Source organism: Silene latifolia, chromosome 2, assembly GCF_048544455.1.
Source record: "Silene latifolia isolate original U9 population chromosome 2, ASM4854445v1, whole genome shotgun sequence".
NCBI classification, from domain to species: domain Eukaryota; kingdom Viridiplantae; phylum Streptophyta; class Magnoliopsida; order Caryophyllales; family Caryophyllaceae; genus Silene; species Silene latifolia.
Genome location: NC_133527.1, coordinates 183,913,741 through 183,985,829, shown reverse-complemented (window position 1 = coordinate 183,985,829; position 72,089 = coordinate 183,913,741). Strand labels below are relative to the sequence as shown.

Sequence of the window (72,089 nt, the reverse complement as noted above, 5' to 3'; positions counted from 1 at the left end):
TAACTGAAACAATGCCCTTAAATATTTCCTTAATGTCGCCTTAGATATAAACTAGACATGCATTTTATGTACTACTCCTCAAATCACGTGAGTCCACACGATACTTTAATCCTTATGAGTAGCAATTATACATTCTCTCAAAGCAATGTCAAGATTATCGCGACCGAAATAAATGTTTATATTCTCTTTATCGTTCATTTAATAAATGATTTCATCCGAATTGAGAATGTAACTGAATATGACAGATATAATAACCATAAATGTCAAATTGAATGAACAAAACAAAATCCTTATATTTTGAATAAATTCAAACGGTTAGAGTGTCTTTGTGAAATTAAATATTTAGTCGTTGGACATAAATGCTAACTAATTAAAGACACTACTCTTTAGTAATTGTAATCAAATATTGACGATAAACTCACGTCGAATACTAAGCCTTCCTTTGGGCCGACTTAATAATCACATGAAAATCCGAATAATCGTCACATATTTATTACCCAATGTGTATGCAATTCGGCCAAATAATGGCCTTCCTTTGGGCCGGCCATTATTCGCATGAACTACACACACTAGACCAAAAAAATTGAATTTATTCACCTTAAAACTTTATGGGCATAATCCTTATGAGTGTCATAAAAATAATGACACTCCCTTAACTTGATTTTCAGATTCAATATTGGCATCCCCATCATCACAAGAAACCTAGCACAACATTAAGTTTAGTCTTTGGACATAAACTTAACTTGTAAGTGGTCATCTTGGTGTAGTGATCAAGTATTAACAATAAATTCCTGTCAAACATTAAGCCTTCCTTTGGGCCGACTTAATATTCACATGGATACCTTACAATTGTTACATACTTACCACCACAAGCATGACTGGATTTCGGCCAAATAATAGCCTTCCTTTGGGCCGACCATTATCCGCATGAAACTCAATCACACACTGTAGTCATAATATTCTAAATCATTCAACTTACACAATAGAGGTTACTTTGGCAACTTATTGTGTCGATCAAACAACCTAAAATATTAGACCTGTTATTATAAATCCGATTGGCCAATTATTAAATCTGAAAACACAAGTCCTTAATTGATAAGTGACTTAACCTTTAGAGATAATATACAAAACTATATCAAAATAGTTCCTTAGTCATATAAGTCTGTAAAATTGATAGACCATACAAGTATATATGTCCTTAATTTTCACTTGTCCAAGATCGGCCGACTATAAATCAAATTCTTGAGTTATTAATCATGGTTTTGTTGCCAAAACAATGGTTACCGACTTCATTCTTATGTTTCGTTAACTTTAAGAACCCAAGATCCCAAAATCATTACTTAATAAGAAATCAATATGGAGTAATGGCCCACAATCTCAAGTTGATATTCGTTAGAAACCGAGATTCCAAAGTACATAATTACAAACAGCAAACATAATGACCGTATTAATATTTTCTTAATGGCATCACAATTCGTCAATCTGAGGTTTACGGAAATCAGTCTCAAATAGCATAGAGTCATAGACGATATCTAATCTTAATACATAAAGCATAAATGAGAACATGAACATGCTAAAGTACATAAACCATCAGATGCATTCATTCATCATACGATATTTTCCCAATTGCAAGAGAGCTTTAATCAACATGGCAAATAATTTTAGTACGAAAGATGATCGCAAAATAACGAAAGATGATCGCAAAATAACGATTTCTCACGGCAAACCAAAACAGAACACAATAAAGACTGAAATACGGAACTTTGAACAACGGTTCACCAACCAAATAATTCAATATGAAGGTGGCTCTGATACCACTTGTTAGAATTAATCCGAATAAAGACTATAAACTTTATACTAAATTACTCGGGATTTCATGACGAATGGTTGAAATGAACTGCCTTCTAGTAGACACACATACCATGGGATCTCTGATGGGATGCGGGGAGATTAGGTTATTGTGTGCTAACAGGGACCATAACCCAGGTGACTTATATATAGTCTCCTTAATCTAATGCGCCCATCATGCATTAGTAACCTAATGGATATCTACACAATTAAGATATTCGGCCCATACTTTATAAGACGTAATTAATATGCCCGTATTATATTATCCAGATGGATCACTATATTGGGCTAAACTTAAACGATAGCAAACAAATACAATCTGTATAATAATGTGTCCACATAAATAGTATTGGACCCAATATTCTTACATAGCTTCCTTATGGCCGTGAACTTACTTGAAGAGCAAGGAAGTTGTAATGTATATACATACCCTTAATTGTGAATTAGGATAACACAAGAGATTGAGAACCATCAACCGTTTAAGAGACACACTACTTCATATAATTACAATTCTTCGACTGTTTCTGCTGGAACATGCATGTTTGGCACAATCATGTTTATCTTAGTACACAGCCAATCGACAATCATAGTATTCTCTTATGTCTTCACTTGATCCCCATTGCTCTATAGAGCCCATTTATAGCTCAATCGGATTATCACCATTTTGTTCATCACAAATTCTTATTTACAACCGTTGTAAATAGGAATAATCTAAAACGAGTATGTAAAACTATCCAAAATTAACCAACACCTTTTTAGAGTAATGGTGCATACCACCTTTTCGTACTGAAGGGGTCCCCACTCACTCCATGTGAGAGGGTGTCACCCGGTGGCGCCTTTCATTTTCCTTTAAAATAAAACGTACCGAATTTAGTAATCTCACCACATGCTTAAAAAAAATTAAAGTAAAAAACCGTAGTTACAATCTCATGATTCATTACTACACATTCTTTTAATTCAATTGTATTACGAACACAAGTAAAATTAACGCTAGGACGCTAGGTTACGCACAACATCGTCGTCACTTAATAACTCTACCAGCTAAGTTATTTGATATAGTAGTATTGTCACTTTTTTTACACCATTGTTGTACTCTACTAGTAAGTTGGCAACAGCTAGAACCAGTCATTTTTACTACTACACTACAAAGAGTTTTAACTTCAACTTCATTATATTGTTCCTATAAGAAGGCCTTGACATTGTCCATACTAATCATTCATTCAGTGAGTTTTGTAATCTCTCAAAAATGAGGGCATCTTCACTTTCTATTCTCCTCATTTTCCTTGTTCATATTACCACTTCTTTGGCATGCCCTTATTGCCCTTACCTTCCTCCTCCTAAACCTCCTAAACCCTCTTGTCCACCATCTCACCCTAAGCCTCCTCACCCTCACAAACCCCCTAAACCTCCCGCCGTCAAGCCACCTCATGTCGGCCCTCCCTACACCCCAAAACCACCCCATGTTGGACCACCTTATACTCCTAAACCACCCCATGTAGGACCACCCTACACTCCCAAACCACCTCATGTAGGACCACCCTACACTCCTAAACCACCCCATGTAGGCCCACCCTACACCCCTAAACCACCTCATGTCAGCCCACCCTACACCCCTAAACCACCTCATGTCAGCCCACCCTACACTCCAAAGCCACCTCATGTCGGCCCACCCTACACTCCCAAGCCACCACATGTCGGCCCGCCCTACACTCCTAAACCACCCCATGTCGGACCACCATACACTCCCAAACCACCTCATGTCGGACCACCCTACACTCCAAAGCCACCACATATTGCACCACCTTACACTCCTAAACCACCACATGTTAGCCCACCCTACACTCCTAAACCACCACATGTTAGCCCACCCTACACTCCTAAACCACCACATGTTAGCCCACCCTACACTCCAAAGCCACCACATATTGCACCACCCTACACTCCTAAACCACCTCATGTCAGCCCGCCATACACTCCAAAACCACCACATGTTAGCCCACCCTACACACCGAAACCTCCTATAGTGGTCCCACCATATACCCCACCAACTCCTCCTATAAGCCCACCCTACACTCCTACACCCCCTGAAGTAAGCCCACCGTACACTCCTACACCCCCTGAAGTGAGCCCACCAATCATAACCCCGCCTACACCGCCATCCGAAACCCCACCATACACCCCTACACCCCCTGAAGTGAGCCCACCCTACACACCAACACCTCCTGAAGTGAGCCCACCCTACACACCAACACCCCCTGAAGTGAGCCCACCCTACACACCAACACCTCCTGAAGTGAGCCCACCATACACTCCTACACCCCCAGAAGTAAGCCCACCAATAATAACACCACCAACACCGCCATCCGAAACCCCACCATACACACCACCAGAAACCCCATGTCCACCACCAACACCAATACCCTCACCACCATCCCAACCAACATGCCCTATTGACACGTTGAAGCTAGATGGATGTGTGGACATACTAGGTGGACTGATCCACATTGGTATCGGAGGTGGTGCTAAGGATGCATGTTGCCCTGTGTTAGGTGGACTATTAGACCTAGATGCTGCTGTATGTCTTTGTACCACCATTAAAGCTAAGCTTTTGAACATTTCAATTGTTCTTCCAATTGCTCTTCAAGTTTTGCTTGATTGTGGCAAAACTCCTCCTGAAGGATTTCAATGTCCCTCGAATTAATTTGTTTATTTGCATGTTTTTTTAAAATGTAAGTTATTTTTATTGTCATGTTTTTACTTGATTTTACGTACGAAATAGTACGTAATGTTGTACTCCGTACGTGTTTGTCTGACTTTAATTACGTCAAACTTTATTGTATAATAAGAGAGATTATTATGATTTATTGTGAGGGTTTTGTTTGGATCGGTTTTATGTTTCATTTGCATGATTCTTTTTTTCAAGATCCGAAGGTCGATATTATGGACATTGTTGTCGAACTGAAATCATACAGCGATTCAAAATAGCGGGATTGTTACAATTCTTCTAATGCGGAACCATAACTTGACCCTATAACTTTGATTATGTTGTAACTTGTAATGATAAATAATTTATTTCCTTAGTAAACTTACACGAATTATACAAGGAATACATATTATTAGGTGAGTTCATAAATCAATTAAAATTTATTTAATTAACATGTTAGTTAATTAATACTCCGATTGATAATAAAAAATAAATTAATAATGATATACAAATAACAATAACAATAATGATTATATTGTATTTTAATTTTCAAATAAAGATTACGTCAAATTAACACTATAATATATTTTACGATTAATTTGCACTCGAACTATTCTAGAACGACTTAATACTTTATGATCCTATAACGAATTTGATAGGGCATATTCTGCACTGCTGACCAAGTCAACATATTGAGCAAGGTCAAGGGTATCCACAGCAAAGTCAACGACTTAAACAGTCTAGCCGATGGAGCCCATCGGCCTGCCAGCCTGGGTCTCGGCATGGCAACCTACCAGCCGGGGCACCTACCCGCGTACTCACATCCAAGAACCCTCGGCATGGAGTCAACCAGGCTCGTCGGCCTGCCATAGGTCCCTCGGCCGAGGGTAGATCGGTCTTTCCACCTAATGAGCCACTTGGCCACTTGGCCACTACGTGACAAAAGGTGAATGCCTATAAATACTCCTCAACCTTCATTGAGGAAAGGATCCACAAATTGACCTAATAACCACTATTCGTCTGGTAATATCTTCCTTATCTCTCTACGATACACTCTTAGCCAAGTAACAACGACTTACCTCTCTAAGTTTACTGACTTGAGCGTCGGAGTGAGTACGCTCGGCCAAAGCCGAGCCCTCAGTTTGTTCATCGTTTCAGGAGACCGCAGGAAGGATTCTAGCAAGGACATCATTCTACTAGCTACGAGTGGTATCAAACATCTGCTCTGGATTTACAACCGGAACAATTGGCGCCGTCTGTGGGGAAGGACACTAGAAGCTAGTCACATTCATTCCCAAACAACAAAAACAAAAACACAAGAAAAACCCACCCCAAAAGCTAAGAAGATGTCAAAACAACAAATAGTCGTGACCGACGAAACCGAGCTACACCAGGATGATACGTTTCACCATTCTGGAGTATTGCAACCCTCCACCGGCGAGTAATCCAACCGAATTCGAATGCCGATAACACCGGACATCGCCCCAACCAGGTCACCATCATGGGACAGGTGGTTGACGTCGCAAAATCAAGACACTCCTGGACCTAATTGGGAGTGCACCAGCACACACATGCACGCCGACACGAGCGGCGGAAGCCATCCAGGAGACCAGGGCCCAGGGCGTGACTCCAAGAAACTTGAACGAAGCACTGGGAGAAGCGGACCTTGTCAAGACGCCGGAGGAGCCCAAGGTGCTCGTGGTAAACATAAGTCCCTCTCGCACTCGGGAGAGGGCATCGCCGCCGCAACACCGACGAGGCACACCCCGGGGGAACCAGCGAAGCCCGACTCAGGAGAGTCGGAGAAGAAGCCCAAGTCGGAGAAGGAGTCCTTCCCGCTACGAGGAGAGAAGCCGGACTAGGAATGTGAGGAGTCGGTCACCGCGTGTCATTCGGCACGTGGTCAAACAGCCCCTCAGTGACTATGTCCTAGACACCGCCGTGCCACCTAAGCTGAAGTTGCCGGCGCTCACGTACAAAGGAGATAGTGACCCAACCGACCACGTCGAGGCCTTTGAGTCTCATATGTCGGTATGGGAGCAGCCTGATGAAGTCTGGTGCCGGGTCTTCCCAACGACTCTGCATGGGATGGCTCAGAGTTGGTACAAGGGCCTTCCTGACGGCTCGATATATTGTTTCGCCGACCTAAAGGACGCCTTCTTGGCCCAGTACTCTTGTAATAAAAGGAGGGCCGTAGAGACATCGGACCTCCTAACTATCAAACAGGAGGGAGGCGAGTCTCTACGGGCCTATGTGAAGAGGTTCGACGGCAAGGTACAGCAGATTCGGGAGATCAACCCCGAATTGGCGGCTTTCGCACTGATGAAGGGCCTCCCAGAGGGAAGTTTAAAGGACGAGCTCATCAAGCACGGGGGCCTGGGCCTAGACGCCGCGAGGAAGTTCGCCGACCAGGCCATCAAGGTGGAAGATTACCACGCGACCTGGGTAGGCCACAGCAAGGCCGAGCCCTCAGAGAAGAAAAGCCGCCGGGATGACAGCCCGGACGAGAAACGCCGCGACAATAACCGGTCACGGTCCGACGAGAAACGCCGTGACAACAACAGGTCACGGCCAGATAGATCAGCCAAGAAGCAGGATTCGACGGGCGCCGGGGGGAGTTCGGGAATGTTTTACCAAAGGCATTACCATGACAAAACCCCTCTGGTCGCATCGGCCGCCCAGGTCTTCGCCCTGAGCCGAAGCGAGGGCCAGAAGTGGGAGCGGCCTCCCAAGCCAAAAGGAGACGGTGACTCGAGCCGATCGCGAGTACCACGGTAGCACCGCCACCTCACGACAACCGCCGGCATCTGAAGAATGCTATCGAAGAGCTAATCCGGAAGGGAAGCCTCGACAAGTATGTGGCCAAAGGCCAGAAGACCGACGCCAGCGGCTCTGACAAGAAATCCGTTTTTAAACGGATAGGAGTGATCAACGTGGTCATCGGGGAAAACGAGAACGGCGGGTCGGCTCAGGGGCACAAACGGCACCTAAACGAGCTGTATCAGGCCATCAACTTTGTGCCCAACACAGCAACCCCCGCCTCTAGCATTCCCGATATGACTATTGGAGGGAAAGACTACGAGGGAATCATCGCCCCTCACAGCGACCCGCTGGTAGTCAACTTGGACATATCCAACCACCTGGTAAAGAGGTGCCTGATTGACACAGGCGCCTACACGAATATCATGTTTAGGGAGTGCTTTAACAGCCTCGGCCTTAGACTCAAGGACCTGAGCCCCTGCACAAATCCACTATACAGCTTCTCCGGGGCAGGCCTGGTACCCCTGGGTTCAATCAGACTCCCGGTGATGTTCGGCGAGGGGAATGCGGCCAAGAATGTCCTAGCCGAGTTCGTCGTCATCAACGGCTCATCCGCCTACAACGCCCTGATAGGCCGAGTTACTCTGAGCGATGCCGACGCAGTGATGTCCATCCGGGCCCTGACACTAATGTACGTCTCGGACCGGGGGGAAGCGCATAAGCTCGTCTCCAAAGACGAGAAGGACGAGGTGGTCAACATCCAGATATCTGCCAGAGGATGCAACATGCAATCCCTCAAAGTGGCGAAGCAGTCGGAGAAGGGGAAAGGCTCATCCTCACAACCAAAGGGCGACCTTATGGATGCAACCGACGGCTGACGCGGGAAGAGCGCCTCTAATGAGGCATTAGGAAACTAATAGACCTTGTGTGGCGCCGGAGGTGCCCAAAAACATCTGTGGGCACCCCAACGCCTGTTAATATCGAATGTAAAAACGACCAAGTCTTTCATCAAAATGTTCATTTTTCAGGCTAGGCGCCATCAAGAGGCCGACGCCGTCTCATACTGTCGATTCGACAAGAGCGGCAGTCGTTGAAAGAAGGCCGACGCCGTCTCATACTGTCGATTCGACAAGAGCGGCAGTCGTTGAAAGAAGGCCGACGCCGTCTCATACTGTCGATTCGACAAGAGCGGCAGTCGTTGAAAGAAGGCCGACGCCGTCTCATACTGTCGATTCGACAAGAGCGGCGGTCGTTGAAAGAAGGCCGACGCCGTCTCATACTGTCGATTCGACAAGAGCGGCGGTCGTTGAAAGAAGGCCGACGCCGTCTCATACTGTCGATTCGACAAGAGCGGCGGTCGTTGAAAGAAGGCCGACGCCGTCTCATACTGTCGATTCGACAAGAGCGGCGTCGTTGAAAGAAGGCCGACGCCGTCTCATCTGCGATTCGACAAGAGCGCAATCGTTGAAAGAAGGCCGACGCCTCTCATACTCAAGTCGATTCGACAAGAGCGGCGTCGTTGAAAGAAGGCCGACGCCGTCTCATCTGTCGATTCGACAAGAGCGGCATCGTTGAAAAGAAGGCCGACGCTGCCTCATACTCGTCGATTCGACAAGAGCGGTGATCTCCATGAAGAAATGTAGTCTTTGTGGCGATCACCCCAAATAGTAGACGCTTGGCGATCACTTAAAGTGGTAGACGCCACGAACACACTATCCGGACGCCAGCTCACACTGTCATAGACAAGAGCGGCGGTCCCCATGAAGAAATGTAGTGCTGTGGCAGTCACCCCAAATAGTAGACGCTTCGGCAGTCACTTAAAGTGGTAGACGCCGCGTAACACACTATCCGGACGCCGACTCTTCATCGTCAGACCGACAAGAGCGGCGATCTCCATCGAAAGCGACACGCGACAAGCGCGCCAGCGCAGTTGATAAACAAAATCAAAATGCCTTAAAAACGTTAAAAACAGTTGAGTTACACATTCTAAACCGCCTCGGCCAAAAGCCAAATCGGAAACGGAAAGAGACGCTCAATTAATGACGTAAAAGGACAACCCAGACAAAAACGAGAAAAGACCTCGGCCAAACCAGAGGCAAAGTGGAAACACTCAATACCATTGAAAACGCAAAAAAAAAAAAAAAAAAAAAAATATATATATATATATATATATATATATATATAAGGTAAAGACCTCGGCATGCCGAAGGCAAAGGAAGAACTCTTATTAATAATAACAGTTTTACGTGCAAAAGAATGGAGATAACAAAGTCCCCATTGGGATAAACCAAAACACAACCTACCAAAGTTGTACAAAATACAAAAGCAAAAATTGCAAGTATCGTTTTTAGCAACAAAAATGGCGAGAGGGAAAGGGCTTAACAATTGGCTCCCGAACAACCAAACAGATCTGCTGTAAACTTGTTCTCATCAAGCGACCACGGTGTTAGTGAGGAGTCAAGCTATCCGAGACACCGGTGACCCCGGTGACGACCGCCCACCCCTATGCCCGTCGCCGCTCATCATTAGCAGCGTAGCCGCATCCTCTTCAGTGGGCAACCCAAAGAGCTTCCCTAGCGGCCTCGGCTTTGGCCTCGCCTTCATCACCGCCCTCATTCTATCGCTTCCTCCTTGGCGCCTTAGCCTTCTCAAAGAAGAGCGGCTCTCTCCGCGGCCGCCTCCTTCTCAACCTTCGCCCTCACCACCTCCTGGGCCTTCTCCGCCATGGCTTTCTCCTTAGCCGCAAGCTTATCATCAAGCAGCTCCTCATGCAACCACGTGTCAGACATGCAACCACGGAATGTCAATCGTTGCAACAGTTGAATGTCAATCAATGCTACAGTTACCAAGCGTATTCAACACGCCCATTCACATCTCTTCGCCTGTTCATCTTCCACACCAAATTCCTAGGCACCTGCTCTCCGCCGGCCACATGATCGACCAAGCCAGGGAGCACCGGCCGGGGGCAATCAGAAATAACCGGCACTCTCAGCCCTGGTCTCGGCCGGCATCACCTCCTTTCCCACATCGGATACCCTTTACGCATCCATGTGGAGGGGGGATATAGTAGGCCTACGAATGATCAAGCCGATGCATCAGAAGAAGCCGACGCAGAAAATTTTTGCAAAATACTTGCGCAGAATATACGCTCAACATACATCGGAGCCCATGCCACGGCATAGACTACGCTGGGGGCAAATTGATAGGGCATATTCTGCACTGCTGACCAAGTCAACATATTGAGCAAGGTCAAGGGTATCCACAGCAAAGTCAACGACTTAAACAGTCTAGCCGATGGAGCCCATCGGCCTGCCAGCCTGGGTCTCGGCATGGCAACCTACCAGCCGGGGCACCTACCCGCGTACTCACATCCAAGAACCCTCGGCATGGAGTCAACCAGGCTCGTCGGCCTGCCATAGGTCCCTCGGCCGAGGGTAGATCGGTCTTTCCACCTAATGAGCCACTTGGCCACTACGTGACAAAAGGTGAATGCCTATAAATACTCCTCAACCTTCATTGAGGAAAGGATCCACAAATTGACCTAATAACCACTATTCGTCTGGTAATATCTTCCTTATCTCTCTACGATACACTCTTAGCCAAGTAACAACGACTTACCTCTCTAAGTTTACTGACTTGAGCGTCGGAGTGAGTACGCTCGGCCAAAGCCGAGCCCTCAGTTTGTTCATCGTTTCAGGAGACCGCAGGAAGGATTCTAGCAAGGACATCATTCTACTAGCTACGAGTGGTATCAAACATCTGCTCTGGATTTACAACCGGAACAGAATTTTTTGGCAAATTGGAGTTAATTAGAAAAATAATTAGGGAGTTGGGGTTCCTTTGAAACTATTTTGCCCCAATGGTGTCCACGTCATCACTTTCATTTTTTTTTTTTTTCCAATTTTTAGGCAAAGTTTCTTAGCGGCTTTGTCTCCTTGTCATTTTTCAGATGATAGATGTCATAAGTTAGCAGCTTCAGTGGTTGTTCATTTCTAGAATAGACTGTCATCTGTGTATGAAGGTGAAAGTTTTTGAACACAGTAGTAAGCCGCTAGGTTTCTTAGCGGCTTTACTATTCACTTTTTTTTACAAAAAAAAAAAAAAAAATTAAGCCGCTAAGAACTAGGAAAAAAGTAAAAACTGATAACGTGGATACCATTGGGCAAAATAGTTTCAAAGGAACCCCGCTCCCTAATTATTTTGCTAATCAACACCTATTTGCCAAAAAATTCTCCTATAACCCCTCATAGTCACGTTATCGATTCCTTAATGGGTGACGCCCAAATTGAGTGTCACCCTTTCACAACCATTCTTTATTGAAGGGTCCCACTCACCCTATATGAGAAGGTGGCGCCCAAATTGAGTGTCACCCGATAACGCCCTTTCATTATTCTTCCTTAATTGAGATAAATACTTTATGGAGTAATATAAAGATCATATGTATGGGTGTAGAGAAGAGAATTACCTCTCCTTACATTACCAATATTGTTTTACGACGAAATGTTTACTGGAATTGAAAAGAGAATTACCTCTCCTAAAAAATCTAGCTCAGAGTCATTTTATGAAATTCACATGGTATCAAATGTCATTATACCCAAAGTGATGAATTAAAATTGGGCCTACTAAATACAGTACAAGGATGTTTTTTCAATTGATTTATCCTATCTTGTCTAATTTCGATTCTTCGTATTGTCTTCCAACTAACGTGCCTCGTATCCAAACCCAGGATTCTAAACATGGGTAGCAAAAAAATATACATTATAATTGTAAAAAAAAATAATATAACTTGCTTTCTGTTAATTATATTGTCATTATTAGAGTTGAATAGCAGAAAATCGACTTCTTAATTAATTTTTTTCGCTTGGGGTAGCGGCGCCGCTGTCTGTTGGTACTAGCTGGGTTCACCCATGCGTATGAGAATTATTTTTAGTATAAAGGGAGTTGTCTTAAAAGCGAATATGATGTCAATCCTATTTATTAAACGAACAACCACAGAGCCTATGTGTCGCTCTGTGGTTGAAAGTCAGCAAGTCAAAGTTCATTTTTGCATTTGCTAGAAATCAGGGGCCACGATCACAATACCATTTAATTAGATTTGCTAAGAGCACATGATTTAATACCTACAAATAATTAAATAGAAAATTACACCAGTTTTTAATAATAAAATTTAAATATACAAATACATATATTAATGTCATATTATAAAGTTGACAGACATAATATTTAGATTTTAGATACAAATTATTAATGTTCTTAAAATACAAAATCGGAGAATATATGGAATATTAATAATAATAATAATATGACATGATAATGTTAACAATTGGTCTCCCTTGTGATGGGTTACCATTTGTGACGGATATTTTGTGAGATAAAATGGTAACAAAATGGGTTAGTGGAGAAAGGGGACCACATGAATAGTGTTGCAGAGAGAGAAAAAGTGGGTACATTGTGAGGTAAAATGGTATCCGTCTTCAGCTTGTGACGGATATGTCATGTCTTCGATGAGAATTTGTGTAATGTTAAATTGAGAAATGTTTTAACTTAAATATCATAAAATGTAAATATATTGCAGTAGTATTTTTGTTAAAGATACTTATAGTAATTCACATTTGTCTCTTAAAAAAATGTAATTCAATATAAGTCTGAAAAATTCAAAACTCATAAAAAATCAAATTTAACATACACTATAGTTGTTATAATTATTACTGAAAAACATAAAATAAAATTTAATAAACTTACATCCAAATTAAAATACATGTTTAAAAAAAATGACTAGAGATTAAGCCATTATTAAAACACCTTAAAATCAAAAGTACATTAAATTAAATTATCTATTAAAGTCAGAGTTCTTATAAATTTAATCGACTACATGCATGATGTATGTACTTACCTAATTGATGAGTGATCAAACGTTTACCATCAAATCAAAATCATCACAATAATCATAACTATTCTAATCAAATACGGAGTATGAAAATACTTAGACTTCATAATAGTGTTTCATATTTTTAGTTGATTGAATATTTTTAGGTAAAATATTTTGATAATGATTTTAAATGTACAAGATGGATCCATTGAGGGAGGGAGAAAAAGCTAAAGAAAATGAATTTTAAATAAATCAATGTAAAAAAGGAAAAAAAAAATAGAAGAGTTGCATGAGGGTGGCGGTGGGATGAAGTAGGGAGTATGGTTATGTATGCAATTATGCAAATAATTACTCAAGTTTTAATTTGGGCTGAAATAGGTGGGGTGGTAGTTTATTTCCCCTTTTTCCAAGTATTTGCGTTAGGTTATGCAGCCTTATGTTCATTATTAGGGGCTTCTTTAATATTTTTGGATTGTTTTAAATTTAGTAGTCATTTTAAGATGGTTAATATTTTTATGTATTAGTCATTTATTTATCTCTGTTTTTGATACAAAGATCAAGAAAATAGCTTTTATTATCATGGAGTGACAAGTAAATAATAAGTTATACGGATTATCAAATAACCTTTTAAAAATATTTCATACATAAAAAGAGGTAATCAAATGCATGAGACACTCATATATGGAAAATGTACACAAATGATCGAGACGGGTTAAGTACTAAATATTAATTTTTTTTTTTGTGTGTGTGTGTTGACCATGAGACAAGAGTATCCCCTACCAACAGCCGGGACAATCTCTTATAAATTTATCGTAAAAAGTTTTAACAAATTGATATAACAATGTAACACGATCTTATGGAGTAGCAATTTATTGTCAACTCCGATTAAAGTATTTAATAGGCAAATAACATAACGTTCTATTTTGATATTTTTTACAAAATATTTTATATTGGTAAACTATTATATTAAAATATGTAATTTTCATTATAAGATCGTTTATATGAGACTCCTGTCTCCTACCAATAAAGCGAAATTATCGGTAGGTCTCATGAGAGACCGTCTCCCACTAATTTAGTGGGAGACATAATAAGGGAAAAAATATTCAGTGGGTCTCTCACCCCATCATGTGAAAGGTCTCTCAATAACCCTATTGAGAGACCGTCTCTCCGGAGTTTTTGTGGCGAAATTATATATTGCTTGATTAAAATTCGTATTTATATTGTTTTTAGTTTTAATGAACGGGTTTTACAACTAATAGTGATAAAATTATTTAAATATACGAAATCAAACTTAAGCTTATATTCCCTTCATCTCGGTGGTTTGTTTGCCTTTGATTTTAGCACAAAAGATCAACGAAAGAGGAGGGGGTCATTACTAGATATCAAGTGAACCAAACTGAGAGTGGATGATTCAATTGTCCATCAAATGTATTACTAAATTAAAAGGCAAATTAATGACAGATATCCCAAAAATAGAATAAGCAAACAAATAGTTTAGTTAAGGTCAAGTCAATTATACAACTAACTACGCCATACCTCTCAATTGTCGTTGAGTAATCGGGTTTATCAGGTACAAGGTCTGTTATACAAGTCAATGTCATAATGCTGGTAAAAAATTCAATCAAACGCTTTTTTTCCTACAATTTTTTAAATTGTAAAATTTATTTAAGAAAAAAAAAATCTTGATTACGGAATAACATCAATATTATAATCATATTCATTACTACTTATACTAAAAGTAGTACAAAACTACGTTATTTTAGTAAGTATTTTTTTTAAATGATACTATATAACTCATATTCCCTTTAATTCAATTGATTGGAAACAATACCTTTACACAAGTTTTTAGGTGGAAGAAAAAGTAAAGGATGTAATCAAAAATTCTCATTTTTGACGGTTAATATCCTACACAGGCTTGTGATGGGTCAATTAAAATTCACAAGGGTAGATAATGAACAAGTCATTGTGACTCCCCAGATACTTTGATTTTGTCGTATAAAACCCACATGGTTAGATAGATCAAATTTACGGAACGGGTCAATTTTGATGACAGGTTAAAACTCTACTAATTTCCGCCTTTGATTTTTTTTTTTTTTATGTAATAAGAGTATGCTTGGAGATGGAAGGAGATAAAAGGAGAAATGAAATAACCATTTAAATCATGTGTTTCTAAACAAATGTCGAGCAATATATATGAACTTACTGAATTTAGAATTTTTAAACACTGAGTAACATCACTTAATATATATATTTTCTTATAAATAATTCCATTAATATTTACATCTTTAAAAGAGCAACCCGTGCAATTTGCACGGGTTTAAAACTAGTAGGTTTAAATCTAAGTCATACTTCGTAACTCATAAATATCACCTCTTACAATTTACCAGTTAATCTAACCGTCATCTATCTTATATTAGATACTCCTTATTAATTAATAGAGCACCCAAGTCCCATCCATATACTACGGACGGAGTATATGTTACGGAGTACTTATAAGTGTCTCACATGAAATTAACAATCCTTTTTTTTTGGTAGCAGTAAAAAAAATGTTGCTTACACTCTACCTACCCAACTCTTGGAGTCGTATTTTATTATTACATTATTAGGATAAGAAATTAAACTATATAGGGTGTTGACAAACAAAATAGGCTTCTTAACGAAACGATCGGGGCTGGTCAATTGAGCGAACATTTCTTTTCTCTTCTTTATCAACGGAGTTTTGGAGGATTACCTGCAACAAGACACACTTACGCTACGAGGACCTAGAAATTTATGGAAGAGAGATACTCTCATCATTTTCACTAGATTATGTTTGTGTATATATATTCATCTTAATAACCTTCCATGTTCTAAGTTATCACAAGTCGATTGACATGATTTTACTCATCATGAGACAATTTCATGCAATAAATTATGCTAGGAAGAATCTCATGTTATAAGAAAGTAGCTTTCGGTCATACCCATAATAATCACCATGCCTATATGTTGGGGTAATTGTTATGGCCTATGGGTAACTTGTTTTGACATGCATGTGAATTAGGGCAACTTGTTTTGACATGCATGTGACAATCTGAGGTTAGATGTGATGTACTGTTGAGGATGTATAATTGAATTGATATGTCGTCGGTAAGCGTCGGAATGGATGAATGATTGTAATTTGTAATTTTGATGTTTTGTAATACTGCTCGTTTTGGTAATGGATGTTTTCTACTTTCTACCCCAACCATATATGACAATCAAGTAACCTATATCGTTTATTTATGATACATTCAACATCTATCATTCCAAAGAAAATATCATCATGTAGATATTAGATTGGTAATGATAAAATTATGACGGAATCAGGATTTATAGTTAGGGGGGCGAAAAATTTCAGCTTAGACAAAAAGATAATGGCATAACGTAAACCTGAAAAAAAAAATTGAAAATTTTAGCTAAAACTTTCGAGTTTTTCCTTGGCCAGCAAGGGCGAAGGCCTAGAGACAATCAGCACTGCATTTTTATTTTTATAAATAAAAACGCTCATAATTTGTAATGAATTGTAGCACAAGCTTGGACAAATTGGCGTATAAAGATTTAGTTTGTTGATGTTCAAGAGTCATGAGCCAATCTACCGGACTGGCTACGTAAGTATCCATTTTTTTCCCAACTAATTAATGTTCAGGAATCAGAGGATGAGTTAGTCATTAGTGGTTAAGGGTGAAATACCACTCGAACCCAAAGCTAGTTGGTTCTCCGACCTCCTTTCAGTTGAAAAGCCAGTTCTTCTAAGCGGGAAGTCCATCCAAGTGGGATTTAGGCTCTCATTTTTGCAACTTTAGTCGAGGCTTTTATTTACCGAGGGTTCGAATCCCTCTTTTTCCAGATCCCGAGGGACGGAGGCTAGGTTAGCGAAAAACACCCCATAGAAACTATCTACCCGGGATTGTTCCTGGAAATTCCGGCCCCCATTGAACCATTTTGTCGATTCCCATAGGCCATAGTAGCGGCGAGTGAAATAAGAGGAGCCAGAAAGTCAGACGAGACGAGCCATTAATCATTACAACAGGTGGCAATTGGAAGTACAAAATCCAATACCAAAAGGTATCATAACCCCACGAGGACTGGGAACCTCACGCCAGATAGCTGGCAGCCAGAAACCCAATCATGTAACCTCCTAGCTGGTAATTTCGTGGTAACTAATCAGACACCTGGTGGCTGGTGCAGGATCCGCAGGCAGCCAGCAGGTAAACTGGCATAAGGAAACACTCGTGACTTCAACCCCATTAGCTGCCACGGCACATCAGAACCTTCAAGAGTCTGGACCTGGCAGCAGTATACGGAATCAACAGGTAGCAGACAGACGAGCTCCAGATTCAGGAAGTCTAACCAACCAGTAGTACTTGGAGCTAAGAGAGATGTTGAGCAGGGTCCCAAGATTGCCACCTCCAATTGAGAAGGCGGCACCCGACAGTTATGCTGACTCACCGTTTGTGGACGCCATATCCGTCATTGTCATGCCAAAGGGATTCACAAATCCAAACATGCCTCTCTTCGATGGCACAATAGATCCCTTTGACCACATGAGCCAGTACAAGCAGAAGATGATGACAGTAACGGCTGCAGGACAAGTAAAGGAAGGCTGCATATGTAAAGGATCCAGATCCACATTGTCAGGGCCAGCACTCCGATGGTTCATAAGCCTACCCAATAGATCAATTTCCACGTTTGCTGACCTAGTAAATGCGTTCACCTAGCAGTTCGCAAGCAGCAGGAAGCCACAGAAGCACGCAGGAGACTTATATAGGATTGTTCAGGGAGCAGGGGAAACCATTGGAGAATACAACGCTAGATTCAACAATTAGAAGGTGGCAGTACGGGAGTGTGATGTCTCGACGGCAGTAGAAGCCTTCAGAAAGGGGCCTTCACCATGACTCCGACCTGTACAAACAGCTAACTATGCACCCTTGCCATAGCTTCGAAGCAGTGCAAGAAAAGGCAGCAACTGCAATCAGATTGGAGGAAGATATCCTTGCCAGAGCCAGCCTGCCTAATACACCAAGCGTATCCAGCACTTCGACCATGGAAAAATCAGGGAGAAAGCAGTCTACCAACAAAAGGGACGAAAGGTATAGGCCATATGGAAAGGGGGTTAACAGAATCGAGGAGAACCAGCAACTCCCTACTTTGGCGGAATATGGGTTCACTACCGGCATTGGAAGAATCTTAAAAGCACTCAGAGAGATGGGGGATGAAGTAAGGTGGCCAAGGCCACCAGTAGAAGAGCAAGCATGGAGAAAAGACAACAAGAAGAAGTGTGAATTTCATCGTGACATTGGGCATAACACTGAAGATAGCTACACACTACGAAGAAAGATCAAGCGCCTGTACGAGTAAGGAGAAGTGAGCCACCTATTACCACGTGGGGGCAAGCAGCAGGATAAGGTAGGTTCCGCAAAACCCGCAACTCCACCCAAGTGCACCAAAATAATAAACGTGATAACAGGCGGCTCAAACATAAGCAGATTAACATATTCAGCAGCCAAAAGGCGTGCTACCGAGACCAAAGGGGATAGGCCAGAGGCTTCTTGCAAAATCTCTCATAGTGATCTATCTGCGGTTGCTTTTGACGAAGGGGATGTACGTGACGAGCAGGAGCACCATGACGCACTCATCATAACCTTGTCAATGGCTAACTACACAGCCAGCATAAAGGTTCTGGTAGATACCGATAGCTTGGTTAACTTGATCATGTTGAAAACCATAGAAAACATGGGATTCAACGAAAAGGACTTACAGAAGAATACCATCCCGTTAGTAGGATTCAGCGGAGAGACAGCCAACTCGTTGGGCGAGATAGTGATCCCAACCTATGTGGGTGGAGTCAACAAACAGGTTAGGTACCTAGTCATAGATGGGCCCTAACTGTGGACATCTTTGCAACTGGGGCAAATGTCTCATCATAATCTATCGCATACATTTGCCTGAAACCTTGAACTACGAGCCTAGCTTTATGTCTTTCAATCGAGCCATCGGGATTGTATTTGGTTTTGTACACCCACTTTCAGCCAATTGCCTTCCTTCTTTGGGGTAGGTCAGTGAGAAGCAAGGTGTTGTCATAAAGAGCCTGCAATTCAAGGTTCATGGCTTGAATCCATTATGTTTCCTTGATGGCCTCTTGATATGTAAAAGGGTCAGGTGTAGTTTGAGCAAAGGTTACATGGCCAGCAAAGGGCTTGGAAACCAGATGCAGTTGAACCATGTAGGCAATTGTGGAGGGTGCCATCACAGGATTGTTCATAACAAAATCTTTTGCCCACTCATGTCCCCTATTTACTAAATGAATAGGCGAAACTCCAACTTTTCCCGCCTAAAACATATTTCCTAGAATAGTGCTTGATATTTTTAGAATATAATATAAGCGTGGACATGATAAGTTATAAAGGGATATAATATTTTGTATTTAAATATTTATAACATTTAATATTTCACATTTTGCATAAATTTATCTCCGATCTTTTCAAGATAAGGAAATTCTTTTTTTTAAAGAACTTAATGATAAAAATTTATTGACTTTTTATGATAAGAAGTTGCAACTAAAAAATATGGTATTAGTAAATATATGTTAAAATTCATTGACTTTTTATGATAAAAATTAGCAGCTAAAAAATATGTTATTAGTAAATATTTGTAAATTAACGTCATTAATTTCTCTGTTAAAAAAACAAAAAAATACTCATTTTATTACTTTCTACGATTTAAATTTTTATTTATATCTTTAATCAAAATACATTAAGGAGAAACATGGAAAATAAGTGAATTGTCAATTTAAATTCTATAAATAATACACTAAAAAATAAAACTCTATAAATACCGTAATAACTCTATAAATACCGCCCATTTATTGTGTGGGATCTAAACTAGTTTCCCTATCACAAAACTAACTCCGATCTATAAACACTACCAAATACCCGGAAAATGTCGTTAAAGTCGACAAATTCAAATTTCTCTCCCCCTTCATTGTTAATAAAATTCTACTTTTAAAATTACATGATAATATATACTCCCTCCAATTTCATTTATTGTTCCTCTTTTCTTTTCCATCCATTTTCCTTATTGTTCCCTCTTTCCTTTTTTGGACAACTTTGTGTGGTCCAAAATCATTTTGACGTGGGGTCATGTATATTATGTGGTCCAAATTGATTCCCTTATTTTTTATGCCAAAAAGAAAAGGGAACAATAAATAAAATTGGAGGGAGTATTTCATTATATTTTAAGAAATCTACATGTGTCCTATATTTTTTTTAATCCCCAATTCAATTTTTTGACACACGAAAGTTAGGACTCTAATCCCAGTGGAACAGATATTGACCCAATGTGATCCGTACGAGAATGGAAATTAGGGGTGTTCAGAATAAACCAAACCGTAATAATCGAACCGCAAAACCGAAAAACTGTCCATTTTTAAGGTTCGATTAACCGAACCGTTTCGACAAAGCGGTTCTTTGAACCGAACCGTTAACTTTATTATGAAAAAGGTTCGGTTAAGGTTCGCAATTTTAGATAATCGGTTAACCGCGAACCGAACCGTTTCACAAAAAATTAAGCAAAAAATTAAAATATTATATTATATAAAAAAATTGTTCGTTCGTTTAATTTTCTTAGTGTATCCAAATTTAAAATTTCTTAAATTGATTAATGCTAAAGTTTAGCTTATTAACTTTATTGTTGGGCATAATATATAATGAAAATTTAATTAAACTATTAGAAAAAATTCCCAAAAATTAATGAAAACTGAAAAAAAAGTAATATAGAACGATTATCGGTTAACCGGTAACCGAACCGCTAATAACCGTTTAAAGTGGTTAACCGAACCGTTTATAACCGTTTCTAACAGTGCGGTTTAGGTTTGGAGTTTTGCCGAACCGAACCGTATGCGAACCGAATTAAATTAGAGGTTCGGTGAACCAAACCGCGAATGAACACTCCTAATGGAAATAGCGCAACTAACTATTGGAAATAAACTCAACTGAAATGAAAATGAGTTAAGGGTAAGTTAAGGACCCGAACTTTGCAATTTTTTTCCATTAAGGACCTCAACGATTATTTTTTTTCGTCAAGGATCTTAACACTAACACCGTTAAGTTTCCGTTATGATTCTAACATTAAAATAGATTTTAACCACCAATATATTTAATGAAAATACTTGTATGTTTTATGTAAACAGATTTTAACAATCAATATATTTTATGAAAATAGTTATATTTTAACAATAAAAAATAATCAAACAAGTGCAGCATACATACCCATTAATCTTTGTAACATAGGAAAAAACCCAAAATGGACAGATTACAGAAGATTAAGCTCCCTCTTGCTTCATACATCAAACTATCCAAGTACCTCCACTGGTTCCCAAGCCGTAGCTTAATGCGTGAACCTAGCCCATAGGTGCTCAATTGGTTAACTTTGTCTTACCATCCAACCGATTTTTGTGATATGATATTTTTATTGTTTATTGTATGTTGAAACAATGTTCGACAACCCATATTATTTAATTTGTGAAGACATAACCTTCATTAATTAGTTTTCTTACTGGTATTTTGGTTGCATCGTAAGCTTAAATGGGTAAAAAATGTCAAGAGAAAATTCAAGTATTTTTGCATAGGAGTTTTTCATTCACGGCCTCATGGTATGCTAATGATGCACGGAAGTCGCTATTGTTGTAAAACCCCGCTTCAATGGAGAAAGATGAAAACTTGTGAAGAGTTAACATGTTAGTGTGGGTTCCTTAATGGGTATGTGTGTTGCTCTTGTTTTATTTAATTTTGTTTGTTAAAATATTATAATATTTTCGTAAAATATATTGGTTGTTAAAATTTATTTTCATAAAATATTTTACCTTATAAAAAATACAAATATTTTCATAAAATATACTCCCTCCTATTCATTTTAACTCTCCTCCTTTCCTTTTTCATCTACTAGTTGTTGCGCCGCGCCCTACCGGGCGCGGAGCCCCAATTCGTGTGAATGTTCTTTCGTTTTTTTAAGGTATATCGTTAGTGTAGTTAGCTTCTAAGAAGGAAACATCTTACTATTTTTAGAAAGATTAGTTATTTATACATATTAGAAAGATTAGTTATTTATACATATTAGACATCAAATAAAACGTGACTAACCACTAATATAATGATTGCGGTAATTGTTTTTAGTTAATGTCCCCGAGTATATGTAATAAAGGAGCAACAACACCCCATATTATTTAGCATAACATATTTTGACCTGAGTTGTACGTCACGTTTTATTCGACCAGTATGAGCGACCCGTTTGACAAGTCTAGTTTCTTCCATAGTTCTTAGTATATTATGCAATAAATCTTTTGTTTTTACTTTTCTCATACGCTTATAATCTTTGCTCCAATTAAACACTAATTAAACAAGTAGATAATGACAACAATTTAACATTCCACCCAAACCATGATCCAAATCATAAATAAATTAATTAAATGTTTTCCAATTAAACCACACTATCTAAACAAAGTTTGTCAAATTACAGTGGCTTAATTTTCTACCAACATTAATCTAGAACTAATTGATCAACCTACGAAAATGTTCGCAAATGCATAATAACAAATAACTTCACTAAGCTACAACACGTACAATAAATAAACTTGAAACCTAGTCCGCTTCACCAACACAAACGTCAGCCGCATGCCCTTTCCTTGCTCCTTGAACCCACGTTACATTTCTTTATAATTGGCCTAAAATTGACATAACAATGTTGCCAATAATGTTGCGTGAATAAAATCAAGTATCAAAAGTTCGATGAAGTTGCATATACTAATTATATACTTTCATATACGTCAGCCCTACCTGCACATAATTGTGAAATTACGTAAGTATTGTGACGGATACTGATACTGCAACATTTTTTTGGAAATTTTGGTAAACTACCTTAGTTATTGTGAGTTACCATGTACTATTTACTAAAGCAAGATTAGATGATTAGAAACCAACTACTTATCAAAAATAGAACTATGGAAAATATAAGAAAGGTAAAAAATGAGAGAGATTAAACCCACGTTATTTTTTCCCAAAGCCGAACCTAATAGTGGTTCTCCCTCTCCTATAACCAGACTTCTCATCCACATCGCAAGGTTAAGAGGCAAATAGTTTGACAATACCTTATGAAGTTCATCAAAGTCATTGAATCAACTTATAGTCAATCAATTGCAGGAGAACTGGAGTGGTAAAACAAACAAAGAAGAAACTTATATCAACTTTTACCTTCTGATATGCCTTCTTCTTAGCTCCTTCAATCACGTTCTGGCAGTGATTCTGCTAAAAGTCGTCTCACCTTTATAATTGACATTTAACAAATTAATGCCATTATCGAGAAAATACGGATAATACAACCAGAAATCTAACCAGGATAGAAATCTAATAAAGGTAGCAAACCATAGGTTTCTAAACTAAGAACATTACAAAGGCAATAAATACTCAATCATCATCTCATCATCTTTATCAACATGTCGTTTAAATGTAAAGAAGGAGAGTTTCTCATTACAAAATAATGAGAACAAAGAAGAGTTACTACACAGGTATAACAAAAGCAAATATCATCCATTATACACTATAACCTATACACAACTCTCAAACAACACTATAGCAACAACCACAAATTTCCAGATTCACTTCTCCACACATCGCACCCTATTATAAGGGGAATGACACGGTACAACTTCCACTTTATCACCATACAACAATACTCGATGACAAGAATGATAAGATTGCTGGCATTTTGGTAACATGCATGATTATTTAATCCCCTAATAAGTTTGTCTCTTCCTAGATGAGTCAAGTTTTCCTTTGTAAGACCTACACCTCCATCTCCTCTAGTCCTCCTCTAAAATTTGACTCTTAAAAGCTATTTTTTAAAAAAAAAAAACTCACAATATTGCTAAAAACTCTTAATTTTAATCATCCAAAAGGCCAACATCATTCTCATCATTCTCCCTTGTTATGAAATTTTTTACTTTAAAGCAAGCTAAAGGTCGACATATTTCTCATAATTCAACCATCCCCCTCCTGCTCCTCCTCCGTGCCCCCTTCACTTTCCACTTTCTCTTTACCTCCTCAGCCTCCTCCCCTATCCCCTTCTAGTCCTCAGCCTCTTTTCATTTCTCCTCCCTCATATCCTCCTCATCTCCTCCTCCCTCCTTCTCTTCCTTGTCTTACTTTCCTTTCCTTTTCCCCTCCGTCTCCTCCTCCACTCTTACTCGAATGGATCACCAACCATGTAGGCAGAAACAAGCCTACCTATGAGTGCCATGTCCATCATAAGAAAAACCCCAACAACATCTCCCATTTACATTTGAAATAATGCTTTAAGTCCTTGCTACATAGAAAGACTGAAGAAATGGAATGATTCACATAAACACATACCTTCCTATTTTGAGAAAAATGGGATGATTCATATAAACATGTGTGAAATCTAAGATAAATGAACCCAGTTAGTTTATCTAAACATGCATCATAACCAATTTCTAAATTGTAATCCATGGAAAACAACAAAGTAAGTTAGTAGACACGCAACAACATGTAAAAGTGGAAGGGATAGAATTTTAGAGGTGTATCACAAAATCTAACTGCAATTTGTGTGTACGATGCCAGGGATGAAAACAGGCCTTATCGGACACAAAACAGGGCATGCCAATGTATCTAAGTCGCTAACATTAGTAATAATCTTTTTTTTTTAAAAAAATTTCAGATCCGCTTTTAGAAATTTGGCAGATATCTAGACAAGAAAACATCTTTAGTCGAGGAACAAGATCACAAATCTATTTCCTATTCCAATTGGTATTAGCTGAAACGGACAAATGCAGAACAAGCACGAAGTAGATAAAAACCGAGATTTCAGACAGATAGTTACCTCCTACTACACTCGTCATTCCAAACGAGATACACAAACACAGTAGAGTCAATCCAAAGAAGGTTCTCCATAGATCTCAGCACAAGCTCTAGCTCCGGAACTCTACATCATCTTCAGACATCATCCCTGCCACAGAAATCAATTTGAAGATCAATACAATAACTCATGTGAGTATGTCATTATTACCACCCACAGCAAAAGCACCACCTACAGTAAAAAAGCACTATTATGAGCGTACCAACCCCATACTCCCGACCACTAACTCATTTTTATAAACACGAAACATCATCCCAAAATGATACTTCCTCCATTCAACTCCACTCTACCACTTTCTTTTTTCACGTTTGCCAACGCATGTTTTACGCGTTAAATATCGTTGGCTACGTATTTTCAAAAATTATAAAAGTAAGATATTTTTAATGTACTCGTAAAGACGAATCAAACAAGATCCTACATGAATATATTTTCACTTACGTATCGAAAGAAAATTGAAATTGAATACACTTTTATGAATAGTGTAAAAAAATGATATTGGTAGAGTGGAGTTGAATGGAGGAAGTACAAGGTAGAATAACGTAAACTTTTAGTTGACTATGAACAAAATGTTTAGCAAGATCAACAGCTTTTGAAATCGTAAACGTATCAAATTCATCCTCTAGTTTTCAATTTGAATCTCCCCGGAACAAAATAAAACCTTTACATCTCCAAAATAGGCAAATAGTGATATTTTCTAGTTGGACCAATTTAAGATAAATCGGGTTTCGAGTCATGCTTAGGATTTTCTATGGGGTCTGATATCGAGCTTATCAAAGTTAACCAGTCTAGCAATAAAAGTCAAATACCATTTTCAAAATAACATACTAAAATGTGGGTTTTTTGTTTTAAATTCTTTTGCAATAACGGAAATAACAAAATAACTTGTTAATTTTTTATAAGAAAATATACCCACTTGAGCATAACAAATGAACCAAAACCCTGATACCATTCTCGAAACATCAGACATGAATCAAAATTCCTTGCCAACCCAGATAAAAAACCGTTAAGATTTAAATGTTGCAAATTAACTGGCGCCTGCAGCAAGGCGTGCATTTCAGGAATCTAAAACCATTTACGGCAACTATTTAGATAAAAGACGTGACTCACGTGAGAATGTCATTGAGGCGAGAGGTGGCGAACATTAAAAATAAAAACCACTGCCCTCGCCCGCCTTATTAACACCCCTAATAAAGATTAATCACTGCAATCATGCACCAAGCCATCAAGAGGTGCTTACCTTTATAAAAATCGAGTTTATTAGCCCAGCTTCAAATAAGTGAGTCGTTATTCGTTAAGCGAGAAGGTTATGAAAATGAAAAGTTAGAAACACTTATAGTTCACAACCCACCAACCTACGTTATCCTCAAATATTGTAGGTTATAAGTCTAAGCAGATTATGCGAAAAGTATTTAGATATCACATATCATCCATTCCATCCTTTCTCGACCCCTTAGTCCATAGCTGTATCCCTCTCTTATGGCTTTTCTACATATATTCATCCTTTCCCGACCCTCCTTCCCTTCGCTCTTCATTCCTTTCTTCATCCTTCCCTCCTCTCTCTACTTCTCCTTCTGCTTTAATTAGCTTTTTTATAAACTCTATAGGACCGGTTATTTAAAGAAAACATGTATTCTGAAAGTGACGTACGTTATAATAGTGTTAAAAGGAACTTACATAATTGAGAACTGAATAGAAGAAGAACAATATCGTGTAGATATTTTGTAGCAATAGCCTCCCCTAATACCAGCTGGTGGACTCTCCTCAATGTAATAGAGAACTAAATAGAAGAAGAACAATATCAACAAGCTAAATAACAATGGTTTTCCAATGGCAAAAGCATGTAAATCATAGATGATAAGGGTAATTGAATAGGTGGTGGAGAATACCCATATAGAAGTGATCAGTGTGTGGGTTATCAATTAGCTTAATAAGAATGACTATATGAGGGTGGCTCACAATTCTCATAATTAGCACCTGCATGCAATTGGAAAAAATATTAAGATGTTGAAAATAAGTACCTAATATGTAGCTCGATGGACAAAAGAAGCGCCTTGCTCCATGGCGAGTGTCATATAAAGCTTATCCCATATAGATACCATATCCAATTACAACAATGGTACACAAACACGGTTGCCGAAAGAAAAGGTGAGATGCATTATCTACGACATTTATTAAGTAAATAAGCTAAAAAAGGACACTTTAAAACGTTCACATCAATGCTTGGCAATGGCTTATATTTTCAAAGTCTTGGGAAAAAAATCAAATGAGAAATTCATAGGTGAAGAAATTAAAGGATATTCTAAAAAAAACACTGGATGGCTGTTGAAATGAGAAGGATATAAGGCTGACTACTAAGTCCATCATTTCAAGCAAAAGGCAACCTCACTCAGCAGAATCAAACGCTGGGCATACCTCATAAACCATACGGTGTTCTAAATTCCAATTCAACACTAAGCCTATATATTAACAATAGTAATCGTAATAATAATAACGGTAATAACAACAAAGACAATCGCAATAGTGATATGGTGGCAACGGCAAAACTAATAATAACAACAAAACCCACACGGCGACAGATAAGGTAGCACAACAACCAGACTGCACATGAAATGATTAATTCACAATTCCTTATTTCTAAACTAAAATCTGAAGACGGAAATCACAGTAGACCAAACGTAACAACACGTTAACAACATAACAATTAATTATAACGGGTAAAGAACACAATAAATCTGAAATAATCAAGAAAGAAAAGTAAATTGGTATTAGAAGTAAATACCTAGGTTTTGCTGAGGGAGGTCGACTGTTGTGCGAGAAACCAAAGACGGATCGAATAAGCGGTAAAGTGGAATGGCGGGGGTAAAGAACGATTGTGGGTTGTGAGTTAAAGGAGAAATGGAGGGAGGAGATATTTAAGGAGAATCTAACGGTAGGAGGGTGACTTGCTTCCCTACTATTCATTGATAATAGGTTAAGGTATAACATCTTCAAGCTTCATTCAAATTGTCCCATCTGATTCAGAAGGAATAAAAAAATTCTTTACGACCAAACATCTTCAAGCTCCATATGACAACAAAGGGGATAAGAAAGAAATCGTACTTAAAACCCGAAACTAAACGAAATCGAAACTAATAAAAATGGAGAAATGAATTACCATGTGAGGAGGGAGATAAGTCGAGAGTAGAAAGTGGTACGTGGGTGGAGGGAATGAGTGATCCAAAGAAGATGGAAAGCCCAAAAAACAAAGAAAAAAAAAACAGACCAGAACTTAAGCATGGCGGAAGTCCATTGTAAGCACAATAATTTGAGAAATTGAATGTTTAGACTTACGTTGCGGATGAGTGATCTTTTATCGGAATGAAAGCCAAACCATCTATAACTCACCACCATCATGTTTTGACCTAGAGGAACCAAGAAACATCCACATAAACAATTGTTAAAAATCTAAGATATTAAAAGAGAACAAATTTGGTTATAAGTAAACCATAAGGTATAATAAACAGATCTTACCTAATATAAGAACACCTTTTCAATGTACACGACTCGTATCACCAAAGGCGCCTCTTGTTGTTGCAATTACCACCTTTATAGTCCATTAACAACAAATTCAATTAGAAGAACATAACTTTAAACAATAAGAATTATCCAAAGCTACTTTTTTCGCAGATTCGATATCAGTAGAAGGAGCCGCATCTACCTACAACAAAAAACAAAAACAAAAACAACATAAAAAACGTGAAAAAGATAGAAACTTTATTACTGAGAACCATTCCAATCTGGGTTTCATCTGATTTTGAAACCCAGATTGGAGCTGTAGCGTTCACTCCACAGCCCGCAAAACTGCAACCACAACATCGACAATCTAAAATATATAAAATCAATAAAAGGAAGTAAACAGTTCTGAATGGATCACCTATTAATTGCAGGGGAAGTGGTAAACCTAAAACCCTAGGGAATCCAGAGTCGACACAAATAACAGGGAGACATTCCAAACAAATGGAAGATTGTCCTGCATATGAACACGTCTAAACTTTAAGTCACCAACCCAAAAAACCAGGATCAAAAAAGTAAACGATAAGACGGAGAAACGCAAAAGGAAATACGTAAAACAAAACTAATTAGGTTTAGAATCAATACTTCTTGTGCTAAGCTCAAGCTCTCACTCCGCAGCCCGAGAATCCTGCACCCACAACAAAAGAAATCAACATATATAAAAGCAACTAAATTATGTTAACAGAAAGAGCTAATTGAAATTGATGCCAAAAATCTTGTTGTAAATGCAATTGTTGTACATATCTATAACCTGAACTCCAGGCCGACTTTTGTAGCCCTTAAAAACAAGTTTAACAACTCCCGAAACAACTGCAACAACACCCACCAAAAACTAAGTTATAAACCTCGCAAAGAAACATACAAACAGAGTATTAGTACGGTATAACCCTAACCAAACAAAAAAAATAAACAATAAGGAGCTGAAAGAAAAAAAAGTTCAAAACTCGCATTGGCATACACACAAAAAAAACCACTCAAAATGGTGGACATCCTAAAATTTAACAGGGCACACCACCGAAACACAAAAAAAATAAAGAAAGCCTAAAAGTGAGACACTGAAATCAAACAAACTACTTAAATTCAATAGGGCACCAACCTAATATATGAGGAAATAAACCTTGAAAACGAACAAAAAACCTAGAAAACGAAGATAAAAATCAAATTACTAAACAAAAAAAACCATTAAAAAAAAAACAGCGAAAAGAAGAAAGACGGTGAAAAGAAAAGGTTAACACTAAAAGGATTTAAGATTAGGATTAAATACCTAGGTAGTGTTAGAGTTGTCAACTCCTACTACAATTTCTATTCACAACAACTGCAACTCTAATTTCTAAAGTTCACAACAAACCTGAAAAGCATGATATAATATGATTGTAAAGATTACAAATAACTTACAATTCACTGTTAATAAATCGTTTTAAACACCTCATAATACAATCTGAATAAATCATTTTAAAACCCCATAATACAATGGGAAAAGATCGTTTTTAAAACCCAAGAATACTAATAGGATTAACACTTGAAAATGACCTTAACAACATCCTAATCAAATTGAAACCTCCAAATAAAAAAATAAATTAGAGACTTGAGGAGGAATGATAGCAGATCGTAAAAAAACCAAGAAATTCATAGATGCGAAACATTTTAAAAAAAGAAAAAGGGAATTTAGAATCACAGCACATACCTTTGAGGAGATTTACGATCAAGGTTGCTAGGTTTTGCGAGAGCATTTACGGAGTGAGATGACATACAAATTCAACAGAATGTAAAGCGCTGATTCACAAAAATTAAACTAAATGAGCAATCTAGGTACGTAGGGATTGAAATTAACATCTGAAATAAATTTAGAGGAATTCAGATATAAGATGAAGATAATTAATCAAAACGCCGAAGTGAAAGGGAAAAATGTGATTATACCAGATTTGTAGCGAAGGATTGCGCAGTCGAGGAGATTAAAATTGAATCATAACCTCGGGGGCGCGGAGAACAAGTTTGGTTATAAGTAAACCAAGTGACCCGGAACATCATTTCAGTTTTTTTTTTTTAGTGGTTATAAGTAAACTATATACTTGCAATTGCAGTATAGTGAAGGGCTCGGCTATCTCTAGTGTAATCAACTTAGATACATTCATAAGTGAAAGAGCACCTACCATATTGTGAGAGAAAAGCAGGAAGCGAATTTGCCCACGAGTGAGTAGCGACCATCAACAATTACTGCACCCTAAGCTCATAAAAATATCACCATTAACCATAGAAGGGAGAAAAATTAGCAAACTAATCACAACTTATATCAAAACCAACAAGGCATAACCAAATAACATTAATATAACTACTATGATAAATAAAAAGCATCCGATAATAACACGAATAACAGCAAGAAAATAATACTCATGTAGTCAAAGACTCAGAGATGATGACACATCTTGAAAATTAGAGGGCCCTCTTACATGAGACAGCATATCCATCGAAGAGTAGTACAAAACCTGATAAAGCAACAAAAATAAAACTCGGTAAATCAAAAAAAAAAAAAAAAAAAGTCAAAACACACATATCCACCAACATATACGAGGAATTGATAACTGAACTGGCCAATTTGTGATTGAATAGAGCAACACAAAAAATCGTTAGGAGGCTAAAGGGGGTAACTAAGTAACAAGCTTACAAATGAGAGAACATCTTTAAGGAAAACCACCTTAAAAAATGCCAATCCCAAAACGAGAATCTGCAAATATCAGCAACAATAACCACAACACTAATTATAACCGCAGTTAAAAACAAAACAAAGAGATCAGAAATATCAAAATCACAAAATCCACATTAACAAAAGCAATACATGGCCATTGGCCGCTAAATCGCTAACCTTTTAGGAGAACTAAACACATCACCATCTCCAAGCTCCTGGCCACAACTCTAGCCCCACAAAATAACCATTTCAGAAATCGGCGCAATAATAAATAGACAAATGAACAAAGAGTGAACAGATGAACACATGAACAAGCTTGTTCGTTTCTGGACCGGCACAATAAATACAGATAACCATTATTTTCCAAAACTCTAACCCCACAAAATAACCATTTCAAAATTGGGCACGATTTCAGAAATGGTTATTTCAGAGTGAACAGATGAACAAGCTAAAGTTGTGGGAACGATAAATGTAAAAAATGGAATTCAGGAGAAATACCTTTAAGAGGATTTTCAATGTTCCGATTTCAGTTAGAGCTGCAAGGGTTTGAGAAGGAGTACTATTGTGCGCAGTTCATCGAGCGGTTGTGCGACATCGATATCTTCGTGAAACTACTAAACCCATTGAAGTTGCGAAGAAAGGTTAGACATCCAGGAATTGGTGAATCAATCAGAAGGGACTTTGCTATAATAAACAACGCAATTGCAAAAGTTTCAACATTTATACCGCATTGAAATGGTTGAGATTAGATGAAAGTGTCCAAAGAATTTTCCGTTTTCATGTTGTCTCAAGTTGACCTAGCCAGGGAAGCGGCTCATTTGAATCGTTTTATACATAATTTTCGGAGATGGAGGGATGTTTCTTTCCCAAAGCCTCTCTATCCGCTTGTGCATCCGCAGTTTGGTGGAAACTTTTGAACACGGGGAAAGTGTAATCGATTAAATATATAGTTTTGAGTAGTAAATGATTGCATTAAAGAAGCCAAATATCACACGTTAGATAGGAATTAGAAACCTATATGAGAATAATTTATCATACCTGGGCAATAGTACACTCACAAAGTCGTTTAAAACCCTCTAGTAGATACTGATCTGCAGCTCTAAGCAAGTCTTGCGCAATATCCAAACCGGCATTCACCGAGCACAGTATAGATATATCTCGCATATTGACAATACAAAGATAAGTGGAACTGGTTGACTCGCATACATCAACGCCCGAACACAAACAAATAGAGAGATGAATGCATACAGGTCTATAGACGCCAAAAGCTTAGTACCACGAGTTTAAAACTGCACTTGCGCACCTTGGCACTCATGCTCTTCTGAACAAAAACAACAATGAAAACAATCAATCAATAGTACTAAAGAAGGGGAAATCAACAAACCCTAATTTTTAAAGATCGCCTAATTCAACTACAACAATATAATTATCAATAAATCGGATCAAATAGAATTAAACTGAACAAAAACAACAATGAAAACAATCAACTCAATTCAGTTCTGTTCAGCATTAAACACAACCAGATCACAACATAATTAGCAACATAAAATATGATAAGTATAATATCTAAATCATCGTTCAAATCAATCAGAACACAATTAGAAAACATACCTTCAAAGACAAAGCTGATCATAAACCCCAATCGAAACCAATGAAATCATGATACCTAACAATGCCGACATCAAATCGAAACAACAACAAAAAAGCAACGCACATCTCATAATAAGAATAAGATATGAAGAAGCAAATATCTCTGGTGAGAAACTCCCTGGAGAGATCTCCTTGCTAGAGTTGTTACCATCATAAAAGGAACATCAAAAGCCAGAGGCATTGATGAATTATTGAGGAGTGAGGAGGAGTAAGCTGAAAAGGAGTGGATGAGAGTGGTATGTCGTAAAGGAGTGGTTAGGAAGTAAAAGAGAAATGGAGGGCTGTGATCAGAAGGTGAAATCCAATGGCAGAGGGGAAGCTTGAGGTAAAACTATTCATAGCTACAGTTATTTCAAGTATAAACTTTTATAGGTGTTAAGGATTCATATAACTCTCCCTCTTTCCTTATTTAGTAAAGTTTTATACTTATTTTAATCGCTTTATCCCACAACAATACCTCACAATACTCATACTTTATCTTATTTTAATAACCTTACCCCACAACAATACTTATTTTAATCATCTTACCCCACAATAATACATTCTCTCTCTCCAATTACCTTACACCACCACAATACTTTACAATAAAATAATCATCCCCTTAATTTGCGTGCCCTTTTGAAAGGGGAGAGTTGATTATTAAAATTTATTTTAACGTTAGAAACATAACGGTGTTAGTGTTAAGGTCCTTAACGGAAAAAAAATTGCAAAGTTCGGGTCCTTATCTTACTCTTAACTCAAATGAAAACTAAATGCAACCCTATCAAATAGAACGGATGTAAACTGAAATAAATCAAATTGAATGATTCATTTACCATGTCAAATTATAATTTTAAAATTTATTTACATGATTAAGGTGATTATAATAGTGTAAGAAACAAATGATCAGTCAAATAATAATTTTATAATTTAAATACATGAAAAACGTGAATCGGTGCATGGACCTACTAATAATTGTAGTAGACCTACTAATAATTGTAGAAATATTTTGCCTTATAAAATATACAAATATTTTCATAAAATATACTCCCTCCTATTCATTTTAACTCTCCCCCTTTCCTTTTTCATCTATTCATATAACTCTCCCTCTTTCCTTATTTAGTAATGTTTTATACTTATTTTAATCACTTTATCCCACAACAATACCCCACAATACTCATACTTTATCTTATTTTAGTAACGTTACCTCACAACAATACTTATTTTAATCATCTTACCCCACAATAATACATTCTCTCTCTCCATTTACCTTACACCACCACAATACTTTACAATAAAATAATCATCCCCTTAATTTGCGTGCCCTTTTGAAAGGAGAGAGTTAAAATGAATAGGAGGGAGTATTGGTTATTAAAAATTATTTTAACGTTAGAAACATAACGGTGTCAGTGTTAAGGTCCTTAACGAAAAAAAATTGCAAAGTTCGGGTCCTTATCTTACTCTTAACTCAAATGAAAACTAAATGCAACCCTATCAAATAGAACGGATGTAAACTGAAATAAATCAAATTGAATGATTCATTTACCATGTCAAATTATAATTTTAAAATTTATTTACATGATTAAGGTGATTATAATAGTGTAAGAAACAAATGATCAGTCAAATAATAATTTTATAATTTAAATACATGAATAACGTGAATCGGTGCATGGACCTACTAATAATTGTAGTAGAAATATATATATAAAAAAAAAAAAAAAAAAAAAAAGCGAGAGAAAAAGAGACGGCATTGGCGGCATGGCTATAAAAAGGGAGTGAAACTTGGTATTAAAACACACCAAAAATCAAAAAGCAAATTAAAAACAATAAAATAATTAATTAATCAAGCTGCTATACTAGTTGGTAGTATGGAGATGAAGAATATGAATAAGGTGGTAAGTGTGATGGCTATCGTGCTCATCCTGGTAGTGCTAGCCACGACCCCTGAACCCGCTACCGCTGTTCGTCAACCAATGATTCCACTCTTTGATATTATGCTTGATACCTATAATACCTATACCCGCCCTCTCACTTGCTTGAAATTGTTTAGTCCGTGCACTTCTGTCGGGCAATGTTGCAATGGTTGTGCTTGCTCCAAACATCATTTCGGTGACACCCAACACTTCTGCCTTAACCCTACTCCTTATCCTACTTGTCCAAAGAATTAAAAGATCATCATCGATCAATGCAATCAACAATTGATGATTATCCGTATGTATGAAGACATCAAGTGGTTCGTCCATGCACCTGTTTCCTTTTATTTTGTGTTTTAAGCATTATTGTTGTTGTTGTTGTTGAGTGACCATGTATGCTGTCTCCTCTTGTTATTTTGTTTCAATAAAACTTGGTGTTATTTTATTTGAATCCTCTATTTACGTAGCTTACGAACGAATCGCTCTCATGGATGAATCCTCTACTCACTACTCGTGTGTATATAAAACATTAAATGAAGCTATGAATCGCTCTCATGGATGAATCATCTACTTACCGTTGAGTTTATTGATCCGGTACTTAAGAGGGGGAGAAGGTGAATTAAGTATCATTTTTAAAAAAAATTGAACTTTAATGCGAAAGGATAGTTCTCGTTCGTTACTGAAACAGTGCACATGTGAATTGAACAGTCTCGGTGACTGTTCTAACAATAAGAATTGTGTTGTACTGTTCTGTTCGTATGCGTGAAACAAGATCAATAAGAATGAACGAGAAATAAAACAAATAAAGAGAAAAGGCACGAGACACAAGATTTTTAACGTGGTTCGACCTATTCTCTAAAGTTCTACGTCCACCCTCTGTCTTATTAATATTTTCTTTATAACCAAACCCGATTACAAAGAAAACCCCCACGATCAACCCCGATCGTGCGACTCGAGTACAACCATATACCCCAAAAACACTCTCACACAAAATGAAGATTACAACACAATTTGTCTCCTTATATGGTTCAATGAATTAGAACAATGGAGAACAAAATTAACCTTATGAATATAAGAATTTAAGCACTCAATAATGGTTCAAGAACACGGCTTGAAGAATTTTGCAAACTAAGTTAAAGTTTCCAATTGAAAGAAATGATTTGCAAAATAACTTTGAAACTTACGTGAAAAGTTTTGCCAAAATAATAAAGACTTACTCAATCATCCATACGCTGGTTTCATAGGAAAAGATGGTTGGTATCTTATTCCTACGAAGTATATTTTAGGAAATAAATAATCTTCAAATAATATCATATCATAAAATATTTCACAAAAGATTATGTCTTCTTTTCCAAGGCAATTTCTTAACTAAATTAGAAGATAGTATTTTCCACAAGATAAGAAACACTACGCCAAATAAGACATCCAATAACGGTCAAATAATGCAATTATCGTTATTAAATAGAAACACGTAACCGTTATTGCAACGATTGTTGTTAAATATGTACCACGGTTGTATGACCGTTATATAACATCAATAACGGATCTCTAACACCGTTATCACTACTCAATAACCGTTATAAAACTGTTGTTAATTATGTTTATGGCAACGAGTATACTTTTAAGAAACCGTTATTAGATATATATTAATAACGGTTTCAAACCCGTTGTCCTAGTTTACTATTGACAATGGTTTAGTGTGGTTCCAAAACCGTTGTTAAATATTATCTATGATAACGGTTCATTTCGTTATCTTATTTAATTAAATGTCAATATTTAACAACGGTTTTATTGCGTGATAAACCGTTGTTATATTTATCAATTGATGAAACTTTGACAACGGTTCTTCTTAAATAAACCGTTGTTAACATTTTGAAGTCGACAAAGGTTATCGTTCGTTATCTTATATTTTTGGCGGTTTGAATGGGGAGGGAAAAGATGTCAACGGTTATTTATCTAAATAAAACCGTTGTCAAATAATTGTTTGCAACGGCTTGTTTTTAACCGTTTTCGTTTTTAATTTTTTTTTTTTCCTTTTTTTTTTTAAAAAAAAATTAGCTTTTTCTAGCAAAATTTTCTTTGAAATGCTATCAACGCTTTCTTTGAATGCTATTTTTCGATTCTTTGCTTGAAAATAGCATTCCAAAGAGTTGTGCGATCAAAAAGTTCAATCCTACATCAAAATATTACACCCCATAATCAATTAAACTCAGTTTCAAAACAGTACAAACAGGATGATTAAAAGCCAAAACACAACTTCCTCAAAAAAAAAAGCCAATACACAATGGCGCTCTCTCTCTACACACACACACACACACACACACACACACACACACACACAGAGAGAGAGAGACACACACGTACATAAAGCATAAGCAAACTACTGAGACTCTGTCAAGAATAATAATAAGAATATTCCTTGTAATTTTATTTAATGTATTGGTTGGTTGTAAATAGATAGGAATTAGAATGTGAATAGGTGTAAAATCAAGAGGTGTGAAGCATTGTATATAATACCCATGTAACTACTTTATTTCTGATTTGAGAAAACTATAACATCATTTATCATTCTTCATTCTTTCACATGGTATCTCGAGCATAAACAAAGATCCATTAAAAAAAAAAAAAAAAAAAAAAAAAAAAAAAAAAAAAAAATCTCAGAATTCAATCAACGAAAAAGATCATCAAGATGACCGGTGACAAATTGAAAGGAGGAGGGAGCGGTCCTAAGACAATTCCCATGACATCTCCATTGTACTTACATCCATCCGATAGCCCTAGTTTGAACGTCACACAAATCATTTTTGACGGGACAAACTATGATATGTGGGCTGAGGCGGTAAAAAACGGACTGGATGCTAAGAATAAATTGGGTTTCATAGAAGGAACCGTCAAGAAACCGTCAAGTAGCGAGGAGGACGATAACTTAGAGGTTGTGGCATGGCGTCGATGTAACGCAATGCTACGGGCATGGCTTCGGAATGTAATTGATCCGAAGTTACATCCGAGTATCACCTTTTCTCAATCTATTGAAGAAATCTGGGAAGAATTAAGAGGGCGATACTCGGCCGGAAATGCTCCTAGGATTCATCAACTCAAAAGTGAATTGAATGAATGTAAACAAGGGAAGGAGACGGTTGTAGAGTATTATACTAAATTAAAAATTATTTGGGATGAATTAGCCAAATATAGCAAAATTAAGGATTGCAATTGTGGGGCGGCAGCATCCATCGCAAAAGAAAATGAGGAAGAAAAAGTTCATCAGTTTTTAATCGGGTTAGATGCAAAAATCTATGGCCAAGTTAGAACAAATTTACTTATGGATGATCCAATTGTCTCATTAAATCGGGCATATGCTATTGTCTTACGAGAGGAATCTCATTCCTCCGTTACTCAAATGAAAGAAGAACGGATGGATGCGGCCATGACAGTGAAGGTCAATAATGGAAGAGACAAAGGCAAATACCCAAGGGATGAAGAAGACGAGTCAGATAGACCGCCTCCACCTCGCTGCAATTATTGCGGAAAATATTATCATACGGAAGAAAATTGCTATGATAAACATGGATATGATGAAGTGAAAGCAAGGGAACGTGGTCGTGGTCGCAGAGGCCGTGGAAGTGGAAGCCGCGGCAGAGGACGCGGTCGTGGGCAGCATCAAGCACACGCCGTGACAGGGGTGAACAAAACAGAGGAACAAGGAACATCTAATATTCCGTTTACAGCAGATGAAATAAACAGGTTAAAGATTTTGTTGAAAACCAGTCCCGACGGAAACGAAAAACTCCAAGGTATGAAAATTACTGTAAATTGTGAATGGTTAATCGATAGCGGAGCCTCACATCATATGACGGGAAAACGTGCACTTTTGAAAAATATATGGGCAGAAGAAACTTCCACTGTTAGTTTTCCTGATGGAAGGCATGTTGAGGCAACGATACACGGCGAAATTCGATTAAGCGATAAATTTATTTTAAAGGATGTGTTGTTTGTTCCCTCACTCACATGCGACCTTATTTCAGTTCAACAATTAATTCACGAGAACAATTGTTTAATAACTTTTTATCCGGATTATTGTGACATGCAGGACCGGACTATGAAGACGATGATTGGACGCGGTGAGCATAGAGGAGGGGTGTATTATTATCAACAAAATAAAGATGAAATGGCAGGAAGGATAATAAGTACTCGTGAGAACAAGTTGTGGCACCGAAGGGTAGGACATCCCTCGAAAAATATTTTTTCTAGTTTTTCGAATTTAGTTGGACGGAATTTATTTTGGAATTTGGATGATTTATGTGATTCTTGTTGCCGGGCAAAACAATCCCGATCTTCTTTCAAAATTAATACTACTAGTCGATGTGATATTTTATTTGGGCTTATACATTGTGATCTATGGGGGCCTTACAAAGTACCTAGCCTAACCCGTGCCCATTATTTTCTCACCATAGTCGATGATCATAGTCGGGGAGTATGGGTTTATTTAATGAAAGACAAGAGTGAGGCTGGAGAGTACATGAAAATTTTTTGCCAAATGGTAAAGAACCAATTTGACAAATGTGTGAAAATTATACAAAGTGACAATGGGACGGAATTGTTAGCCGGACCTATGCAAAATTACTATGAAGAAAGTGGCATATTATTTCGCACTAGTAATGTAGCAACACCCCAACAAAACAGTAGAGTTGAAAGGAAACACCGACATATACTTGAGAAGGCTCGGGCTTTACGTTTTGAGGCTAATTTACCATTGTATTTTTGGGGAGAATGTATAACAACCGCTGCGTACTTGATAAATCGAACACCTACTCCTTTACTTAATGGAAAGACTCCTTTTGAAGTCATATATCTAAAACAACCCAAACTAGACAACTTACGGGTATTAGGTTGTTTATGTTATGTTCACAATAAAGACCGCACCAAAGACAAGTTTGGAGAACGGGGTACCCGGTGTGTATTTATCGGATATCCAAATAGCAAGAAAGGATGGAAGGTTTATGACTTACGAGAGAAACGAGTTTTTGTTTCACGAGATATATTATTTTATGAAAACATATATCCTTATCATACATGTAGTCCCAATGATACATCCCAAGTTGAATTAGACAGACATATCCAAACTATACCATCTTTTATTGATTACAATAATTCCCATTCGGATCACGACGTAAGAGGGAGTAATGAATCAGGGATTAAAACAGGGGATCATGGCGTAAGGATAGGTTGTGAACATGGAATTGAAAATAGTGGGACAAGTGATAATAATGGTGAAATCGAAATAGAAATAGAAAAAGATAATGATGGTGAAATCGAAACAGAAACAACAAAAGATATCGCTGTAACTGGGTCGCAAGCCGAGGAACGGACGATGGGTCGAGGTGCGCGAGAAAAGTTTGAACCGGCATGGAAGAAGGATTATTACTGCAAGTCCACACGTGTAATTACCCCAAATCAACATGCTCACTCCGAACAGTCATCGTTTGCCCGGTCAGGTACACGATATCCCATTGATAATTACGTTATTAATAACTGTTTTTCAACTACTCACAAGGCTTTCCTAGCTAGTATTGATAAAGAAACAGAACCTACAAATTACCAAATAGCCGTGAAGGAAAAGAAGTGGAGGGAAGCCATGAGTAAGGAAATAGAAGCTTTGGAGAAAAACAAGACATGGAAAATCATGCCATTGCCAAAAGGAAAGAAACCTATTGGATGCAAATGGGTGTATAAAATTAAATACAAAGCCAATGGGAATGTGGAGAGATATAAAGCTCGTTTGGTGGCTCAAGGATTTACGCAAGTAGAGGGAGTCGATTTTCATGAAACTTATGCGCCGGTAGCAAAAATGACGAGTGTAAGGTGTATGTTGGCAGTAGCTGTGGCAAAAGGATGGCATATAGAACAACTCGATGTGGACAACGCATTTTTGCACGGAGATCTCGAGGAAGAGGTGTATATGAGAATACCCCAAGGGTTCGAAAAAGGGACAGAAACGAAGGTATGCAAATTGCTTAAATCTATTTACGGTTTAAAACAAGCTTCACGTAATTGGTTTTCGAAATTAACGTTATCTTTAAAGAATTATGGGTTCATACAATCTATGGCGGATTATTCTCTATTTACTCTAAATCAAGGTGATATTTTTATTGGTGTGTTGGTGTATGTTGACGACATGATAGTGGTGAGCAATAACAAGGAAACATGTGATAAATTTAAATCTTTCTTGAACAAAAGTTTTGGAATTAAAGATTTGGGAAGATTGAAGTATTTTCTAGGGATAGAAGTGGCTCATTGCAAAGAAGGTTTGTTTTTAAATCAACGGAAATATGCCTTGAGTATAATAGAGGAGACAGGAATGAAAGGAGCAAAGACGGTATATACACCTATTAGACAACGACACAACTTATCCTTAGCTAAAGGATATGTATTGAAAGACATTATGAAATATCGGCGTTTAGTAGGAAGGTTGGTATACTTGACTATCACGAGGCCAGATCTTGTCTATACGGTTCATATATTGTCGCAGTTTGTTAATGAGCCTAGAAAAGAGCATTGGGAAGCGGCCTTGAGAGTTGTAAGATATATAAAACGAAATCCCAACAAAGGAATCACCATGAGAAGGGAATCGAATTTACAAATAAAAGGCTATTGTGATTCCGACTTTGCAACATGCCCGTTGACAAGAAAATCAATAAGCGGGTATTTTATTTCACTAGGACAATCACCCATATCGTGGAGAGCAAAGAAACAAGTGACAGTAGCTAAATCAACGGCGGAGGCAGAATATAGAGCTATGGCGGCAGTCACAAGTGAACTAATATGGGTTAAGTCTTTCCTTGCTTCTTTAGGTGTGTTTCATACTAAGGAAATGGATTTATATTGCGATAATCAGGCAGCAATTCATATAGCAAAGAATCCGGTTTTTCACGACAGAACGAAACACATAGAAATAGATTGTCACTTCATTCGACAACACATTGTTTCAAAGGAAATCAAAACGATGCATATAAGAAGCAAAGAGCAAATAGCGGACTTGTTTACTAAAGCACTCGGAGGGGAGACATTCGATCATTTACAATGCAAGTTGGGTCTCGGAGTTCCTAGAGCTCCAACTTGAGAGGGAGTGTCAAGAATAATAATAAGAATATTCCTTGTAATTTTATTTAATGTATTGGTTGGTTGTAAATAGATAGGAATTAGAATGTGAATAGGTGTAAAATCAAGAGGTGTGAAGCATTGTATATAATACCCATGTAACTACTTTATTTCTGATTTGAGAAAACTATAACATCATTTATCATTCTTCATTCTTTCACAGACTCCGCTAATGAAACAACATAACTGGCCCACATATTTCTCATCCGATTGATGTCCTCTGGCGAAAATTCTGGGGCTTTGTTAAGTATTAGTGGAAACTACAATTCAAAAATATATATAATCAAAATAGATATAATACATGAAAGTATACAGAATTGAACTCAATTTACATCTCAAATAGTTTTTAAATCACACTAACCCGTATCGGAATGGTAGAAAGTTTTCCAACGATAACCTTCCACATGGAGTGACAAACGTAAAAGACGCATTGTTTGTCGTCTGGTGCTTTAGGAGACTATTATATAAATCACACACAAATCAGCTGAATTAGATAATCAACCTCTCGCATAAACATTAATTAAATGTTACTTATCATACATTTTGGGGACAACGTAAGTTAACTGCATATATGATGAGCATAGTTGGTACAAGTGTTTCGGCTAATACACATATCAAGTAGTAACTTAATTTCAGCTAAAACATTTATTATTGTATATACATACCTTTATTCTGTTTATTAGCATGGTGTTCCGTATTTGACTCGGTTCACAGGTACGTGGCGTACCGAGAGACACATATTGTCTTATACAACAACCAATCCAACTCGCAAAATACCCGGCATACTCACCATATGGCAGCCCCGTATCTTTATCCCATTGTAAAGGATTATGTATCTTTGAATTTATTGCTTCTAGGGAAACCCTATGGCGCATTCGACCCGCAGTGTGTTGCAAACTATTCTCATCACCTGAGTCGTCGCCTGACGTATTTCCATCGTTTCTTTTGCGCTTTTGGACCATATCTAAAGCAGTGATTAATAAAGAAATAATAGCAATGCATACTTATAATAACAAACAAATCTCTAGAGAGGTGGGTTTATTACTTCTTTAAATAGGAGAATCCGGATTGATCTGACGGCGGCAATGACGACGATGACAATGACAGTGACGACGATGTGGTAGGCTGGTGGTAGAGGGGAAGCTCAATGTTTGAAAATATTACGTGGGGGAGGGGAAGCTCAGAGTATATATGTGTGAATAATACAACACTTGCAAGACCTTGTTTATTGAAAAGTAATAATCACGGTATAAGAAAAACCGTTATATTTTGTTTCCAAACAGACTACGGTTTTGTTTGAAACCGTAATTGATTAGTACTATCTACAACGGGTTAGAAATAACTGTTGTCTGAAATATTTTCATTTTGTTTGATTTTCCCGCCATGAAATAAAGCAACATTTTTATATACATAACAACGGCCTCAACCGTTATAACTGTACACGTCCAGAACAACAGTTTGGGTATATCCGTTTTAATTTATATTTCATTTTGTTTGATTTTACCGCCAAGAAATAAAACATCATTTTCATATAGATAAAGCATCATTTTGTTTGATACGATTTTTCCCTAACCCGCCCGCTGCAACAGCAGAAAAAGTTTACAACAACAGTTTGATATATATAACAGCAAGACAATAATTACACATGACGTAAGATAACTCGATTGGATTGCTGATATTTTCACGGCTGCCGGGAACGTTTTTTGGATTTGCTAGTCTCTTCATTAACCCAAATACATCCATCATGATCATTCCGTGTATATATGTTTGGAATGTTAACATTTTCAACATCATTACCAAATTGCGTTATAGCACTGTGACCAAGTCCTTCAAATTCGACGTCTTCATCATCTGGAATTCGGCGATGACAAAATAGAACAACTGACCACTTCTTATCCATAGGATCGGTAATAGAAAAAACTTGTTTTGCTTGTGACGCTAATATAAAAGGATCGTCCTTGTTTCCAACCTTGTCAAAATTTACTAATATGAATCCTAAATTATCCTTTCAACACCATTGTTGTTGTCAACCCACTTGTACCGAAATAGAGGTATCTTAAAATCCATGTAGTCTAAAACCAATATCTCTTCAATAACTCCATAATATTGCATTGTACCCAAAATAGGATTTTTATCCTTTGAACTAGCAAAGTATATAGCCTGAGAATCTACGCAAACTCCACTATTTTGCATTGTACTCGCCTCATCTTGAATGCGGGTGTAGAAAGTGTACCCATTGATCGCATACCCGTTATAAAAAGTTGCACGAGCATCAGGACCGAAAGCGAGATGTCGAAGGCTGGTAGAGCTTGTTGCACTTATTATGTTAATGATGACAAGTCCTTGATCTTTATATCCCTTCTTAACAAATGCAAAATGCTAGACGTGGTATGGCAGGTTTACAAGGACATGGCATTTAGTCGGAAGACGGATGGAAATTCGGTTCAAGTCATGGTCCATGTTTAGCTGTTTGTAAGAGTATTATGCTTGAGGTTACTTGACGTTTTATAAGACATGGCAAAAATATTTTTTGAAGTAAAATATTTTCTACAAATATTTCTTATGATATACTCTTGACGAATTCAAAGCAACTTCTTATATTTTGATTTAAAAGATCTTCCAAAGTGGTTAAGAAGTTCCTGGAAACATTCGGTCAAATATTTGGAGAATTATTTTATCAACAAAATCTTTTTGTTGCCTAACTTATAGAAAGCAAGGCTTTGACAATCAGTCGTTTATTGAAAAAAAAAAAAAAAGAGCACACAAGTTTCATTGTTTTTCAAATTGCTTTTCAATCGTACAAGAAACTTTAAAAGTATTAGTAGTTTTAGCAAAGTGTTTTTGGTGAATTTAAATTAGTTTGTTTTGCAAAAACTACTCTGGCCGTGTCTCTTAAAGTGTTTTCATGTACTCAAAGCGTCATACTCATTAAGATATTTTGTTCTCCATTGTTCTAATTCATTTGAACCATATAAGGAGACAAATTGTGTTGTAATTTTCTTTTGTGAGAGAGTGTTATTTTGGGGTAAGGGGTTGTACTCGAGTTGCACGATCGGGGTTGATCATGGGGGTTTTCTTTGTAATCGGGTTTGGTTATAAAGAAAATATTAATAAGAGAGAGGGTGGACGTAGACCTTTAGAGAGTTGGTCGAACCACGTTAAAAATCTTGTGTCTCGTGCTCTTTCTCTTTATTTGTTTTATTTCTCGTTCATTCTTGTAGATCTTGTTTCACGCATACGAACAGAACAGTACAACACAATTCTTATTGTTTGAACAGTCACCGAGACTGTTCCATTCGCCCGTGTACTGTTTCAGTATCGAACGAGAACTATCCTTTCGCTTTAAAGTTTAAATTTTTAAAAGGGTACTTAATTCACCCCCTCCCCCTCTTAAGTACTGGATCGGTAAACTCAACCATTGGTATCAGAGCCTTATGCTCTTGATTGCCTTACATCAAAGAGGTTGATGCTTTTTGAGTTTATCTTTTTATTTTTTATTTTCTCATGAATTCCAAATCTGTTAAATGTCCTGTCCTTGATGGCACGGACTATGGTTGGTGAAAAAATCATATGATGCATTTTATACAAGGAACAGATTACGAATATTGGGTAATCATCGAAAATGGTCCCCTAGCTATCACTACCACCAATGCTAATGGTGTGTCTAGTGTAAAAGCGCCCAAGGACTACACATCTGATGATTACAAAAAGGCGGAGAAGAATGCTAGGGCCATATCACTCCTGCAATCCGGAATTGGCGAATCAGAAACTAGTCGTATTGCAGGATGTAAAACGGCCAAACAAATCTGGGATAGTCTAGCACTAGCCTATGAGGGGACCGTGCAAGTAAAGAAACAACGTATTGATCTCTTAATGCAACAATACGAATCCTTTAAAATGCACGAGGATGAACCAATAAAGACTATGTCTTCACGCTTTTCAAATATAACTACCGAACTTTCAAATCTTGGTAGACAATTTGAAACTAAGGACATTTTCCGTAAAATTTTAAGAAGTCTTACCAAGAAATGGCGACAAAAGGTCACGGTCATTGAAGAGTGCAGAGATTTAGCCACTCTCACCTATGAAGCTTTAATGGGATCTCTTATGGCACATGAAATAACTCTTGATAATGATGCCTGAAGAGAAACCCAAAGCTAAGGGACTAGCCTTTAATGCCATCTCAAGTGATAATGAAAGTGATATTGAGGAGGAAGTTGCCACGCTATGTAAATGAATTGCTAAAATAATTAGAAAGCAAAATCAAGGAAAGTTCGAAAGTTATAAGCCGAAAAAATATTTTTCTTTGTCTTCCTCACCACGACCAAAGTCCAAAATGGGCTGTTTTGGATGTGGTGATCAAAATCATCAAGTTTGAAATTGTCCCAAATGGAAAGAGGAGAGTTCTAAGGATAGCCGTGAAAAATCTAAGCAAGAGTTCAAACGTGCAATGATTGCTACAGTTTGGGGTGAGTCTGATTCAGAAGACGATGAACCCATCAAAGAATCAGAAGAAAAGCTTTGTCTCAGATCTACTTACAAACCAAGGACACAACATAAGAAGTATGTTGACTCCTTCAAGTGCCTCATGGCTAATTCTGAAGCATCGTATAGCGAATCCGATGACGAGATAAGTCTCTCGAATCTTAAAGTTCAAATTAGGTCTTTATCTAAGAACAAAATTTTGAGAATACTTGATGAGACCTTGGACACTAGTTATGAACAAAAAGGGCATCTTGATGCAATGCAATATGAAATAGAAAGTATAGCGGAGGAGAACTTTCAGTTAAAATGTGATCTGAAAGACATAACTAAACGAACAGTCGACCAGACTGTTCATTCTGAACTTACTGCCAATAACAAGTCTCTTGTTAATAAGATTCATGATTTAACTAAGGAACTTGACGAGATTAAAAGAGTACATGTTACTAGTTCAACCACTTATTCTGAAATTCGTTCCAAATTTGATAGACTCAATGTTGATTATGACGCTCTCCTTGATAAGAATAAGAAATTACTTGTGAAAGTTAGAAATTTGGAGACCGATTTGAGTAATGCCCGAAATGTGGTTGCTAAATGGGAAGGTAGTGGTATTGTGCTAAACTTTCTGGTTAATCAATCTAAGAACACTAATAAAATTGGATTAGGTTATGACTCTCGTTTTGACTTCAAACAAAATAGTTCACCACACCGTATAGTTTGGGTCCCAAAACAGAAAGTAAACAACCCGCCAGACTGTTCAAAACAGAACGACTCTAGTACTGCTGGGCTTAATAGACCTGAACCCAATGAAAGAGACTTTCGTAAGCGTAAGTATGTGGGTCTACCTGAGTACATCATGTGCAAATTTTGTGGTAAAACAAGACATGTATTTAATGCTTGTAAGAAGCGGTTAGGTCACTTGGAACAAAATTTTAAGATTGTCAAGCAAATTGGATTCGAATGGACTTATTAGCACAAGTGACTACCCAAAAGGGACCCAAATTAATTTGGGTGCCCAAGTTCAAAGTATAGTTCGTTTTGCAGGCTAAAGTGAGAGGGAGCAACATGCTTTGATCATAATAAATTTCGTTGCTCAAGGTGCATGCATATGAGATGATATTTTTTTACCTCTCACATAGAGCCTACAAAGTGGAGGTATGAAACATGAATTGGTAAAATGTTTCGGGTTTATTCACACTTCAAGTAAGGATGGTAAGAACTTCCCAACTCTTAATCTTGTGTTATACAACTATCATGGAAAATATAAAAGGGTAGTTGGTATGTATATTCTTAAACTCTTGGCTTACTACCTATTATGTTGTATTCTTCATCTTGGTTATAAAGATATATCTAACATCATTAAGCATATGTGCAGATGAAGAAGAAGAAGAAGAAGAAGAAGAAGAAGAAGAAGAAGAAGAAGAAGAAGAAGAAGAAGAAGAAGAAGAAGAAGAAGAAGAAGAAGAGAAAGCCTACGAGGATTTGATGAGTAAAACCAGATCGAAGCCTGTCAGACAGTCCACTGAACTGTACAGATAACATCGTTCTCAAGAAATTGGAAATAGAATAGACTTCTGAACTGTTTCTATCATGAAAAAGGCTCAGTTCTGGGAAGAAGCCTTGAATGCTTGTTATATTTTCTATCGTGCTTCTATTAGAGCTATCCTTAAGAAAACGCTTTTTGAGCTTCTTTATGGGTGAAAGCCAAACATATCACATTTCCGCTGCTTTGATCAAAATGTTTTGTTCACATTAATGGCTAAAATAATTTGAGAAAATTTGATCCAAGAAGCGATGAGGCGGTTTTTATAGGATGTTCAAAAGAAAGCAAGGATTATAATGTTTACAGTAAGATAAACATGTGCTTCAAGAGAGTGTGCATATAATCTTTGATAAAACTAATGTTCTTAATGTTTAATTACAGGATGATGATGATTTCGAGATTGGATTTGTAGATGATGATCCCCTTGATTTAGAAGAAGAGCCTTCGTCATCATTATAAGGAACATGCACTGAAGAGTCCAGAAATTCAGGAGGAACTGAACAGAACATGGAGATGTTCAATCAATAGAAATCTACGAGCACAGTTGATCATGAACAGACAGACAGACGGTTTAATGCAGATACTAACCAGACAACCAGTGGCTCAGGCGAATCAGGAACCACAAACAGGGAAGCTGAGAAGAATCAAACAGATACCAGTACTGTTCAATCTACGCCTGAACCAGAGATATTTATTCCTCGACGTATGAAGCATCAAAGCTCGTATCCTTTGGATAACATCTCGACCAATATCAATCAGAAGAGCTCAACCATAGCCACCAAAGGAAGTGAATACATCTACTCATTGTGGTTCTTAAATCCTATGGGTAAGACAACAATTACGGGATTGAGGTATGATTATTAAGTGTGTGATTTTTCATATGATAACACGAGTGCTTTTATTTTATTTTCAAATATCCCGTTCATCACTTTTTTTCATGATCATATAGAAAAAGGGAACATATGCTTAAAATTCTAGAAAACTGAAGATCAGTTATTCGACATTTTCACTAAACCATTGGCTAAGGAACAATTTGAGAAAATCCGATTAGAATTAGGTCTATTGAATAGTGGCTCATAGTCAATTTTGTCCTAAAATTAATTCCTCGATGATTGACTAGAATGGAGTAGTTGTGATATTGAGTTGGTAAATTCTCCTTTTCGTTATTGAGCTTGGTTGTAGTCTACTTACTCTAGTCGTTTATTTCTTTCAAATAGACTAGTAATAAGTTGACATGTCTTTTGAGTTGTTACTATGATTACATATTCATGTACAAATTTGGCAAAATACATATAACCGCATTCTTATTAGCCTTACCCATATCTCCATAACCACTCTATTTACCTCCACCGACCATAAAACCTATATTAAGCCTCCCTCTTCCTTTCCCAATTACCGACCCAAATGAAACACTCCTCTAAACCCTAACCCTCTTTGCTCAACATAAAACTCAAACACTCCCAAAACCCAAAACCACCAACAAATCCAACACTATAACACCCTACCAAATACAACCAAACCCAACAGCTCAACCCAAAATCCATTTCCTTTACCCACACCCATCACCTAGCCAACCACCATCTCTACCCCACATGCAACCATTCCCGAGCAACTGGCTATGGAAATCGAGGGGCCCTAAAATCGTGACACACAATTTGATGTCTCTACTATTTTCTTTCCAAAGTCATAAAGGGGTTGTGATTGAGAAACTTGTGGCTGAAGAGGAGAAAAAAAAAAAAAAAAACAAAAAAAAAAAAAAAAAAAAAAACCAAAGCTTCGGTGACAAAAAAAGGGTGGGCTTGAAGCTTATGAATGGCCTTTGATACGTGCATTTTATATAGTCCTTTTAGGCCTTTTTATGCACGTATTTCTATGCTATTATCGTAGTTTATGCTACGAAATGCCCCGAATATGCTACTTTGGTTTGTTTTGTCTTATTTGCAGGAATGAACCAGAAAATAGTGAAATCGAGCCTTTTACCGTCCGTTTAGCATGCATTTGGAGGAAGAGTGAATTTGGAGCGGGAATGTAGTTGTCTTGAGATGCGCAAAGAAGTAAAATAGCTAGGCGAGCAAAGGAAGAACTTCAAATTGCTAGTGCCTACTTTGAAGAGCTATATCTCGAGTTCTACAACTGATTTTCAGGTGATTCCAATTGGAGATGAAAGCTTGTCCTATTAGCTTTCCAACTCCACCGGAACCGCCCTGTTTGCCCAAGTAACGAAGAAATGGCAGCCGTTTGAAGTTCAGTGTGCGAAGTAGGAATTGTGCGCTGGAAAGTACTCGATCGAGTAGATTTATGTTCGATCGAGTCCTTTTTCTACTCGATCGAGTAGATTCAATTTAAGGTTTACTTGATCGAGTAGATTTTCTACTCGATCGAGTGGTTTAAGCTTAATTTTACTCGATCGAGTGATTTAAAGTTACTCGATCGAGTGGTTTTGATGTTACGCATGATTAATTAACCCGTGTTGGGCTTAATTTCGGGATAGACTTTTGTTTTCCTATTTAAGCTTTCATAATTAGGTTAAGGGGGATCTCTTATCATACTACACACATCACACGTTACTTTTCCTCTGGTTACTGTTTAATACTACTTTCTCTCCATTTTCCGGATCCTTTCCACTGTAACTTTCTTTCTTCCCCTTTTCACTCTTTATTTAATGTTTATTTCTTCCCCCTTTGCTTTTGTTCTTACTTTTATTATGTCTAGCTAATTTCTCTGCTAGGACTAGGTGATTCAATGGATGAATGTTAATTGCTAATTAGGTTTATAGATTTGTCGTTGTTGTTTTAGTCTGTGTTGTTAATCATTGCTATAATTGTATCATGTTGATTGAATCGATGCAATTAGCCTTTTAATTTTGGTAAGCCTTGACCTAGACCGAAAGGTTGTAAGGGTTGAGACCTGCAGTGAACAATAAGATGCTTTAGTGAGGGCGAAAGTTAAGCTAATAGCATTTTAGGGCGAATTGAGACCGAAAGGAGATATTCATTGCCTCTTAGACCGACACATCGACTGATCTGTGACCTTAACTGCGATTGACTGACGTTCATTGATGACCCGAAATCCTAGTCCTCTCCCCCTTGCTTGTTAATTCCTCTCATTTCTATTTCTCTTGCTTTATCTTATTTAGTTTAGTCAAACAACTCAAAACCCCCAACTTGTGACATAGACAGGCCGAATAGACAAGTAGATAGTGACCGCCTCCCTGTGGAGATCGACCCGACTTCCCTAGCTATATTAGTTAGATCCAGTTGGTTATTTTTTATAGGTATACGACTACCCTGTCAAATTTTGGCGCCGTTGCCGGGGAGGCAATTACTTTATTTATTTGTTTAATTTTGTCTGTCTTTAGCTTCAAGGGATTTATCCCTTGAGGCCGTTCTAATCTTTTTCTTTAGTGCTGTTTTGATAGGTCCTACCTAGACAGTTCTAGATAAAAGATCGTCAAAGGGAAGGTTTGAGTACCTTTGACCCGTCACCTATGTTCCATTATATGGCACAAACAGGTGATTTCTCATGCGGAGATGTGGTGTCATTGAGCACAATGCGACTTTTGCATGGCAGAAAATGACGAGGTCTACGCATTCAAGCAGCATAGACGAGCTAGTCAACCTTCTGTAGTTGTGCCGCCACATCTGCCCTATCAACGAGGCTACCAACAGCCTCCATTTATTTGGCCACCGCAACAAGAAGCTCCTCCTCCTGATAAGCAGAAAGAAGAGATTGCTGAGTTGAAGTCTTTATTGAAGGCACTTGCACTCAAAAGGCAAGAATATGATAGACAAGTTTGTGCGCAAATTGATGAGCTCGAGTCTGAAATAGCTCAGTTAGCTGCTGAGTTGGAAATTAGGCAACTAGAGGAAGCCTGTGTTACCTACGCAGAGAATGGTTTTTCCCATGAAGAACCCGTGTTACCTAATGCTGATGATGATTTCTGTGACTCAGATTACGAAGTTCTATCGTATAGTGACGCTTCAGACGAAGATTCATGCACTGATCAGCACTTTTCACTCGATCGAATGGATTTTAGTGGTCAATCGAGTGAAATTCTTGAAGAAACGGTCGATCGAGTAGTTTGCATCACTCGATCGAACAGCTGTTTAGAGGGAGTACTCGATCGAGCTGTTCAAAGTGCTCGATCGAGTGATTATCAAGAGGGAAGTTGTCGATCGAGTAATAATTCTGCTCGATCGAGTAGTTTGGCCAGTAAGAGCAATGATTTATCACTTGGGTTCGTTTTAGACGACAATTTTGATGATGACAACGGTTATGGTGAGTCTCCCCTTTTCAAAGCCGAGTTAGATGCGCTTGAGGCTGCGATTTACGGGACGGAATCCACTGAGGAGGGTAACGAGAAGACAACTGAGTCGGTAATTGCTCCTAGCACGGATGAGATAATAAATTATTTTGTCAATGATTCCGACTTTGAGAGCAACCAACCTGAGGTAGTTAGCAATAATTTCATTGTTGTTGGTATTAATAGTACGCTATCTCATATGATTCCCATTTTTTCTTCTTCCGATGCTCTACCCCCTCCCAGTTGGTCAATTAATTTAACAATCTTTCGCCGTTCTTGTCATCTCAAATTTGTTAAACTAAAACAATGGCCTAGATTATTATTAATTGCTCATGCGCTCCTTTATTTTATTGACAAATTTAGGAGCTGTCATAGGAAATTTGTTAGGCTTAAACGATTAAATATTTCAATTTCCTATTTTATTTTTATATTATGGTGCTACTTATGCTCTTGTGTAGCACATGCGCAGATATATGATCTCATGCTAAGAGCTTTGAGCTGTTTTGATTGTGACTAATTGGAGCAGCTGGAAGAAAAGAAGGTCGAGCTAGAACCTGTCTGAAACTAGCGCTACCCGGGAGGCAACCCGGAGATTTTATTACTTGGACGGGGCATCAAGTATACGACCACAAAACCGCCATTAGGTTATCAATTTCTCATAAGGAATGATTAAATTAAGATCGCTTGTGAGCCTATGAAGTCGGAAAAGAGGAATTATCAGTCATTATGTCACTCAACTCAAGCATATAGTATCATATACTCGTGCCATCCATCAACTTCATAGACGTTTCGACATGTGCACATGATGTGTATCATGTATAGTTGTTTACATTTTGAAAGGTAAAGACAAGACATAATGTCATAATCTTAGACAGTTTACATATTCCAAAAACAATACTCCGTTAAGTACGGGGTGTCCATATTTTGATGCAAAGAATAGAAATAGGCCTATTAGTTTTCGGTACGAGCCAAATGCATAAGCAAGGTGAGTCTACAGAGTGAGTAAAACTTTAAACTTAAGTTTTATTCCTGAATGACATGAAACATTAGCAAACCCGCTACAGGTACCAAAAGACCTCGTAAACATGTGGTTTACACGCTACTCTATAAACCCCTCGATGAACGATGGACCGTGATCCCAGACAAAAGGAAATACCATATTCAAATGTTGGTAGAGACTGCTGTCACCCGTCTGAGTCTGTCGTCGTCCTAAATCCCTCATTGAGAAATTGCCCTTCTCTTTACTCAATCTGCCGGTTAATAGTCAGTGCACCTATTTCGTCTGTTTATCACGGTAAAGCAGAACCATTCAACTGGGTTCGCTCGTTGGTTCACTCCTGGGAACTGGATCTCGAAACTAAGCATATAGCATGAGAGGCGCCCACGGCAACGGAAAGAACATGATGGGGACCCAAGCCGTCATCATCCGATAAAAAGTTAACTTGAATCGGAGTAGATTGTCTCTCTGGCAGCCCAGGAACCCCTAATTGCGAATCTTTGGCATTTCCCCACATGTATAGCTTCCCTGTGTCTGTTTGAAGATGCATAATTTTAAGCCTACTAGTATAGCTTACATGGAAAATGTAACATAAGTATCGGCCTTAGTTTGAGAAGGCGCAAGGCGTGCTGATTTTGGACACGAGACGCACTGATTTTTCTCACACATCCATATTTTACAATCAAATTTTGTGCAAGAATAGTCCCTTTTTTGTTTTAAAGATGGCTAACATGTATTTTCAAGTGAGAATTAAGGATAAGGGGGAGGAAACAAGGGTAAAATAAAAGAATTTGAAAGAAAAAAAATATGGAATTGCATAGTAATGCGCCTCGAGTGCACCTTGGTGCGCCTCACTAGTTCCGCTTTGTGCGCCTTAGGTGCACCTTTTATATTCCATGCACCTCAAGCAATCTGACGCGATTTGGTTGGTGCCTAGGTGCGCCTCAGGCGCATTTTTTTAAACTAAGGTCTCGGCCTTTGTAAATGCCCATAGGCCATCGCAACCATTTGCAAAGAGATTAGATGGCAACCATGGCCGATCCATCTCCACAGCAATACATGACGAATTTTAGCTATTTGAAACTCCCTCTGTTCTAATAGGTTTAACCATATTACTTTTCGAACGGAGTTTCAAGAAGAAAAAACTGCATAGCAAGTGGGCTTTTGACTTTGTGAGCCATTTTGGAAAGTATATTAGGACCCAAAGAAAAGCGACACAGTGTGGGGTTATGGGTCATTTCGGGCGTTGGTTATTTCAGATTTTTTAAAAAAAAAAAGGCCTAAAGAAGATATGCATACAAACATGTCGAAACGGCCCAAAAGAGGAAATGTATACAACATGCATCATGGAATTATTATTACCAACATAAGCAGATAACATGTCAACACAAACATACCAGTGACAGCAGCTGAAGAAGAACCTCCGCAAGCAATTGAGACAATACGTTCCTCAGCTAAAGCCTCGATCATTGTGGGAACCTTCTGACTTTGAATAGAAGAATGACCCAACTGACCATGGCCACCATGTCCCCATGAAAGCACCTTACCATCATCTGTAACGAGACGAGCTCAGGCGTCAAGCAGTAAGCAAAGATGTTAAGGAGTACATAAGAAGTAAGAATTACATCTAGCTTGTCCAACTGTAAGATTCTTGAACATACCGGTCAGAGCAAGTGAATGATACCCACCACAAGCAACTTGGAGTACACGCACATTTTCGAGACTGGGAATTTGTCTAGGCCGCCAACCGCCAACCTTATCACCAGTTCCAAGCTCGTAGTTCGAATTGGCTGCCAAAGCAAAAAAAAAAAATGCAATCTGTTAATATTTGATACTATAACAGAGTTTTGGTTATTCAAAATTTGCATAATCCGTCCCAGCTAAATTAAGAGACAATAACCAAAGAAAGGCAAAAGGATGGCAACATCTTCCAAAAGAGTTCTCAAGAAGATAGATCGTTACCTCCCCAGCCCCAAAGTTGACCTTGTTCGGTCAAAGCCATTGTACAAAAGCCCCCACAAGCAACAGCAGACACAGGAACAGGCAGCGCTTTTACTTTATCAGGGGTACTAAGCCCACCAGTTTGATCTGGACCTCGTCCAGGGCCAAGACCTAATCTACCGTCACCTTCTTCTCGACCCCAAGTGTAGACCTCACCTGTAATTCAGATGAACAGGAAATAAATGGAGAGAATATATATGTTACGTACCATTTGGCATCATATATAAAAAGGCTACTGTGGTGGGGGAAATAAAAATATGCAAATTTTCGGATTCTATCATGGACACTGTATTAACCAAGAAACCACAACCAACTATAGTTCGGCTCCGAAAAGCATGTTGTAAGCAGATAGATATTAAAGACACACCTAGGCATTTTACCACCTTCACTTGTATACTACCCCTTTGTAAAAGATGAAATGAAGTTATGTAATCTTCACATATACAAATGATAAAAAGTTCAAAAGTCCACGGCAGATAATTAAAGCTTATAAACAATCGCCTCTCCTTCCCCTTCCTCTCCCCTTTATCTACAAGTGCTTCACATTTCTTAGCTTCCTATTTAAGCGAGGTTCTCTTTGTAGTTCTAATATTTTACTAGGTCGAACTTAGATCATCAAAATGGTGTATTATGTGTTATAACTATACGAGAGGTACCAACAAAACTGACAAATGTGCAGAATAGATTCTCTTATTGCAGTTTGCAACTTCACCATAAACACGATAAATCGCCAATCATAGTTTCCCACACTACCACCCTAGAAGACATTGATTATTCTCTCACATATCTGTTACTCCTCAGGACGATTTCGACCTCGCCTCAATCCCTCAGTAGATACTAGATAGTAGATATTCTCCTTGTATGTGACAGTTGATGGCTTTGTGCAGAAGAATTGTCCTTTTAATTAATGACTAGAGAGGTAATGAAAGTGTCGTCATGTGATATATCATATCACTTTCCTTGATCCGTCAAGCCTAACAAAAGGGGAAAACACCGGCCGAGATATATCGTGAATCGGCCAACTCAGTCCGACAAGGCCCTTGAAACCCTAGATGCTTCTCCAGCCAATTTTTTTATAAAGTACATTTATAGCCTATTTTATCTAGAGTATGATAATATTGGCCCAAAGAGTCAATCTAGATAATTGACTGATGTGATAACCGCCATTAACCGGGAAAAGCTACAAAACGACCTTTAGAAAACTGATGTGATAACCGCCATTAACCGGGAAAAAGTCCGCAACGACCGTATCTAGTACAATTCTGAGATATTATTATCTGATTGATACTGCAATCTCAATTCTCAAACCCTGCGTGAACCCAGAATTTATAGTCTCCATTTGGCTTTGATGCTCAACCAATGTCAACTTAAATAATTAACAGACAGTCAACATAGGTTTACCGTGTCTGATTTCTCTAAACAGCTATCTACGTATGATCATCAATTGTTTTCAACGCTGTAACTATTGTACGTCGTGAGAAAACATTGTCCAAGTCGGCGTCGTTTGACCAAAGAGCCAAGTGTTTCCAATATAAATGGGGCGGAGGGAGTGACCCCAGCGCAAGACCAACTCTTGGAGAAGAAAAATAAATTTGACAATAGCATAACACACACCTGAATCAGTAATAGCAGCAGTATGTGTTCCACTGGTTGCAATATGATTAATTTTCCCACTCCAAGGACCTTCAACCATCCTGGGAACCAATTCTCTGGTGAAAACGGAATGACCAAGAGCGCCAAACCCACCATAGCCCCTGCAAACTTTATTTTTCAAAAAGGTAAACCCATCAAGCTTCAAAGAAAGTAAAAACACACCCTAGAGAAAACCCAACTTACACACAAAACGCAATCTCCCTTCATTTCATATTCCTGTTTTCCACTTTTCCCTTTCAATTTACCCCTTTTATAGAATGTCATTTAGCACTACAAATCGCTGTCTTGCTGACAAATATCGCACAAAACTTCGCATCTTGCTATGCATAAAATCAGTATCCAACAGAATCTTCACAACATGAACTCTCAATTAATAGCAATCCAATGGGATTTTTCAAAGGGAAAAAACACTCGACCTTCCCCTAGCTTCTACAAATAAAGGCTCTCAAAATCTCGATCTAAACTAAACTAAACTAAAACTCTATGTAGCACATTAACCCTAATCAGTCATCAGTCATCACACATAAACACGACAATCCAACAACAACGACATTACCCCAATGCCTCAATGGCTCCCGCAAATTGCGGGGTAAGGGGGGTCGGATGTACACAGCCTTACCCTTGTGTTAGAAACACAAAGAGGCTGTTTCCGAATGACCCAAGATGAAAATTGCGTCGAGAACTGCATTGAAGGACTACTACTTCACAAGAGAAAGAAGCGCAGCCACTTTAGTAAGCCATTTTGCTTTACTCCATCATAATCCAGAACCAAAGAGTAATGAGTCTTTGGCTCCATTGGAAATATGGAGATAACATAAACACGACATTGATTGTCAAAATTTAAGCAACTCCCCCCTAGCCCAAATCGGAAAAAATAAGCATTTCATTACAAGATGTAACATGTTTTATGAACATCAAGGAACGGAAAAACTAACAAATTTGATTCCCAAAATTATCAAACAAGCCCAACTCATGTCCAAAATACATCTCGCAAAACAGCATAGGAGATAAGGAATTATCATATCATAGTACTAAATCTCTCGTGCTCACAGTATCCTAATCACCCTAAACGTGGTAGCGTCCAAAACACTGATAACTCGGTCACAGTCGATATTTAAAACCATGATCAATGATCAAAATGAACAAGAGCAGGTAAAAACATTGATCTAAAAGACAAGAACAACAATCATAATGAAAAACAATGTCACAAATACTTGTGGAAGGTGGCCTTGCGGTTGGTATCCGGTCTACACAATATTAATGTAAAACCGTCTTACAAAAGACTAACGAAAACAATAGAGACTGACCAACTAAAGATTTGGCCTTGAGAAGTAAGAGCAACAGAGTGAAGACCACCAAGAGCAAGCATGTCAACACCTTCCAAAAACGGATTGGGCTTAGGCCCAAACTCCAAATTTTCATGGCCCAACCCGAGTCTGCCACCGTCACCTTTACCCCAAACCCACACCGACCCATCAACCACCACCGCCGAATGAAACAACCCACTTGATATTCCGACTGATGGCGGCGGAGACGGTATAGTGGCGGTGGTTGAGTCAGTAGGGAGGCGGCCGGAGGAGGCGGCGAGGCGGAAGAAGGGAGGGAGGAGAAGGGAGGCGAAAGGGGTGGGGTAGAGGCGGGTTGACTCGATTGGGAGACCGAGTTGACCCGATGAGCCGCGGCCCCATGAGAGGAGTTGCAGGTGTGTGGCGGTGGTGGTTGTCGTGGTTGGGTGGGTGTAGAGGAGAGGTGGGGGTGAGGAAGAGGGTGGTCGTGGTGGTGGTTTAGGGGTGGTTCGTAGGGTGAAGAAGTGACGGGTGATGGTGGTAGTGCGGCGGAGGATGGTGGTTGTTGCGGTGGTGGTGATGCGCATTTTGTGGAGGTGGGTAATGGGAAATGAGAGAGAGAGTAGACGAGGTTAGTGAGGGGGATTTGGTTTGGAGGGGTTTGGCTAGACCTGATAAAGCTTACCCGATTTGAATTACCCGACTCCGATAAAGTTCGTTTCGAGATTCGAAAGTGACCTGAATTTGATTGACCCAAAATCAACCTGAAATCAGAATTGACCTGACTTGATTTAGAGTCGACCCGAACCTTGATTGATTCAATGTTGGCCCGGCCCATAATAGACCTGATTCAAAATGACTTAAATGACCCAAAATGATTCGAAACAACAAATACTAAGTCATATTAATTTTATATGCGTCAAAATAGAGTTTTGTTATTACAACCATTCTTAATAAATACTCCGTAGTTAAATTTCCAAATTAGGGAGTATTAGACTACTAACTAAAGTGTTTTAGCCAATAACCCAAAACGACCCGACTCAAAATGACCTATACCCGAAAGTGACCCGACAACAGGCCACCCAAAATTGAATCGAAACCCGAAATGACCCGGCCCGCCCCGACCGCCCTGAAATGTATGGCAGACCCGAGATGTCCCGACCCAAACTGACCTGACCCATACCCGACACAAATGATCTATTTACCACCTCTGGGTTTGGCTGACCAAATTGGTGTGATGAGAGATGGTGTTTATGAATGGATTCGAATCGATTAGTATCATTGTCATTGTAGCTCTTATTACAATTTTACACAAATTGAAAAGAAAAAAAATCATATCAACTGTACTTCCTATGTTCCTCCATTTAACTTCATTCTACTACTTTACTTTTTTCACGTTTGCCAACGCGTATTTTACGCCATAAATATCGTTAGCTAGGTATTTTCAAAAATTATAAAAGTTGGATAGTTTTAATGTACTCGTAAAGACGAATCAAACAAGATCTCACATGAATATATTTTCACTTATATATTTAGGGAAAATTGAAATTGAATCCTCACTTGTAAATAGTGTACGAAATAGAAAGTGGTAGAATGGAGTATGAAGGAAGTATAAGAGAAGCACGATTATTATAAATAAAAAAAGGTCATTACTCTTTCAGACTTTTTTCATTATTTTTCGAGAACGTATCCTTTAAATAAACGCAATTGTTAAATCTCGCACACTTTTTTACTTAAATCCCACACATTTTGCCCTAATATTCCATAACTACCCTTCAACATAAAAAAGACCTAAAAGGAGTTATTTCCCTTCTCTTTCAAAAAAAAACTAACCAATTCATTAACCAGTCGAGAATTATGAATAGTAATTCGCACATACACGTAAATTCTCCATTTTATCAACAATTTTATTAATACGGTCTTTAAATTGATTTAGTTAATGTTTTTTTTCAAAAGGTTTTTTTTACAATTAGGGTTTGGATTGATATTCGATTAATTTGATTAAACAGTATACCGCAGTTAGTTAGATAGTAATTAGGTAGATTAAATTGAAATGCAAACTCTTTTTGACAAATGATATCACCTGCAAATTGCAGGTTGCTGCAATTCTGCAAATATAAGATGCACCACATATTCATCGCCACATAAACTCTTTCGCTTTCGTTTTAATTGATGCTAATCGAAGATGGCGTGCTCTCTTACTTTGCATATTGAAGCATTTGCCAATTTTGGTTGCTGCAAATATTCATGCTGTCGATCATCATTGCCAGAGTACAACGCTAGTGAGAGGGGGTGGGTGACTGGGTGACGATGGGGAGGATGAGATGTGTCAATTTTCTGGGGTTTTTTCTTTTGTTTCTCTTTAGTGAGGTGTGAAATGAGATGGTATATACGGAATAATAGGAAAAAATGTGCGGAATTTAGTAAAATATTGTGCGGATTTAGCACGTCCCTATAAAAATTACTCTCTTTACTCTTTTACACATCCACCTAAAAACTAATCAAACATTAGCAAATTTGTCAATTATGCATCTTAATTTTTTTTTGTTTTTTTTTTTTTTTTTTTTTTATGACGAGGGGGTTGAATTCCCCCCGGGCTCATGCATTCCCGCACCACCACATGGACCATGTAAGCCAATTGTCAACTGAACAACTAATAATTCTAATTTTACTTATGAAAACCAATTTTTTTTGTATCTAATTAGTAAGATATAAATTCAATTAGGGCTAACATTTATAATTAGGGTTTTATAGGAGAAGAGGGTGGTTGAGGGTGGGGCGCGGCTGGTCCCAGAGGGGGAAGGGGAAGTGGCATGGGTTAAATTGGGGGTGGAGGCAGCGGCGGTCAAATGACTCTGAGGTGGGGGTTGGTGGTAGGGGTATGGGTTATGGGTTATGGAAGGTGATGGTTGTGGGGAGGGGTGGTGAAGAAGATGTGTAGGATGATAGCTGGTGGTGGCAGAGGTGGTGGACTGGTGGTGTATATTGAGAAGAAATTAAATTGGGTACAATGTTTGAGAGAGTGGGAAGATGAAATGGGTGGGTTAAAGTGGTAAAACATGTCCAAGAAAGAGTATAACCAAAAAAAATTAGGTAGTCTTAACATTAGTCTTCCTTAAGACGGGCCTCCATCTTAACAGTAAACCGTGTCAAAAATCATCTCACTTGGGCATACAAGTCAAATTTGTTACCTATGTTTTTCTTATCCATATTACTAGACCTTTTTAAGTTTAAAATGAATATACCCGTTTTAATGAAGAACTAGTTTTATGACCCGTGCAATGCACGGATTAGTTTAATAATAAATGTCTCATTGTTGTTAAAATCGCATCCGGGTCGTAGGATCGTACGATCCAAAAAGTGGAAAACGATTCAAATCGTCATAGGATCGTTTTGGTGGTAGGATCGGTCAGGATCGGGTAAGATCGGATAGGATCGTGTAGGATCGATGGTAGGATCGTTCAGGATCGTAAAATGCTTATTTGTGCAACAAATTTGTGAGTTGGTTGTTCTTCTATACTTACAACTCTAAATTAAAGGTATATGTAATATATTGATATGATTATTAAGACTTTCATGTCATTAAATAAACTTTTTAACATTATACATCATAAATTATACCAAATAGTTTATATAAACTTGTTTATCGAAGCTATTTGTAGGATCTTACGATCTTACGATTCGATCCTACCACCCCTCTTTGATCCAAAGTAGGATCTCGATCCTGACAACATTGAAATGTCTATTATGTTGATCGAATACAGAGCACTTATTAATAACTTTAGATAACGAAACTCCAATTTTTAGTCTAAAATTAAGTCTCATTCACAATTTCCCGTGAAAATCATGGGATTTCTCTAACTCTTCATAAACTTTTTCATTAATTGTTTTGTTAAGAATGTGCTAGAATTTTTATCAATTTATTTTCTTTTATAGGTGATTTTTTCATGACGGTAGAATATAAAACGTTTAGCACTAAATTATGATTATTAAGTGGAATAATATGCTTGGTAAATGAAAGTTTAAATAAGATGTGTAACACCCCACGGTAATTGAAGAGGTCCAGTGATAAGCTTAAATGACTAGTGCTTAAAGGAATTGGAAGTACTACTCATATCAACAAAGTGCACTTTCTTTTATGGTCATCCATGCGAAAGAACTCCAAAGTTAAGCGTGCTTGACTGGGAGTAGTCTTAGGATGGGTGACCTCCTGGGAAGGTTTCCGGGATGCGCATGAGTGAGGACAAAGTGCGCTATAAAGGACCCGTGTTGATTTGTGGGCCATGTACACAGCCTGGTGAGCTATCATAAGTAACCGCTCCCGACCCGGTTTGGGCCGGGGTGTTACAAGTGGTATCAGAGCAACCCTGCGACCGTGTGGCGATCGGAGGCAGTTGTTATACGCTCCTGGAGACAGTGGTTATACGCTCCATTGTGATCACATACCTAGCGGGGGAGGATTCTGGGTTAGCGGTTATGCTCCCAGGCGCAACGAGGACGTTGCGTTCTTCAAGTGGGGGTGACTGTAACACCCCACGGTAATTGAAGAGGTCCAGTGATAAGCTTAAATGACTAGTGCTTAAAGGGATTGGAAGTACTACTCATATCAACAAAGTGCACTTTCTTTTATGGTCATCCATGCGAAAGAACTCCAAAGTTAAGCGTGCTTGACTGGGAGTAGTCTTAGGATGGGTGACCTCCTGGGAAGGTTTCCGGGATGCGCATGAGTGAGGACAAAGTACGCTATAAAGGACCCGTGTTGATCTGTGGGCCATGTACACAGCCGGGTGAGCTATCATAAGTAACCGCTCCCGACCCGGTTTGGGCCGGGGTGTTACAAGATGAGTAATTTATCTATTAATTACAATTGTGCATTTTCATTTTCTATTTTTACTTCTTTTTTTAGTAAAAAAAATAAAAAATTGATCTAACTTGTAAATGTAGTGCCGCCATGTTTCATTCTAGTAATAACTACTCAATCTAGGCTTTTTATGTTTTTGTATAGATGTTTGCTCACGTAAATTTTTTCATTACTTTTTGTAATAGCTTGATATTCACATCATTCTTTAATAATGTTTTTTTTTAATTGTACCCTATTATTTTGTTGTTCTCATTCTCATTACTTTTGTATTCAAATAATGTCATTTTTGCTCAATAATAAAATGTTATATTTGTTAGTCTAACTTTATTAAAATGATGATACTTCGTATTAATTATAAAAATAATAAGTAGTATTAACCATAGTTTATATTCTTCTATTTTTTTTTTAGTTTGGAAATAATGATGATATTTAAAACTTAAAATATTATTCACTCAATTTTCTCTTAACCGTTGTAACGTTTAATCAAATCAAAACAATTTAAGAGGTGGGTAAATAGATAAAACAATATACATTCTCACATTGGAAATTCAAAGTAAAAAAATGCTACTCGTTGGTATTATGTCTTTTTGGGATAAAATGTAAGTAATTATATTAAGAGAATTAATATAAACAGATTATCGAAAATCGATGGGTATATACAATGCAGTTTTGCCATCTTGTCATCAAAGGATTATAAGACAATAAAATCAAATGCATCCTATCTCATTAGTATTCAAAGTATTCAAATCACAAGGAAAATATAGATTTACCTTTTTAACCAACTTAACTAGGTTTGTGACCCGTGAAATTCACGGGTTTATCTGTTTTAATTTTGTTATTTTTATCTTTTTATGTATACTTGTCTGAGCAATTAGTTGATCCATTTAAAAAATATAGTCTTGGAATACATAAAAGTTAGTCGGTTAGTGTCTTATTTCTTTAACAACTTTGGTTTATTTTCAAAACTAAATATTTTACTTTAGTTGTTTATTTTGATTAATATACTAATAACATGTGGTTTAAAAAAATAATAATTACCTTTAATAAGTCTAGTAATTCATGATAAATGCTTAAGATTACCTTTTAATTAGATTGTATAGATTATGTACTAAATTTTCTATGTGAAATCTTGAATGTCCCTTTGTCATTTAGGCCAATAAAGTTAGTACGTGAAGACGAAAGAGTAAATTAATCCATAATATTAAATTATTGATCCTTTTTTTCCTTTTTTTTTTTGAGAATAATAAATCTCAAAATGTAAGGAGTTAAGAAGATATAGAATTATAGGACTTTTTATCTTCTCAATCTTTTAATTTTCATAAATCATATTTTCTAATAGTAGCATAATTACGAAGTTTAATAAATGATGATTTAATATATCGTTTATATCAATTTATCAAAAATCCTAAATTTTAAAATTTTGCATAAAAGATAAAATGAGTTAAATGATAGCCTACTACAAATCTCATTGCAATCTCATTTATGTTATAAGACATTCACACAAGATAATATGACATGTACGCATAAGTATTAGACAATAATTTACATTTAGCTATTATCAATACCAAAAGAGATTTTTCTGTCCAACTTGTTAATAAGATTGAGATCATCGCAACTCCAATTTCATTCTATGAGAGCTATTTCTCAAAGAAAAAATGATGAATAAAAAAATAACACATATCCAAATAAAACATATAGTTGAAAGTTTCAGAAATAATAACCCAAAAAAAAAATATGAACCTAAAAATAATTACTCATTCACATTCATGTTGTCAATCTTATAGTTATTTTATAACATAGTATTGAGTGTAATGCAGAGAGTATTTGTTTAAGCAATTATAGTATTTCTCTTCTTCATATAGTCTTCTTTCTCCAATTAACTATCCATACAAAAAAAATCCACTGAGTGATTAATAACAAATATAATGGTGGAATTTGATTTATGTAATATTAACCTTATCGTTATTAATTTAAGTTTTATCTTAAATAAGGTAAGAAATAGGCACTGAATTATAAAAATATAAGTATATTTACCTTTGAATAGTTCAACTTCACAAATCTTGATAGACTCTAAATGAAAACAAAATTACATATATATTTAGGTTAAAAATGTGAAGATTACTTCAAACCAATGGAACTTAAAAATAAATAAATAAATTATTAATTTAAAACCTTAATACATTTATCTTGATGTTGATACAATGATAAGAAAGATTATTGACACATACATACAATTCTTTTGGCAATAGGAGTAAATAAAAAATTTGGCTTGAATTTTGGCTCACAAATGTTACCTTTTATAAAACATTTATATACCAAATGAGGATGCATTTTATGACTTTTAGACTTTTTTTTATTATTATTATTATCAAAGTTAATATATACATAAATATGTATAAAGGTTTCATGACTTTTGAGTATTCGTTTTCATTATTAGCATATTTATTATAGACATAAATATAGAGTAAATAAAAATGAAATATAAGTTTTTTTTTTTCATTTTTTTTTTACAAAATTCACATTACATGAGAATTGTTTAGGGAGTTATCTTAAGAAACTAAAAGAGGTGGATATTTTGCCTCGCCTTTTATTTATATATTATATTTATAGATTTATTTATTTATCAAATTTAACAAAATTGAACAAGTTTATTTCAATAAGATTTAAGAGAGAGTTGCACATATAAACAGTTTAAAATTAGAGTGATGTAAATTTTAAATTTTTTGTTTAACCTATTCTAGTTTTAAAAATTAAAATATTAATGTTTAATGTTAAGTATGTTATTATTTGCTCTTAATATTTACAAATTATTTTTTATTTTATAAATGGTGTAAAATTATAATTTTATGATATTTATTTGTTGCTTAAAATATTCTAACAATAAACGTAAAAAAATTAAATTTAGTATAAATTTGTTTTTAATGTTGCTTAATTTATCTAAAATTTAAAAAAGCCAAAGTTAATGTTTGTTATGCTATTTGCATTTAATAGTTCAATTTTTTTTCTTTTTAAATAAGAAATAATGACGTGGTTTTCTATAATTGTTGACGTGGAATTTTGGTTATGCAAGGTGGCATTGTCTACGTGGCTTTTAAGGTGTACCCTTTTAATTATATTTATAGATTTATAGATTACATATATAGAGAACAATATATTTACACTAAACTTGCCCTAGTCATATTTGTAATTTGTTGTTAATATCAATTTTAATAAATTCACTACACATTAACAATGATGAATATATATATTAAAAACATCCGCAAAAAAATCTATCACTATTAAAAATGTGAGATTAAAAAACTAAATTTACAATTTAGTTAAACTAAAATTTCCTTCACCAAAGTTTGACCACCATTCGCCGGTGATTATATTCAATCATCGACGATCTCGAATGTCTTCATAAACCTTCGAGAATGCCTAAAACGGATTATATAATACAAATGCTTGCCGAATTCTCCACTTTTCTTATACTTCTATCTTATATCTTTATTTCTTATCCATTTGATACCTACTCACCACAAAATAAAGATATGAGAAGTGTTGAAAAATAAATCAAATGCAATAATTAGGTGAAAAAAAAATTCATTAATTTGTTTTTGTTAGGAATGTGCTATAATTTTTATCAATTCATTTTCTTTTATAGGTGAAATTTTTCATAACGGTAGAATATAGAAAGTTTAGCACTAAATTATGATTACTAAGTGGAATAATGCTTGGTAAATGAAAGTTTAAATAAAATAAGTAATTAGTCTATTGATTACTACTTTGCCTTTGCCTTTTCATTTTCTATTTTTACTTTTTTAAATTGATCTAACATGTAAATGTAGTGGGCCACGTATCATTCTAGTAACTACGCAATCTAGCCTTTTTTATGTTATTGTATAAATGTTATAGCTATAATGGGAGTTCAAGAGACCATCATTGACGATGGTTGTTATAGCTATAATGGGTGTTCAAGAGACCATCATTGATGATGTCGCTTCAATTTCTTATGTCATTTAACTGGAGTTTTAAGTAATCAAACATTCATGACATTATTCATGATTTTAGGTAGATTGACTATTTGTGAACAACTATTTTGACGTGGCATTTCCCATTTCCATGTAGCATTTCCACGTGGCATTTTTTGTCTTACCTTTTAATAAGATTTTATAGATTTGTGAAACTAATAAGAGAAATACTTAAGTACTTAACTCTATACAAATTCCCGCTTAAAAGAAATAAAGGTATGCGATCAATGACACATTCAACTAAGCTAAGAGCAACACTAGTACGTATTTTTCTTTGGTACAAAAGCAACACCACGATTCAAGTGGATATTATACACATTCGTACTTAACAATGCGAAAAAAAATAAATTATTTATTTATTTATTTTTTTAGACAAAAGTGTACTATTTTTATATATAGACTTCAAAATATCCGAGTGCATACAAACTTGTTATAAAACAAACTGGGGGCAAGAGAGATCCCTAAACTAGTAGATATAAGTAACTAGCACAAGTAAACGTACAAAAAGACCCAGTCCCACACAGTAGACGCTTCTTAAGGAGAGAATGATAAAGGTTGTCGAAGTGAATTGAACATTCATGTTTCCGTTTATAACTCACAACCATTCCCAGTGTCTTCTTCTTTTCCAGCATCTTGGGTTTAAACCTGCAAAAAACAAAACCTCTAACCAACATTAGCGACTTATTCTTTAACTGGGCTCGATCCCGACCCATAAGATGGCTGGTCTTAGGATGATTCACTTATCGTCTAGAGCTGCTATACCAGATACCGGCCTCCTGCATTGAAAATGCAGAGAAAACAAAAGGAGTCTGATTTTGCAAGGGAGAAGAATCGTCCATTACAGAGGGCTGCATAAGAGTGCTATCAAGCGATGCCACTTTACAAACCGAGTTGTTAAAACTTGGACTTTTCTTTTGGGACAAACGTGGTCTCTTAACATTAAGATGACTAACTTCCTCATAAACAAAAATATCCAAATTTTCAGACAGCCTAAAGTCCGTTGACGGATAAATATTCACAGGCATTGGAGAAGCGGAGGGAACTGTTGCTTCCCAAGATGGCTTATCATGGGGAGTTCCCGTCAAGATAGAAGGTTTAGAAGAAATGGGGCAAACTTTCATATAAGCCCCCGACTTTCATATAAGCCCCCGACTTTGGATGATAAACTTTCCATTGGGTTTCAAATCAAGACAATCAACAACATAATGAAGCTCACGAGACACGTCCTTATTATTCGGGTCAAGTTTCAAGACATGCTCAAAATCATCTAGGGCCTCCACAAGGAAATGCAAATTCTGGAAGGCTAAACCTCTACGATAGAATGCTTTCACATTACATGGATCAAAGGTCAAGATAAGATTACAATAACACCACGCCTGATTGTAATGAGAGAGTTTCAACTCACATGCCGCTAAATTGAGAACAAGGGATAAGGCAAGGGAAGTGGCAGCCTGCTGGTCATGTGTACAAGGAATTCCGAGAAAACAGAAGAACTGAAGAGCTTGTTTATATCACAAAATCTCATTTGTGACGGCACATATCCGTCACTTTGGAGTGACGGATACCATTTTCCCTCACAAATGACCCAAATAGAGGAGAGAGGGAAGCACATGGGGGTGCCCCCACCTTGTCCCCCCTATTCGTTTTGTGAGTGGCATTATCCGTCACTTGCTCTGATCCGTCTTCAGCAAGACTAATTGTGTTTATATAGGCTAACAGCTAAAGAAAGATTCTCTCTTTAAAAAGGGCATTACCCCTATCTTTCATCATATGAATGTTGTAAATCGATGGCTCCCCCATATTCATAATCTAGTGAATAAGAACATCATCATCCATACCAGCATCATCCATTACAAACAGTACAAAGATTCAGAATTAAAGCTTGATAATCCATTGGTAAAAGCGGGGGATTAAACTAGCAAATAAACAGGACCACAACTAAAATCAACAACTAGCTAAACAAACTCTATCCCGCAACGGAACTATCAACTAAATAGCCGACGACAAACACAATTAATCAAGACAACGAATCTGAAAGAGAGAAAGACAACCCCAGAAAAACAAAAGGTTGCATGAATAAAGGGGGAGAAAGAAAAGGATTCAGAGTAGATGTCGCCAACCTCTCTGCCGCTGGGAAAACAAGTGATAGACAGAAACACTCGCCGACAACCTGTAAAATTTGATGATGAGGTCGCCGACGAGAGAGCTGCTTCAAATTGGCTGCGGAGATAGGCGGTGGGATAGGGGATTTTGAAATTTTTATTTTTACTAGTTGTTGCGTCGCGCCCTCCCGGGCGCGGAGCCCCAATTTGATTAACCGCTGACATGTTATTGACGGGATTCCCGTTTAGTTAATGTGCGCCTGGCCTTAGAATAGCATGCCAATTACTTTCCGAAGTTGGCCCCTACCATTTAGCAGACACATCGACAACCTTACGCAGCTATCTTGGGCATGCAAAATCCTATAGTATAGCCTTGGGGCAAGAACGTACAAGTTAACAGCTGGGTCAGTAATCGGGGAGTCTCCAACCTCGTTATGGGACATGGAAATAGAATCCAAAACTGCCTCTCACCTGGCTAAAAACGTCTATAGACCATAGCAGTTAATATACTATAAGACGGACGCGTAAAAACAGACATTAGTATAGTAATTCCTATGGTCGATAGCCGTTTCTACGCCATGCTTCGTCATGCTTAGTCTCATACACACACAAACGACCACAGAATTAAAAAGAAAGGCTATATACCTATCACATATGACGTAGTATTATTAGAACATATATTAACGACTATCTCACACAAAAGAAGGGCTATTTCTAAAACTATCACAAGTAATTTGAACTTGATAGACAAAAGTAGTTGAATGCGCACAATCTTCTATCATCATCGCTATCATCATCATCACCAACATAAGAGATATCCATCATCATTAGCACCTGCAACAACATAATCGTTGTGTGAGATGTAATGGGCAATCCATGTATCTGTTGTTTTCATATAAGTTTCTTGTACAGTACAAAGAAACCAAACTTGAAACCTTTAAATTAAACAGCATGTGATTATTGACAGGGCGATTGATCGAAAAATAAGTCACCCAAATTAACAGGATAAGAAAGAAAAGACAGACCCAAAACAAAAAATGGTCGTGACTATTGCTCAGATGCGAAAATGGTAGAGGAAAGTTGCAACAAATCACAAATAAACAGAATATCGTGGGAGGGTATACGAAGCTCACATCTCTATTTCTTCTCTTTTTTGTTTCAGACGATCATGGGTGGGTACACAAGTCTAGGATGCTTTTTTCTCTTTTTTTTTTTTTTGAAACAATCATCCATGTATAAAATGCACCAAATATTGTTCATATATTTCACCTTTAACAAATATTGATCATACTTCATTTGGCAAGCTATAATAATAACTCCACTATTCCCAAATTAAAATGCACCAAATAAAGCGGAGGTTTAAATCTACGTCTCTAATCACCCTACAATGCATGATCAAACCTACTCTGACTTTAAATCCGCGGCCAATCAAATGAAAGGCAAAAAACAAAGAAATTATGAATACGAAGATGTTAAGAGATGAAGATGGAGCTGAAATGTTTTACATGGCATTGCCATTACTGATCATAACAGCTCCGACCCACCATCAACCTTTAACAAGCCTGGTGTTGAACTCAACACCTCTCAAATCAAGCACTTCCAGAAAGCGGAATCGAACTTCCAACATTTAATGTTGGATAATAAGACTTGATATAAAATGCTCTTAATTTACAAGGTTCTCTCACAAGAATATCCAAAGAAAGATATTTACGTTTATTTCACCATCAGCATAAAAACGAAAATTGTCTTTCACCTCGGTAGAAATCGAGTAGAACATTTGTTGCCTCGTTCAGTTTAAATAACCAGATTACTGATGTCTTAATCTTGTGCATTACGAATTGGGTCTTCCATTCCCACTTATTTCCGTCATTCACCTTCGACAAAACCTCCTAAATTTTAATCTATTTCGCCTTCAGGCTCCAGTTCCTTTGATATTTTTTTAGGATTATTTAAATAATAGTGGGGGCTTCAGAACAATCATCACAGATAAAATAGGAAGATAAGGGTCATTAATTGTATCTAACTCTGAGATCATACTAATCATTGAAGGTCCAATAACAACTTGACTTACTAAAGAAAATAACACAACAAAACCATTGCTCATGCAAAATATAGAAATGTGGTGTGTGTACTTATAAGTTATAACTACTAAGCACTCACTTGTGTAAAGCGTGTCAGGCAAGTACTTTAACAGCCTTGAAAACCTCAAATGGAACATTGAGGTTTGATACTCTTTCGTGGGCTGAACAGTGAACATAAGACGCAGAGACCAACAATAACCTTTTTTAACATTACACATGTTCCATAAACAACTTATCGTCATTATGCAAGATTACAGGGTATGATCACATTTTTCATAGTAATCATTTGGGGGTTTATAAAAACACGGCTCTTAAAATAATGAAAAAATTTTGTGTCCTCCGGGAGGATCGTACTCCTTACATCTAAGCTATTATAAAATTCCATTTGATGGATTAGCTTTAAGTCTAAGGAGGACGGTCTTCCGGAGAGCTAAAGTTTTTTTTAAAAAATAATACACTAATCTAAAAATCGCATATGTTTATAAAACTTTCTTCGAGGGAAATATTGAGACCTTCAGGTAAAAGAGGGTTCTCCTATCAGGATGAAAGGCTAATGCCATTGCAGCAATGAGAAATTAACACAGCAATATAAGCATGAATCGCAGAGAATAAATCTAGGCAAATTGCAAAAAGAGAATACTACTTCCTTCATTGTCGCAGATCCTCCTTTTCTTTTCATAACCAGCGGCATAGAGAACTACCAGGAAAGTGTTG

At 37.3% G+C, this 72,089-nt stretch overlaps 5 protein-coding genes and 1 long non-coding RNA gene across 9 annotated transcripts; 4 read left to right on the top strand and 2 right to left on the bottom strand.

The window, feature by feature from the left end:
- The first annotated feature begins 3,059 nt into the window (after nt 1–3,059).
- On the top strand, nt 3,060–4,712 carry LOC141643653 (uncharacterized). Its single transcript, XM_074452894.1, has one exon. It carries the CDS (start codon nt 3,095–3,097, stop codon nt 4,547–4,549), a length of 1,455 nt encoding a protein of 484 aa, XP_074308995.1. The 5' UTR covers nt 3,060–3,094; the 3' UTR covers nt 4,550–4,712.
- Nucleotides 4,713–18,242: 13,530 nt separating this feature from the next.
- On the top strand, nt 18,243–19,085 carry LOC141641762 (uncharacterized). Its single transcript, XM_074450410.1, has 2 exons — nt 18,243–18,547; nt 18,686–19,085. The coding sequence occupies exons 1-2, from the start codon at nt 18,243–18,245 to the stop codon at nt 19,083–19,085; spliced, it is 705 nt and encodes a 234-aa protein (XP_074306511.1).
- A 3,643-nt stretch (nt 19,086–22,728) lies between these two features.
- LOC141643652 (uncharacterized) lies at nt 22,729–31,910 on the bottom strand. Of its 3 annotated transcripts, XR_012543754.1 has the most exons (18): nt 31,858–31,910; nt 31,537–31,586; nt 31,369–31,398; nt 31,124–31,159; nt 30,827–30,897; nt 30,361–30,449; nt 29,428–29,486; nt 29,262–29,304; nt 29,038–29,133; nt 28,635–28,707; nt 28,279–28,525; nt 27,904–28,136; nt 27,011–27,098; nt 26,799–26,901; nt 25,089–25,214; nt 23,444–23,513; nt 23,239–23,340; nt 22,729–22,917 (listed from the first exon to the last, which is right to left on the bottom strand). It is a non-coding gene; the product is annotated as an uncharacterized LOC141643652 (long non-coding RNA). The 3 variants fall into 3 exon arrangements; XR_012543753.1 differs by lacking the exon at nt 23,239–23,340 and having other exon boundaries at nt 31,339–31,398; nt 31,858–31,909; XR_012543752.1 differs by lacking the exon at nt 23,239–23,340 and having other exon boundaries at nt 31,858–31,909.
- A 5,575-nt stretch (nt 31,911–37,485) lies between these two features.
- LOC141631544 (uncharacterized) lies at nt 37,486–39,281 on the top strand. Its single transcript, XM_074444206.1, has 2 exons — nt 37,486–38,692; nt 38,989–39,281. The coding sequence occupies exons 1-2, from the start codon at nt 37,591–37,593 to the stop codon at nt 39,021–39,023; spliced, it is 1,137 nt and encodes a 378-aa protein (XP_074300307.1). The 5' UTR covers nt 37,486–37,590; the 3' UTR covers nt 39,024–39,281.
- Nucleotides 39,282–45,629: 6,348 nt separating this feature from the next.
- LOC141641760 (uncharacterized) lies at nt 45,630–46,199 on the top strand. The gene has a single exon (XM_074450409.1). The coding sequence runs from the start codon at nt 45,630–45,632 to the stop codon at nt 46,197–46,199; it is 570 nt and encodes a 189-aa protein (XP_074306510.1).
- A 7,026-nt stretch (nt 46,200–53,225) lies between these two features.
- On the bottom strand, nt 53,226–58,992 carry LOC141643650 (RCC1 domain-containing protein RUG3, mitochondrial). Of its 2 annotated transcripts, none has more exons than XM_074452892.1 (6): nt 58,343–58,992; nt 56,997–57,136; nt 55,344–55,538; nt 55,043–55,171; nt 54,779–54,934; nt 53,226–53,915 (listed from the first exon to the last, which is right to left on the bottom strand). In XM_074452892.1, exons 1-6 carry the CDS (start codon nt 58,906–58,908, stop codon nt 53,716–53,718), a joined length of 1,386 nt encoding a protein of 461 aa, XP_074308993.1. In that variant the 5' UTR covers nt 58,909–58,992; the 3' UTR covers nt 53,226–53,715. The 2 variants fall into 2 exon arrangements, with proteins under 2 accessions (XP_074308993.1, XP_074308994.1); XM_074452893.1 differs by having other exon boundaries at nt 56,997–57,143; nt 58,343–58,986.
- Between the last annotated feature and the right edge of the window lie 13,097 nt (nt 58,993–72,089).

Bases quoted from the DNA above. Each gene is read 5' to 3' on its own strand.
- LOC141643653 (XM_074452894.1), top strand. From the start codon at position 3,095: ATGAGGGCATCTTCACTTTCTATTCTCCTCATTTTCCTTGTTCATATT.
- LOC141641762 (XM_074450410.1), top strand. From the start codon at position 18,243: ATGGAAAAATCAGGGAGAAAGCAGTCTACCAACAAAAGGGACGAAAGG. The intron at 18,548-18,685 runs GTACGAGTAAGG...AAACATAAGCAG, and splicing joins CGAAGAAAGATCAAGCGCCT to ATTAACATATTCAGCAGCCA.
- LOC141631544 (XM_074444206.1), top strand. From the start codon at position 37,591: ATGACCGGTGACAAATTGAAAGGAGGAGGGAGCGGTCCTAAGACAATT. The intron at 38,693-38,988 runs GTATGAAAATTA...TGTGACATGCAG, and splicing joins CGGAAACGAAAAACTCCAAG to GACCGGACTATGAAGACGAT.
- LOC141641760 (XM_074450409.1), top strand. From the start codon at position 45,630: ATGCATTTTATACAAGGAACAGATTACGAATATTGGGTAATCATCGAA.
- LOC141643650 (XM_074452892.1), bottom strand. From the start codon at position 58,908: ATGCGCATCACCACCACCGCAACAACCACCATCCTCCGCCGCACTACC. The intron at 55,539-56,996 runs GTGTGTGTTATG...TCTGAATTACAG, and splicing joins TGCTGCTATTACTGATTCAG to GTGAGGTCTACACTTGGGGT. The intron at 53,916-54,778 runs GTATGTTTGTGT...ATCTTCAAACAG, and splicing joins TTCTTCAGCTGCTGTCACTG to ACACAGGGAAGCTATACATG.